Here is a 72089-nt window from a genome sequence, read left to right as displayed (position 1 = left end):
AGACTTAATCATTGGTGATCCATCTCAAGGGGTAAGAACTCGATCATCTCTTAGAAATTTAAATGATTATCTTGCTTTTGTTTCACAATTAGAACCTAAAACTTATGAAGAAGCTGAAAAAGATACTAATTGGATAAATGCCATGCAAGAAGAATTGAATCAATTTAAAAGAAGTAATGTATGGACATTAATTGAAAGACCAAAGCATAACTCAGTAATTGGAACAAAATGGATATTTAGAAATAAATTAGATGAAAATGGATTAGTCATAAGAAATAAGGCTAGACTTGTAGCTAAGGGATACAATCAAGAAGAAGGAATAGATTTTGATGAAACATTTGCTCCTGTAGCTAGATTAGAGGCTATTAGATTACTTCTAGCATTTGCATGTTTCATGGATTTTAAATTATATCAAATGGATGTGAAGAGTGCTTTCTTAAATGGTTTTATTGAGGAGGAAGTATATGTAGAACAACCTCCTGGTTTTGATAATCATGAATTGCCAAATCATGTGTTTAAACTACATAAGGCTTTTTATGGATTAAAGCAAGCACCTAGGGCTTGGTATGATCGATTGAGCAAATTTCTGCTTAATAATGACTTTAGTAGAGGAAATGTAGATAAAAACTCTATTTCTCAAAAGAAAGGACAAAAATCTATTAGTGGTACAAATATATGTAGATGACATAATCTTTGGTGCCACAAATGATACTCTTTGCAAAGAATTTGCTGATTTAATGCATGGAGAATTTGAAATGAGTTTGATGGGAGAACTAAGCTTCTTTCTAGGATTACAAATCAAACAAACTAAAGAAGGCATTTTCATTCATCAAACTAAGTATACAAAGGAAATACTAAAGAAGTTTGGGAATGAAAATCATAAAGGAGTAGGCACTCTAATGAATCATACTAGTAAGCTAGACAAAGATGAAAAAGGGAAGAGTATTGATATTAAGCCCTATAGAGGACTAATTGGATCCTTGCTCTACCTTACTGCTAGTAGACCCGACATCGTATTTAGTGTAGGAATATGTGCTAGATACCAATCGGATCCTAAGGAGTCACATTTAAGTGCTGTTAAAAGAATCCTTAGATATTTAAGAGGAACTACCAATATAGGATTATGGTACTCAAGAGACTCCTGTCTAAATTTGCTTGCATATTCAGATGCGGATTTTGCCGGATGCAAATTAGATAGGAAGAGCACAAGTGGCACATGTCAATTCTTAGGAAATAACTTAGTATCATGGTTTAGCAAAAAGCAGAATTCAGTGGCACTGTCCACAGCTGAAGCTGAATATATAGCTGCTGGTAGTTGTTGTGCTCAAGTATTATGGCTTAAGCAACAACTAGAGGACTATGGAGTTAAGCTAGATAATATTCCTATTAAATGTGATAATACTAGTGCCATCAATCTTACTAAAAATCCAGTTCAGCATTCTAAAGCCAAACACATAGAGATAAGGTATCATTTTATTAGGGATCATGTGCAAAATGGAAACATATGTATTGAGCATATATGCACTGAAAAATAATTAGCCGACATATTTACAAAACCATTGAGTGAAGATAGATTCTGCATGCTAAGGAGGGAATTAGGCATATGTGATCCTTTTTATTGAAGAAATATAAAAGGGAGCTAGTAGTCTCATGATACATTCTTCCAATTTCTAAAATCCCATGAAACATGAGTCAAAATTGTTATCTAGAGATTCCTTACTCATGAATCATTGTCTCAGAAAGAATTTATAAGGATTGGAAGCAAAGAAAAGTTTTAGAAGCAAAAAGGAAGAGAAAAGAAAAATTCTGCATTTGGGTCGACCCAACCCAGAATAGGGTCGACCCAACGTTGAGTCGACCCAAGAAAAATCTTGAGTCGACCCAACGTCGGGACCCCACTGTTAAAAGGGGACCCGAGAGCATTGTTAGGGCACTGTTTGCCCTTGTCCTCTTCTGAATACTCTAATTCCCACTCTCCAAACTCCTCCAAACAGTAGATTACCTTGAGATCTTAGAGAAATGGAACCCAAAAGAGCCGTAGCCAAGAGATCCGGAAGAGTCACACGGATCCAACGGGAGGAAAGGCAACCTACGGAGCCATCTACCGTGTCTCCACGACGTGAGGCACGTGCGGACGCCTCTCCTCCTCCTCCTTCCCCCTCAGTGATACTTGCAAGATTTGCGGGGAGACCGGTTACAACGGGGAGAAGGATCCATTCCGAGTTCTTTGATCAAGAAGGGTTTCGGTTGAGGGAATGGATCCAAAGGCAAGGTTGGGAGTATCTTTGCTCCCTAGACGTGATGATCTACCCCGGATTGGTTCAGGAGTTCTATGCCTTCCTCAAAACTGGTATGGGAGGGCTTGTTTCGGAAGTTCGAGGGGTTCGAGTTCGAGTTTCCGAGGAGAGCTTGGGTGAGCTACTTCATCTACCCTGCGTAGGAGCCACTCCGGAAAAGCCTGAAAACAAAATGAGAGCTCTACAGTTGATCATGGAAAATGAGAACTTCGACTTTTCCGCGAAGGTAATAGCTAGTTCTCTTACTGCTGAAATGAGATTACTGTTCAGTATAATAAATAGAATCTTATTTCCAAAGACCGGGAGATTCGATCTCATCACAGAGCGAGATCTAGCAGTGATGGAGTGTATGATTCAGGGGATTCTCCTAAATCTTCCGGCCATGATACTGAGACAGATGAGGAAGGTGATGTGCAACTCCAGGGTATCACTACCTTATGGTATGATACTCACCTTGATTTTTCGACAGCACGATTTAGCTCTCAAAGAGGAGGCATCCAAGAGTCTGCATCATACTGACACATACACTGCACGGACACTCATACGCATGGGATATGAGAAAGTGAACGGGCAGTGGATTCACACTGGAGCAGGCATTCAGGATGAGGCACCAGAGGGAGATGCACCAGAGGATGAGGATGAGGAGCATATGGATCATCCTACTGCACCTTCAGAGGTTGGACCATCATCATCCGTTCCTCCGAGAGATACGGATGAGTTCTGGAGCAGGATGACTGAGCTCATGTCAGCTCAGGCGAGGACTATCACTGACGGGCTGACGAGCCGATTGGACGTCCGATTGGACGTCATGTCTGCTGAGATCAGTGATCTGAGGCAACAGATAGGAGCACTCCGGAGAGAGAGAGAGACCCATGGACCATCTGTGCCCCAGGCTGCTGAGTCAGAGATTTCGGCACAGAGTCATCCAGCTCGTCGTGCTCCACGCCAGACACAGTCTCACCAGGCTCGGCCTCCCCTCGCCACGTACACTAGGAGGATGAGGACTAGATCCCAGCCGTTAGAGTCTCCCTAGGCTGATCTTAGTATCTATGTTTAGAGCCTAGGCTAGATATCTAGTTCTCATATGTATTTTGCTTTTATCATGTATCTTTAAACTTTGATTCAGGAACATTGTATCTGTTTTTGTTTTTGGCATGAATGTATGAAAATGTTCCCATTTTGATCAATGAAGTTTGAAGCTTGGTATTTATTGCATCTTTCCCATGTATCTTTTTGATGATAACAAAAAGGGGGAGAAGTAAAGAAAGAGTATTTATTTTAGGAGAAGTAAAGATCTTAGGGGAGAAGTAAAGATATTGTTTAGAGTAAATAAAGTAACAAAAAGGGGAGAACTAAAGATATCTTTAGAGTAAGTAAAGAAAGAATAATAAGAGCAAAAGTAAAGAAAGTTAAAGAAAGGAGAAGTAAAGAAAAAGAAATAAGAAGTTATGTAAAGAAAGAGAAATAAGAACTTATGCAAGAAAAGAGAAATAATTGGGCAAACAAATTGAAAATCATATAAGAAAGCTTATACATCTAAGGGGGAGCAATTTGTAGCAATGAAAATCATCAAATCAAAAATTTCTATCAAATTTTAGAATTTGGCACATATAATTTCAGAATTTGGCACGCACCTCTCGCACCCCGATACATAACCTGAAACTCATATTTTATCTCAAATTTTTGAAGTTTCATCGTTAATGAATTATAAATGAAAGGGGGAGCAATTCAAAAAGTCAAATTGGCAACATTTAAATGAAATAGGGGGAGATTTCACTCTTATATATGAAAAGCTGAAATTCAGCAAGTTAAGCCCTTTCAAAAACTGATCTTAAAGACAAGTATCAATAGGCTCATACTCTTTATTTTGTAATCATCAAAAAGGGGGAGATTGAGGATGATAGTGTTATTTTGATGATTAACAAGCAATTATCTAGAGTATGTTATAAGTTAAATTGATACTTCATTTATAAGACTATTACTCTCAGGATATTTGTATAAATTGATATAGATACATTTCATTGTTTATTTGAATGAATCTAACCTTGAGATGCAGCAAAGTGTGGATTGAGTCGACCCAAAGGATGATTGGGTCGATCCCGGCACATCAAGAAATCATTTGGCACACTTCTGCAAAAATGGCACAGATGAACAGTGAGTTGGGTTGACCCAAGGAAAGCATGAGTCGACCCAAACATCAAGATCCTCAAAACAAGACAGAACAATGGTTCTCTGGATTCACTGAGAGGGTCGACCCAAGCTTGAGTCGACCCAAACCCTGAGAGGGTCGACCCAAAGGCAAGATAGAAAAGAAGACAGAAAATGGTTCTCTGGAATTACTGAGAGGGTCGACCCAAGAAGAAGTTGAGTCGACCCAAGTGAACCTTGAATCGACCCAAAGAATGGTTGGGTCGACCCAAGGGAAGGAAGGCTGAATTTCAAGTTTCTGTATTTTCTAAGAGGGTCGACCCAAGGAATGTTTGAGTCGACCCAAGTGAAAGTTGGGTCGACCCAAGGACAGGTTGAGCCGACCCAAACACGGGCTGAAGCATAACGGCTAGTTCTGCAGATGTACTTTTTGTCCTTCCCAAAGTCAGTAACGGCTAGTTTTTGAATTCTAACCATTGGGGGCTTGTCCAATGGATGTAGGAGACTATTTAAAGTGGCACTATTCATCAGATAGAACAACTTTTGAAAGGGATATCAAAGAGTACACAAGAAAACAAAAGTGTCCTAATCTTCTTCATCCAAGTGCTTCATTCAAGAATCAAAAAAAGGGGTTGAGCAGATTCAAAGAGTCATCAAGAGCTCCATCCTCTCTTGTAGAGTGAAGCATCCTTGACAAAGAAGAGAGAAGCCACTTCAAAGCGATAAATATTTTCTATACTCTTCCTTGTAGTTTATATTGTTTCATTTGCTCATTTAGGAGTTTAAATCTTCTTTCTTTATTTGTTAAACAACTTGTAAAGGTTGGTTGGTGAGCCCGGAAAACCAACGGAGTAGGTTGATTGGTGAACCCGGAAAACCAATTGTAAAGGTTCGTTGGTGAGCCCGTAAAACCAACAAAGGTTTTTGGTAAACCCGGAAAACCAAAGTGTAAAGGTTCATTGGTGAGCCCGTAAAACCAACAAAGGTTTTTGGATTGTGAGCCCGGAAAACAATCCAACTGTAATCCGCGAGATTATAGTGAATTCCCAAGGGGTCGCTTGGGGAGTGGACGTAGGTGCTAAGGAGAGCACCGAACCACTATACTTTGTGTTGTTTGTGTTGTGATTTGCTTTAGCTTACTAACCATCCATTTGACTAGAGTAAGATAGTTTAAATTTAAAAGAAACCAATTCACCCCCCCCCCCTCTTGGCTTGTCACCTTGGGCAACAGTACCTATTCTTAATAGTCACTTTATTGATTTCTCGGTAATCAATACACAGTCTCATGCTACCATCTTTCTTCTTTACAAATAATACTGGAGCACCCCAAGGAGAGACACTAGGTCGAATGAAACCCAGATCCAATAGCTCTTGTAATTGGTCCTTCAGCTCCTTTAGTTCAGCAGGGGCCATTCTATAAGGAGCTTTAGACAAAGGTGCAGTACCAGAGATTATATCAACAGCAAACTTGACATCTCTATCAGGAGGTAAGCCAGGCAGATCATCAGGAAAGACATCAGGGTACTCACTGACTACTGGTATATCTTCAATTCTCTGTTCAGATTGTTCAGAATCTGCAATTGCGGCCATAAAGATGGGAAACTCCTTTCTAAGAGATCTTATGCCCTGCATAGCAGACACTACCTGAGAAGAGACACCCCAGTCATCACCCATAAAACTGAACTCATCAATATCCGGGATCCGGAAGGTCACCCTCTTCAGAAAACAGTCTATGGTAGCGTGGTATGTAGCCAACCAATCCATACCCAAGATTACATCAAAATCATGCAGATTCATAACAATCAAATTAGCTCTCAAATCTCTACCCTCAACTAGTACTGGGCAGGAAATGCAGATCTGACTAACTGTCATCGTACCCCCAGCTGGAGTACTAATGCATAGTTCCCTCTCTAAGGAAGAGTAGTGTAAATCGCACTTATGCACATATGAAGATGAGATAAAAGAATGCGTAGCACCAGAATCAAATAACACATAAGCATAAGTGGAAGATACCAACAATGTACCTGTCACTACAGTGTTGGATGCCTGAGCATCCTGCTGAGTCAGTGCATAAACTCGTCCCTGGGTACGAGATCCTCCTCCCCTTTGCTGCCTGGGGACAGCTGACTGGGTAGCCTGTACTGGAGTGAAGAAAGTCTGTCGTTGAGGAGCTACAGAACTCGGTGGCCTCTGCGCAGGTCTAGTACAAGGACAACTGGAAATTCTGTGACCCGGCTGACCACACCCGAAACAAACTCCAGAAACAGTCTGAGTCTGAGGGCACTCAGCTATCCGGTGGCCCTGCTGACCACACCTGAAACATGCTCCAATACCAGGCCATGTCTGACGACACTCAACAGCTCTATGTCCAGTCTGGCCACACCTGAAGCACACTCCTGATATCCTCCTGTGATCCGGTGCAGTCCTCCCATATGGAACTCGCTGCCCTGCTTCTGGACGGAACTGCATAGGTCGGCGCAGATGCCGCTCACCGTCAGAATCAAAGTCCCTGGTCCTCTTCGACTTCCCTTTCTGAGCATCTTGTGTCTCCTTCCAGATGATCTCCATATTTTTAGCTCTGTCAACTAGGTCATCATAATCAGTCGAGTGAACAGCAGCTAAACCCTGACGCAGGCAAGGCCTTAGTCCTTCCTCAAATCTACTCATCCTAGATTTAGGGTCTTGGACAAGAGATGGTGCAAAACGGGACAACCGATCAAACTCAGCCTCATAGTCCTCCACAGTCATACTCCCCTGAGAGAGGCTCAGAAACTCCCTCTCCAGCTCCCTGATACGACTGGAAGGGAAATACTTGGAGTAGAAGGCCATGCGGAATCCCAGCCAGGTCACAGATCCTGCATCCTGCATCATGGTCCTCTCTACAGACTCCCACCAATGATGAGCCCGGTCCTGAAGCATATAGGTGGCAAATCTGATCTTCTCCTCCTCAGTACAACCCATGGCCCTGAAGGCCTTCTCCATCTCATCTATCCACCATTCGGCCTCTTGGGGATCGGTAGTTCCCTTGAAGGCCGGAGGAGCTAACTTCCTGAACTCTGCTATACTCCTCCCCTGATCTGAAGAACTAGCAGAGGGAAATAGCTGCTGTGGTCCCCTCTGCTGTCGAACTAACCCAACCACCTCTCTAATCAGCTCCATCACCTGGGTCGATCCCCCCATCCTGCTCTCCTGGCCATGATCTGGTCCATCCAGTACTGTCTGATCAGTCTCGTCCCCCTGGACTCTCTCAGTCGGATGGGAAGTGGCTGGATCACTCCCGATAGTCTCGATCAGGCGGCGAGGTGCCACACGTGCACGGCGGGGCGGCATGCTGATACATACACAAATATCACAACATCAGGGTTAAATCCATCCACTGTAAAATCTTCTACCCCACTATCATTTCTTCACATGTGTCCCTATATTCCTAAGTTTTTTTTTTAATTATTATTATTTATTATTATATTTATTATGATTTTGTTTTAATGTCCCTAGTGATCTTTAACCTATGCTCTGATACCAATAAATCTGTCACGCCCCGAACCCGGGGCCCGGGGCGCGAGCAGACGCCGCGCACCTGCAAGGCGGACCCCGCAGGCACGCAAGGCAGATAAATCAGATTCAACATCAATAACTAAATAAAGATAAATTCCAGTTTTCATATCAAATGTCCACATATATACATAAGACAAAAGAAAATCCATATCTACTAGCTAACTACATCATGATCTCTCCATCCCGTAATCCCTACAATCATATGTCATCACCTGCAAAAATGTAAATAATAGGAGTGAGCTAACAGCTCAGTAGGCAACATCATGCAGTAAAGTCATCATATAACATGTCGTCATGCATATAAAAGCAACTAAACTCAGGAATCCAAAAATCCACACGATAATCCGTAAACCCGATCCAAGACTCAAAATAACTCAACCGCATGACTACGGCCACATCACCCAGTGGCATGGTTACACCGAAGTGCCAATACAACTCTCCGAAGAGCCGCTCCACTGAGCCAACGCACCACTGTGCCGCACCCCCTGGTGCCAAACTCACGCTCCACCGAGCCGCTCCGAAGAGCAAAACGCACCCCTGTGCCGCCACTATTCTATCACCGGTGGTCGCGGTGTCGGAACTAGTTCCCCAGTACAAGTCGACAGGGCCAACGTATCATCCCATTGGCGGGGCCTAGACTATAGTCACGCGGATTTTAAAAATCAACAAATCAATTTTCCAACTCAAGTCATGAACAAACTCCCAATAGTACAGTACATAACAGTTCATGAAATTAAATATTAATTTCTAATTCTAACACATAATGCTCATAATAATTTAATAGTTTATGAAATTAAATGCTTAATACTAATTCTAACATTAATGCCAATAATAAATCATAACATCAACATATGCAATGTACATGTTAAAATTCTACTTTAAAGCAATAGGTCACCTACCTGGGATCGCTTAAAAATCCCTGCCACAGATATCACGAACCCCTGGTTAAACATAAATATTAATTATTTAATTAACTAAGAAACATAATTTAAACAATTTTTCAAACCCTTAAACTCCTAAGTTTATGGATCCAAGAATGGGCCCCTAAGATCAATCATAGACCCTAAAATCAGAACTCTTTAAACCCAAGTTAATTGTGGCCCAAAACAGATTAGGCCCAATTGAACCAAACTAGATGACAGGTCCAGATCAAATTTCGGGCCCAACCCAAACCAGTTCTGATCAGACCAGATTAGACTCAAGTCAGACTAACCCAAATTTCTGACTCAGATCCAAACCATAACCCAAACCCATTCACTCAAATCCAAATCAAACCAAATACAAGGATTAGGTGGAACCGGTTCATAATCTAAACCGGTTCATGGTCTGATCCCCACTTGAGGCACGGATTTCAAAGCAAGGAAAAACACCCAGGCCGAATAAAGAAGAAGAAGAAGAAGAAGAAGAAGAGAAGAAGAAAGAAGGAAGAGAAGAAGAAGAAGAAGAAGAAGAAGAAGAAGGAGTGGGGGGGGTGGCTGGTGGTTTCGGTCGGCCTTCGGCGGCCGACCGTGGCCCTCGGCGGCGGCGCTCGGCCAGCCGTCGTCGGCCATCCCACCTTCACAGGCGGCGCCGGACGGGAAGAAGAAGAGAAGAAGGAGAAGAAGAAAGGGAGGAAAGAGAGGGAGGAAAGAGAGGGACCGGGGCTGGGAAGCCCGGCCCCCGTTCGCCCACCTCCGGCCGAACTCGTTTCGGCCGGATTGACCCCGGCCGGCCACCGTCGGCCGGCCGAATCCCACAATTTTTTCTCCAAAACAGGGGAAATGAAAACCGATTAACATGCCCACATTCCTTTCCCTTAAATCCATAAAAATAGAAATAAGGTTGTCTTTCTCACCTCCGGTCGTCGACGAGTGGCTTCCCGACGGCGGTGGCGGCTCCGGCGACGATGGTGGCTCCGGCAATCTTCTCAAAAAAAAGGAAAAAAAACGAAGAGGAGGGGATGGGTTCTCAGAGAAAAGAGAAAGGGAGAGAGAGAGAGAGAGAGAGAGAGAGAGAGAGAGAGAGAGGGAGAGAGGGAGAGGGAGAGAGGGGAAGAGGGAAGAGGGGGGTGGGGCGGAGATCCCGCTGGCCGTTCGGCCGGCGTGGTCATCGTGGTCACCCCCACGATGACTCAACTGAAGTCGGCACCCCTTGCCGACTTCAGTATGTTGGGCCCTAGGACGGGCCCAACTCAGGTCTTCACACAGGCTATATACTTTCTTAGTCTCGACTTCTTCTGTGATCTACTTAGGTGCATCTTGCTACGAAATGCACTGCCAAAGCAGTCTGCTTCAAACTAGATTAAATCCCCCGGATTCTTTTCTTTGTTATGCACCAAGAAGCAGAGATATCAATTTAATGGATGAAGAACTATATCTACTGTTTGATTTAAGACTGATAATATTTGTTAGCTCAAAGCATTCCTATAAAATGAGATTCATGTTCTTAATGATCCATGTATAGCACAGCTCACCAGAGCTTGTTTCAGTGTAAGAGAAATTGAAGCCGATTCCCTCTGGACTGACTGCCATGTTACGTTTAATCTGTGTCGGCTGGAAACATTACTGTTAAATCTTGTTTCTCATGGCCATTTTATACTTGGTCCTACTTGGTGGAAAATATACCTTAATATGTGTAAGAACAAGGACTCATCACTCGTAAAGCACTAAAAGTAAAATCCTAATTATATACATAAGTGCATACATACATACAAGCATTCAGTGTTGGTGGGATTGACTAAATCCAATAATTATAGAAATATGAAATATAGAAGTCACACAAATTAGAAAAATAAGGGAAGATCTTACATGGCTGGGAGGCCTTTGAATAAGAGAACATCGCGTGCCCAAGTTTGATAGGTTTCTAATAAAATTCTGTGCCCAAAGTTTGGTAAGCTTCCAGTACATGGTTGGAAGGTCAATGATGGAGATAAGATCTCATGCCCTAGTTTGGTAAGTTTCCAACACTCCTCCTCAAGTTGGTACATGAATAATTCATAAGGATCACTAAACTCAATGTAGACTATTTTAACCATTACAAATAGAGCTAGAGAGGATTTAGGAGCAAGATCTACTATATCAGAAAGCCGAGTTATGAAACAAATTTTCGGAGGCCATAATTTGATCATACAATAGAGATGATCTTTTCCTTGAAATCGTGTAATTTTATAAGATATACACCTTAGGGCCAACCCCTTAGCGGTTTAAATTGGGCTAAAATTCCATCATTTGGGTTATGAAATGAGCTAGTCAAACCTAAATTTTTTTTTTAGGAAAGATTTTGATCGAGCCTATCTTCCAATCCATGAAGAATCAAATGGAGGGATAGAAGGCAAAGTTGATGTAGAAGTCGAGATCTATCTCATGTAGGATTTAAATTATTTTTGTAATTATTTCTAGTAGTTATATGTATTTTTGAAAATCTAGTTATATTCGAACTAGCAGAGGAATCTGACCTGAATTATATAAGGAAGAACCTCACTACTATTATAAATAGAACTATGTACATTAGTTTGAGGGAATTCTTTTCTTTCCCCAGTTGGATCAGTCAAGGTCACAAATTCCAACTTTGCTTTCCAAAAAATGAAATAGATCCTTCCCTAAGGACTTCATATATAGAGCGATGAACTTCTTAGAGGTGGATACATAAAAATGTGTGAATAAGACCATTTTGAATTTCCTCACGAACAACATGGCAGTTTATTTTGATTTGCTTGGTACATTCATGGACAATAGGGTTGGTTACAATATGTAATGCTGCTTGATTGTCACAATAATGTGGTAGGCGTGGCTTACCTGCCAAGATCATGGAGCGGATAGTTAAGTCATGTGATCTCAGAAGTGGCAATATGAATGGCACCATATTCTGCTTCAACTGATAAGGGAGATGCAGTATTCTGCATCGTTGTTTTCCAATAGATGGGATTGAAGCCAAGAAATATGCAATAGCTATTGGTAGAGCGGCAAGTCATAAGACAATAGCCTAGTTAGAATCATAATAAGCTACGAGATTTAAGTCTCAAGTGGCTAAGAGAAGGATACCTTGAATAGGAGTGACATTTAAATAATGAAGTAGTTGAATGGCAGTATTCATATGAGCGAGGCTTCCATGGTTGATACATAAATTGTCTCAAAATATGAACTGTATGAACAATATCTGATCTGAATGGTTAGATATATAAGTCTTCCAATCAGGCACCTATAGGTAGAGGGATCAGAAGGGAAATTACCATCTTGATTCATGAGTTTTAGATTTTGTTCCATGGGAAATGAGGCAAGATGAGCTGCGATATAACACGTCTTCAAGAATGTCCAAAACATATTTCCTTCGTCTTAAATGCCTTATGCAGAGCGTGAGATGCCCCAGATTTTTTAGATGGAACTACTGACTAAATGAGGATTTTAAACAAAGATGGCAGTCTCATCGTTTCCTGTAATCACTGCCATCAACATGCACTAAAACAAATAATGAGTGGGCATTTGATGAAATAAAACAGGGGTGAACAGCCTTAGATTGTAAAAAAGGCTTCAGAAAATCTGACAAACCAGTTCCTTGGAGCGTGTTTTAGGCCATAAGTAGATTTGTTAAGATGACACACTTGATTCTCCCCCCATCTTTGATAACCAGATGATAGTTTCGTGTATACCTCCTCTGATGAATCACAATAGAGAAAAGCATTATTGGCATCAAATTGATGAAGATACCAATTTTTAATAGTGGCAACAACTAATAAGACCTGAATGGTAATAAGTTCTACAATGGGGCAAAGGTTTTATGGTAATCAATTTCCTCCATTTGAGTGTAAATTTTGACAGCAAGACATGCCTTGTACCTTTTATTAGAACCATCATACCATTTGATTTTATAGGCCCATTTGCAACCAATGGGTTGCTTCCCAGGTGGGAGAGAAACAAGCGTCCGTGTGCTATTGTCCTCAAGGGCCTTAAGCTCGGTCTGCGTAGCCTTATTCCATTCTGGTATTTTCGTTACTTCGGTAAAAAATATAGGTTCCTCAGTAAAAGATAAAGAAGTGAGAAAAGACTCATAAGAGGAATTAAACTTATCATAGGACAAATAGTTTTGTAGAAGATAAGAGATACCTGGGGACCTTATCAAGGAAGGAGGATTGGATTGGGCATGAGAATATATAATAGTAGTCTCAAAAGTCATCGCGCAATCGATGAGGACATGAAAAATGTTGTGAAGATTATGGGATGGGAAGAAGGGAGATTGCTAGGAAAGATTGCATCGCAGTATGTGAAGGAACATTGTCTTGTATTGGTGGGGAAGGTGCCGAAGAAGAAGAATTTGAGTCTAAAGAGGAGGGAGTGAAAGGTTGTGGAGGAGGAGATGGTGGATACAAAATATTGAGATCAGATATTGGAAATGAGATGGTAGTATGATTAGGAAGATGGAGTAAGTCCTGATTATGAAACGGAAAATATTATTCAAAAAATGTGACTTCATGGCTTGCATAGATTTTCTTTGTAAGCAAGATCAAAAATTTTGTAAGTCTTTTGTGCATGAGGGGATCCAAGAAAAATTCTAGGTTTGGCACGATAGACAAATTTATGTTGTAGCAAAGACAACCAAACACATGTAAATGTTTATATGTTGAGTTTTTGTGAAAAAGGAGCTCATATGGTGTAATTAAAGAAGTTCGGTGGAGGCTCATAGGGAGGTCAAGAAGTTCGGCCAACGGTTCGTGCCCAGGGGTGGTGACATTGGTGGCCAGAAAAAGAGAGAGAAGTTCGGCCAAAAACAGAGGAAGCAGAACAGGGTCCTCTCTTGGTCGATTTCCGGCTGCCGACAGTGGTTTAAGGCTATGGAAAGAAGAGAAAATATAGGGAAGGATGACCGAGGCCTTCACTAGGCTCCAAAAAGCTCTTAATCCTCGATTTTCGGCAGGCACAATGCTAGGGAACATCGAGCTTGAACGGAAAAAGAGGAAGAAAGGAGAAGAAAGAGAGGCAGTGCTCGTGGTAGCACTACAACAAAAACGAGTTTTTCCGACGCTTTGTAAAGCCTATACCGATGCTTATAAGCATCGGAAATTTTTCTGCCGATGCTTTAAAGCATCACAAAAGCGTCGGCCATGTGAGGGTGGAACAAAAAATTTGCCGATGCTTTTAAAAACCATGGCTAAAGAATCGATTGCTAGCAACGCTTAAAAGCGTCGCTAAAATCCAAGCTCAACTTTTTATAACAATGCTTTAAAGCATCGTTATAATTATTATTTAAAAATATATGTTATTTTTTTTGAAATATATACCATTTTTTGCTGGATAGTTCTACAAAGAAATTATCTACTTTGTACATCTCATCAACGATGATGCAATATACGTACTTGCTAATAATAATAAGAAAATCTGAAGAATTGAACACATAAATCATAGAATACAACAAGAAGAAGGCAAAGCAGGGAGTGAAGCATGTCAAAAAAAAATACAATAGCACTGCCAAATTACAATAGCAGTTAGAAAAAGGAGAAAAAATTTATAACTATTTTTTGCATGAATTATCTAAGAGAGTCTCACCCACCAGGAGTAGCACGATGGGTGTTATCTTCTATTTAATTGAGGTACATAAAATAAAAACATTGTGATGTTTAACACTGGGACATGTAGCTTCTAAGCACTCCATAAAAAGGGAGGGATTGTTTAACAAAATAGAGAGAGAGACGGGGGAGGATTAACGAAGTGCTCAGACAGCTTCCTTCTTTGTATCATAACCGACGGTGACCGGATGCAGGAAGGAAGGCAGCGGGCTCTGAAGCGGCAGCTACAGTATGGGCACCTCTGACAGCTTTCTCCCATTGGCATCGTAGTAAATAATGCTGAAAAAATCTAGTGGCTATAGGTCCTATACATCAATTTCCTATGGCTTCCTGCCAACACGATCAAGAGAAGCACAACCAAGAAAGAAAGAAAGGAGAAAAAACCCTTGGAGTCGATGACGGAGCAGGAGTGCTAGATGATGGAGCGGCTGATGGAGTTGATCCACTCCTCCTCCTTCTCAAAGTCAGCGATGAAGTTGAAACCCTTGGCAGGAATGCTGGATGATGGAACGGCTGATGGAGTTGAAACCCTCGGCACCCTTTACGGTGAGGCAGGAAGCCACAGAGATCACCCCCCATGGGACTGACACCCGGGTCACCACCAGTTCCTTGAACCAGAACAGCTCTCTGACGATGGAGACGATGGCGTTAGGGCCCAACTGCTGGAGGAGAGACTTCATGCACCGCCGTGGAGGGGGGGGGAGAGAGGGGTTAGGGATTTATTTGGGCGGTGGGGGCAGAGGGGTTTAGGATTTATTTGGGGCATGAGGAAGGCTCTGGAAGGGGGGAGGAGAGACTCCGACGACGCTTTCTAAAGTGTCATTGCACTTGACGCTATTTTATTTATTCCGAAAAGTTCCGGAGCAGAAGGCCTCCAACGACGCTTTTAGAAAGCATCATGTCATTTCACCAGGCTTCCGATGATGCTTTTAGAAAGCGTTGTCAGTTTTAGCCTCTAACGACGCTTATAAGTATTGTCGGAGACCAAAATTTTTTCACGACACTAATAAGCATCGTCTAATCCAAATTTCTTCCGACGCTACTAAGAAGCGTCGGCAAATTTTGGCACAGTGACCAACTTACTGATGTTTCTTTCTTGCATCGGCAGATAAGGGTTGGTGAAACCCTTTTTTGTTGTAGTGTAGAGTGACTTGGTGGGAGAGGAAAGTTGTTTGATAGAGGAGCCCTAGAGTAACGGTGGCCCGAGGATCTAGCTTCTTCTTAAAGTCATGGGAGAGGAAAAAGATTCTGCAGGAGTCTTCCGCTGCCCTTTTATGTGCAACCCTTGTGGTCTGTTGAATTGGGCCATGGGTGTGTCTCGCCAGTCAAGTGGACCAGGCCAAATCAGGCCATCACAATCCATAACTTCCTAAAGCATGGAGCTTGAGTACGATGAATAACAATGCAGTGGAGGATAAAAAACCATGCAAGGAAATCATCATACAAAACAATTCCCCATTGGAAAATTTTCAGGGAAACAAAAAGAAATGTGTTGATGTGAAGAGTAGTACCATTCCACAGGACATAGACCTTCTAGACATAGACCTGCTACAAGAAGTTGCTAAGAGATCCGTAATACCTGCCTTGATAGATGGAAGAACTGGTGGTTGGACATGGACTGTCGCTATCTCGTGGAAACATGCCAATCTTGAAGCCAGACCAATAACGGAACCAAAATTTCTATGGAAAAATTGACAAAAGACATAGAGCTATGTCTTTTATTACATACGTATGCCACGTCAAGGTGTTCCAGAGATAAATGTCATGGCAAGCCCGAGTGTTGTTTCCATGGCTTCCACTGCATTACTCCTCATTTACAATGAGAGTTATCAGCATAGAATGATTTATTACATACTAACTGTATAGATTGATTAAAATTCCTATAAATATTGCAAGAATAGAAAAATAATTAAGAAAGGATTTGCAAGAAAAAATTTAAAAGAATTATAAAGACGACTTATTATTTTGCCACGAGGTCAACCACTGGAGGCAGTTGAATTAGGTTTTACTTTAAATTTTGGCATTGGTTAACGTGGGAAGAGGAGTTCAATTTGTCAAATGCATTTATAACCATCTCATTGTGTCACGAATGGGGAGAAAAGATGATGAGCTAGAGATGAAAAGATCATTCAAGTTAGTCAACATAAGAAAAGTAGGGATGGACAATTTCCTCTTTACTACAATGTGCCATGACAAAAATTATGCAATATGAATAACAATTAATACAGTAGGGAATAGAAAACCATTCATGGAAGTCATCATACAAAACAATTTCCTATTGGAAAATTTTCGAGCAAACAGGAAAAATGTGTAGATGCCAAAAAAAGTAGTGACATAGAGCTGCCCATTGGGGGAACCCAAATTTCTACGGAAAAATTGACAGAAGGCATGGAGCTGTCTCCGAAGCCTCTATGTAAAGAGGAGTGATTGTGAGGACCCGTGCGGGCGTGTGTTTAGTCCTATATCGGTTATTCGCTGGGTAGATCTTGGGTACTTATGCAGAATCAAGGAACCCAAACAATACCTTCCGACTAGCCATTTTGGGTGAGGTCTTGAGTTGTTACAAATGGTATCAGAGCGGACCCGGCCCATAACTTATGTGGACTAGGGGACACTGCAGCACGGATCCATTGGGGTTGACCACGGACCGATCGTGGTGTTTGTGATTAGATTTGAATGGATTTAAATCCTTAGCCTGACGAGGACGTTAGAGCTTGAACGGGAGGAGTATGTGAGGACCCGTGCGGGCGTGTGTTTAGTCCCACATTGGTTATTCGCTGGGTAGATCTTGAGTACTTATACAGAATCAAGGAATCCAAACAATACCTTCCGGCTAGCCATTTTGGGTGAGATCCTGAGTTGTTACAGTGATCATGTATGCCACGTCCAACGTTTTCCAGACATGAATCTCATGATAAGCCCAAGCGTTGTTTCGATGGCTTCCATTGTATTACTCCTCGGAGTCCTCCTGGCATTCCCTACAACTACACACTCTCCCTCTCTCTCTCTCTCTGCCTCTCCCCCCCTTCTCTCTCTCTGTCTCTGTGTGTGTGTCTTGAGACAAATTTTTCAGATTTATGACCAATCAGTTTTGACAAAACAAAGCTTATGATTCCAATAAAACAAATATTCTTTTTGAAACACATCCATGTTAGTCTTTTAGATTTTGTATACATCCTTTGAAACAAAATTTGTCCACAAAATGGCCTAATGTATTTAAAACCCATATTTTATCTGTTTACTGTTTGTTCATGACGATTTTAAGTTGAATGTTTATAAATCTGACACAGGAAGTATTTCTGCAATTAATACTTATGTTTTATATATGTCGTTCTCTTTGTTTGCAGCATAATTGATCGAACCTAAGCCTATATCTCAGGAACTGATCTTTTTATTATAGTAAACTCACTTTTTTTTTGAGTGGCACAATTAATTAGAAGGGGAAACGATGAATGACCCAAATACAAGCGCATCAGGTTCTAGTTTATTTTCTTATGGCCAGATCAAGCTAACTTGAAGCAGCCTAAGCCACCTCAATCCCTGTGTTAGATTGTCAAGAAAGCATAACTATCATAGGCTTGTTTGAAATGCATACATATATACATTGTTTGAATATTATTTAAACATCTTGGACTTAGAGAACTAACTTGCTTTCATTCAGGTGTCCAACCCATTGGTGTTTGCTATGGAACACTTGGAAACAACCTACCCCCATCTAGTGAGGTAGTGGAGCTCTACAAATCCAACAACATTGAGCTGATGAGGCTCTACTATCCAATCCCAGATGCTCTCCAGGCCCTAAGAGGATCCAACATCAAACTCTTACTAGATGTCCCTAATGAAGATCTTCAGTTATTAGCCTCTGATCCATCAGCAGCAAGCTACTGGGTCCAAACAAATGTGAGCGCCTACTGGCCCGATGTTTCGTTTCGATACATCGCAGTCGGCAATGAGGTCATGCGAGGAGATAAAGCCCAGTATGTGCTCCCTGCCATGCAAAATATACACTCTGCTCCACCTCAGCAGGACTGCAAGATCAAATCAAAGTCTCAACATCAGTTTCACAAGAGGTCCTTGGGTTAACATTTCCTCCCTCAAATGGTTCCTTCTCTCCCGTTGCAAAACAGAACCTGGGGCCAGTGGTGCAGTTCTTGCTGAAGAATGGAGCCCCACTCCTTGTGAATGTGTATCCCTATTTCGTTTACATTTACAACAAACAGGACATTACAAACATTTCTTATGCCTTGTTCACTTCCTCATGGACGGTGGTAAAGGATGGGCAGTATAGCTACCAGAACCTCTTCGATGCGTACATGGATGCACTGTACTCGGCCTTGGAGCAGATAGGAGGTTCTACCGTGGAGATTGTAGTGTCAGAGAGTGGTTGGCCGTCGGCCGGCGGTGACTCGGCAACGATCGGTAATGCGCAGACATACAATCAGAATTTGATAGATCATGTGAGCAAGGGGACGCCAAAAAGGCCTGGAAAAGCTATAGAGACTTACATATTTGCCATGTTCAATGAGAACCAAAAGCCAGCAGGGACAGAGCAAAACTGGGGGCTATTCTATCCAAACAAGCAGCCTGTCTACCCAATCAAGTTTAGTTAAAAGATTAAAGAGGATTACGACAAAAGTTAATCGTAAATAAAAAAGAATATCATCTAGAGTAACTATCACAAGGAATGGACAAATTCCCGTCTACTTGGATAATGGTTTTATAATAAAATTTTCTCATGTAACTTGATGGTCGAATTGACACTGCCAAAGATATTCTTCTACTCTTTAATTGGTTTCTTTAGTTTCTTGGCATTTTTCTTGTTATTTCTTTTTATGGTTATTGACTCTAGAGGGTTGATGGCTCCCTGTCTCTCTTCTCTCTCTCTCTCTCTCTCTCTCTCTCTCTCTCTCTCTCTCTCTCTCTCTCTCTCTCTCTCTCTCTCTGTGTGTGTGTGTGTGTGTGTGTGTGTGTGTTTGTGTGTGTGTAACACAGAGCCACTTCCTAGAAATTCATTTAAAAATAAAAAGATAGAGAAAAAAAGACATATAAGGACAAGCTAATGTATATGATAGCTTAGACAAAGATTGCTATCATGTTGCATGAATCACATCTAGCAAAGTTGAATAAAGGCTCGGAGCAAGATTGGCTACTAGTATATGTCCAGCAAGAATATAGCATGTCATTTACAAATTTTTTAACTTACTATGATCCAATTGGAGAAAAAAAAAGATTTCTCTCAACACGCTCAATTATAATCTCTCTCTCTCAAAAAAAAAAGAAGAAAATGGAAGAATTGCAAAAATAGAGCTTAAGTCATATTTTTCACCATTAATGATAAAAAATTTAAGATATACAGCTTCTAATTATAATTATGAGATCCGCTCTTTTACAATTTGGATCAGATTCTTCTTTCTAATTTTAATAGAATTCTCTTTCTAAAATAGATATCACTAGTAGAAATAAACTAAAAAAGCAAAAATTCTTTAGATGGTAGATCTCGATTTCTATATCAACAGTACCTTTTGTCAGTCCGCCTAATTTGTTTTACATGGAGAGATATGCGAGATTAAATTTGTCTTAAAAAAAACTTTCGGTTTAACCGCCCCATTTTAAACCCTAAAAGATGGAATTTAGGCTCGATCGTAGATCTCGAAAAACTACTTAATTTTTTAAAAAATCATCTCAATCAGACATCATATGACTAAGTTATAGCTTTTGAAAAATTGGCCTACAATTCAGCTTTCTGTTATGGTGGATCTCACTTCTAAACCTTGTTCAATACTATTCGTAGTGGTCAAAATAATGCACATCGAGTCTAGATTCAAATATTTATCTCGAAACTTAATTAATTTATTAATTAGTTCATTAACTAGATCAAACATTGATAGACCCGCTACATATTTCAAAGGGTGCACTATTGTAGGTTGGCCAGGTCCAGGAGTACCTAAAAGAGAACAGAAGAAAACAGGAAGACAGGATGAAGGGAAGCCCCGGGAAGATAGGTCTAGGTCTCTCATCCATCTGAATCAGCAACCATGTTTGTTTTCGTTTCCTAGGAGCCCCCACCCTTTTGCTTTCTTATGGTGAATTTTGATGGCAATGCTACTGAGCGAGGTGAGAGAGGGGGTGTGGGCTTTATCATCAGAGATCACCACTCCAGGTTTGCGGCGGCTGGCGGTCGACAGATCTACGACACTTCTATCAATGGAGCGGAGCTGCAGGCGGCGTGGAAAGGTATCTCCCCTATGAGGCGTGCTCTGGGCATCCACCTAGAAGGCGACTCGGCCTCATGATCGAGGGGATCCGCGAGCAACACTCTAAGTCGGATGGACAGTCCTTACTCCTTGACATACGGCGGATGGCAGGAAACTGTGGCTCCTTCAGGGCCACTCATATTTATCGAGAGGCTAGCAGAGCTATTGATTGGGTGGCCTCCTACGCAGCGCATCACTCAGGGAGTTTTCTTTGGGTGAACCAGACAAATGTTCCCTACTTGCTTAGCTAGCTTTTTTTTTTATGATTTTAGTGGCTGTACTCATATATGTTTGGTGTGAGGAGCTGGTGTACCCAAAAAAAAAGAGAAGAAAGAAGACAACAAACAAAATAGAAACACCAACTAATACAAGGAGTTCTAGGCCCAGCACCACTATAGCCATTCACAGTTCACCCATATACAAACTAACATCCAGGCCCCTACCCCTACCGAGATATCTTTGAACAGCTAGGGGTTTCATCCAACCCAACTCCTGCCAAATAACAAAAATCGACTATAAATAAGGAGGTAAGAATGCCCATTCAACAAAAGATCATTCATCTTAGTCACAAGCAAAAAAAGGAGGGGAATGTCCCAAGCCCGTCTTAGCGCTAGGCTCTATCGCGCCCGTATAAGGCGGGGGCATTTAATGGTGGCAATCAAGTCACGTAGGATCAAATACGAGCCAGGTAGATTGTAGGTTGTCAAAATTTCGTCAACCCAAATCCATCTAATTTGTTAAATAGATCAAAAGTTAAGTCTAAACTCAATTTATTTATTAAATAGGTAATCTGATCTAACCCACATATCCTATTTATTAAATAGATCAAGTTAAGTTAAAATGGGTTAAGTGGATTTTTAACATATTAAATGGATGTAGATTGGTTAAACATGTTAAGTAGGTCAGATTAAGCAGGACAAAAATAGATTAAGTGGGTTCTAAATAAGTTAAACAAGTCTTAAATAGGTTAAATAGGTTGGATTATAATCCAATCTAATTATTAAATGTGTCGAAATAGGTTAAACTAGTCAAAGGTCTAAACTTGAACCCAACCCATTTAGCAAGCAAATCCTGACGGGTTAACCCATTTATGCTCCAAATCCATTAATGTCAAACCTGAACCTTCTTAAAGTAGATCGTTCGTGTGTTAGGTTGATTGGCCGGGTCGTCAGTTACCACCCCTATGAGCACTCCTACATGCATGACATGTCCATGATTTTAGTATATCTGTTAAGAGCTAGCAAACCCGAGCATGCTTTCCTTGCCCGCTACTAAATTACTCCTTTGACTCCTTATAGCGATCCTAACAGGCTCCTAGGACCTCATCCAAAAAGACTGAAGGGTTCTCACATGCTTCCTCTATTTAAACCAGACATCCTCGTCAAGCTAAGAGTCCAAATCCATTTAAATTCAATCATAAGTACTATAAGTCCTTTTAGTAAATCAAGAAAAGTTAAAAAGCATATGGCAGAATTTTTCTACCCAAAATCTGTCCAAATTCATTGGAACACAAAACATTAGGGAAAATCAAGAAAAAGCAGAGGCACGTGACAAAATTTGTCTATACCAAATATTTATCCAGTTTCATTAGCACGCAAAGCACACGAAAAAATTAAGGACAGTCAAAGACATATGGCAAAATTCATCTATACCAAAGACCTTTCTAAATTCATCCTCTACATATTGTAAGATTTCTTTTTTGTATTTTTAACCATTTTTGACTCTTAGATTCTACATGAATCATAAAATATGCCTTGTAGAACTATTGTATATATATATATATATATTCATCTTTGTGTCATAATAAATTGTTAAAATCACCATTTGTCCTAAAAGCTTAAGCTGATAGGATGAGATAGATTTATTTATATATTTTATATTTTCTTACATAAATGATGTGCCATTTTTGAGAGCAACAATTTTTCTTCCACCTATGGCTTCTGATAGCAACAATTTTTCTTCCACCACCACTCATGAATATTCCTTTATTGACACTTATTTCAGTCCCTACTACTTTCACCCATCTGATAGCCCTAGCAACGTCCTGGTTTCGAAACCATTGAATGGTGACAATTGTCCAACCTGGCGTAGGGCGATGTTAATGGCTCTCACCATGAAGAACAAATGCGGTTTCATCGATGGCTCGATTCCACAACTAAAGAGCCTCCTCCTCTTTATGACCCATAGACATGGTACAATACCATGGTGTTCTTTTTTTTCTTTTTTGGCTTTCAACTTCATTACCCATGATATTGGTGATAGCATCATCTATTCTGACACGGATCTAGCACTACAAAAGAAAGGATATATCCCGACACTTTTTTTAGTCTTTACCGATACTTTTAAGCGTTGGTAAATTACCCGCTAACGCCCCCCCAAAGCGTGGGTAAGATGTCGGGCAGGTGGCGGTGGGCATAGTTTACACCGACGCTTCCATAAAGCGTCGGCCAAAACAGATGTATGCCAACTCTTTTAAGCATCGTTCTTATAGAAGTTAACCGACGCTTAAAAGCGTCGGCCAATATAGACCGACGCCTAAAACCATGGGTTTGTGTCGGACTAGGCTGACGCTTAAACGCGTCGGCTCATCTTCCTTCTTGCCCGACGCTATAAAGCGTCGGTAAAGGCGTGCCAGGTTCCGTGCTAGTTGCTATTGTCAACGCTTAAAAGCATGGGCAATAGGGATTTTTTTAAAAAATTTTTTTGTAAAAGCAACTTTTAATATTGTATACATTAGATTCCAATAAAACAAATACACTAAATCACATAGATAACAAAATGCACGCCACAAACAAGACCTTTTCATTCAAAATATTTATATTATCATATTTGATTACATTGTACTTCAAAAACACACTAAAACCATACATCTCAAATTCCTAAATAAACAATCTACGATGTATCAAAGATCGACGGCATCATCATCTCTACGAGTAGATGAAGTATCAGCAACCTACAAGAAAAAAAAAATACTTTAGAAACTAAGAATACGAAAGTCATCACGCTCATACAAGAATACATTATAATTACATAAAATATTCATATAGATTTAGTTATTTACCGGAGGAGCAAATCTCTGCAAAAAAGATGAAATATGGTTAAGCTAATCCTGCAAAGATTGTATCTTTCACTCTTGGCTCTGCTTCAACTCCTCTATATTGGTCCTATGACTCTGCCTCATCTCCTCTATTCTTGTCTCATATGACTGCTTTATCTATGCCATCTCTGCTTTCAGACTACAAAACTCTGCAGTGCTACTACCTTGTTTGACATCTTGGGTATATCGGCTCACTGCAGACAACTGAATGGGGGTAACTCCAACACCATAACTTCTCACTCGACCATAACGTTCTAGGCCCATCAATTCGGCATAGACCTGAGCCTCGACGCAACTAGCCATGTTGGATGATGATGACTCCCCGCAGCATTCTGAAATAAGAGTTGTAACTCTTTTCTATATCTCTCTAAAAAAAAATAGTCGCATTAATATTTTAAAAGAAGAAAATTAATTAAAATAATTTTGAACAAATAAAAAATGAATACATACAACTATATCTCTCGTCTCGTTCCGGACAAAACTGCCATCTCGGTAGGTGTGAGTCATCTTATGAAACTCTACCTCGCCTAGCTCTTCCATGCTCTTCTATTTACACATACGGAAAGTATACTGACAAACTATATATCATAATATGTGCTATATGTTAGTAGAGTTCCAAATAGTTTCAAAAGAACTTACGAATTCATTTCTACGTCTCGCATAACCATTGAATCGAAAAAATTGATATGTAAAAATTTATCATTTCTATCTATATTTCTCAATAAAAATAATAATTATAATATATATTTATGAAAGCAAAGCGTTCAAATTTTTTTGGTGTGTGTGCACGTCAAGGATGTTCCACATTGTGCTTCCGTTCTTGGTAGGGGCACTAATCTAGTTTTTGTCCTATTTTTTTAATTAATATTTAAGAGGAGATAGCCTTTAGGTTTGTGGCAAAGTAAGATGAGTTTTCACTTAAAGCTGACCTACATGATAGATTTTAAGATCACACTATGCTGAATAATACTTTTCAACATATCAAACTTTCAACCTTATTTTAGTTGCACTCCAACCATCCCGAATTTAAAAATTTTTAATCAATTTTTTTAAATTAGCAAATCAACTGAATCTGACCATGTTATCCCTTTCCCTTAATTGAATTTCAATAAAGATCGTCTTATAATCTATTAGATTCTCTAATATTATCCTTCTATATATATCTTATTAAAGATCGACGAAAAAATCTCTCGACCCTCTTTGAGCCTTTAACTCTATTCGCTGCCTTACTGTCATCTTCTCTTTCACCATCAATATCCCCCATGGCTATTTCATCAGAACACAAGTTAGGAAGATGACTATAAAGTGGAACCGAGCAGGAAAGATCAAAAAATAGCAGAAACTAGTACAAATACACAGAGATCGTGCTGGTGGGGCGAGAGAGACAAAGAGAGAGGGGGCATACCTTGAATCAGCGCTTCCAAAGGACAAGGAATCCAGGAACTCAAGCAGCCTGAGATCATGAGAGAGGCGGTAGGGACTAGGATCACCTCGATCGATCGAGGCTTGGGGCCGGTCGGTCGACGCCGGAGAGGAGGGAGAAGGAGAAGATCCTCGAGCAGAGGCGAAGCTCGATCAACGCTTGAGGGCCAATTGATCGGAGCCGGAAAAGAGGGACGAGGAGAAGATCCTCGGGAACATCCACGGGCGAAAGCTCGCTCGAGGCTTGAGGGCCGATTGGTCGACGCCGGAGAGGAGGGAGGAGGCAAAGCTCATACTGAAGAGGAGGGATAGGGCTCGAGCGGGTGGGTATTCGGGGAGGCAGAGAGACGGAAAAGGAGGCCAGGCTAGGGCTCGATCTCGGGTGGTTCGTATTTGGGGAGGAGGCCACCGACGTTTCTTTGAAGCTTGACAAAGTATGGCGCCTCGGCCGTTTTTTTCCCGACGCGCGTCGGCAAAAAAGGGTCGGCTTTTCCCAATTTTACTATAGTGTGGCAGTTTGGAGTGATCTTAGTGACAGATTTTCTCAGCGTAATGCTGTTAATATTTATCAATTTTGCCAGTTAATTATCAATATTAAACAAGACCAGCAATCTGTGGCAGCCTATTGCAATCACTAAAGACATTTTGGGATGAATTATCTACTTATACTGTCCCTCCAACATGTCCATTTTGGGTATGATATACATATAGCAAGAGGAACAATTGAATGAGTCTTATGCCCCCATTTACAGCCAAGTTCTCCTTACGGACACTTTGCCTTTAGCTACTAAAACATACTCTTTAGTCTTGCAAGAAGAGCATCAAAGAAGTATACAGATCTCTTCTACCCTTGATGCCTCTGCTGTGGCTGCTACAGAGCAAACCACTCCTGCTAATATTTCTAGTCCTATAGCTGCCACAGTACAATGCCCTTCCTCCATAGGCTCTGATGCTCATTCCAAGCCATGTCGTCAACAACCTCGCTGTGACTATTGCAACAAAATATGACAGACTCATGCTCAGTGTTATGCTGCAAATGGCTACCCAAACAAAGCCGCTAGTATGACTCAACCACATCCTCTCGGAAGTCCACCGGTACCAACTTCTGCGGCACCAGCTCTCACTTATGATCAATGCCAGCAAGTGTTTGTTCTACTCTCCAATGGCAAAGTCTCTTCTTTCGCCAATTTATCCAATAGTAAAACCTCAGTTTCTACCAATTTAGCCAATGGTAAAACATCCCCATATGCCAACTTGGCAAGTAAGTCTTCTTCTATCTCTCATTTGGATCCTTGTGTCATAGACTTGATCGGCAGTAACTATCATATGAACTCATCTAAAGTCCCTCCAAATTCAGTTAGATTACCAAATGGTGACCTTTTACCCATTACTCACATTGGTCAGATATCATTGTCAATGTTGCTGCCGAGTCTAGACTAAGACGGGGGTGCAGCCTGGACAACCCTGAGATCGGCTAAAGGTGAGTTGAGCAAGCTAGTTGAAGCATTGGGCACTGATCTCCTCCGCTGGCTGGCCTGCAAGAAGTCCACTTGTCAGAGAGTTTTCAACAGGAGACCCTCTGATGCCTAGGTCATAATAACGAGCCAATAGTATGGAAGGGAGAAATCTCAGCAGAGGGTGATCTCTAAGTAATAGTGAGTTTTTATTATGCATGAACCTTAAGTCCCCCAAGTTGCCTCCTTTATATAGAGCAGCCAGTCTTGTCATACCTAGGCCAACGTGATGTGCAATGATTCTAGACAATGGCTGGTGGTATGCATGGGTGCGGGGGTTAGTCCTCATGGGCAGAGTGCGGCGTAGGTCTGATGCAGGACGTAGGGTAGCCACGGCAGTAGACGACTAAGGCTGTCGGTTGTTAGGGCTGTTGTCCCTAGTCGATACATGCTTATGGTTCTCATCGGCTGTCGACTCCTTGGTTGGAGCTAAAATCATTCACCTCGATTCATATCCAAGGTCGGAGGGTAGGTCTGGCCTGAGGTCGATGTGTCCCATATTTGCTCCATCACTTGCCCCCAACTTTCGAAGTCGAACTGCATTCCAGTTTGGTTGATGGAAGTCGAGCGATCACCTTAATTCCCAAATCGTCGTCAGATCTAGAATATCCCGAGACATCATCATTGCGGGGTGACTCTAAGATACTTTTAATGGAGCGATCCGTTTGGATTACCCATGCCGTATCCAGGGATGACACATGGCTCGATCTGCTCGGATAGCCATACCAATGCTCCAATCGGGGCCATTCATGCCCCTATATATGGGCATCCCTAACCCTCAGACTCGGCTCGGCTCTGGAGACTCTTGAGGTGGCGAGAGAGCTGGTCCGAGCCATGCAGCTCCAAGCTGATAGGAAGCTTGTATTCTCCCTTGATGCCACTGATTTCCCAAAGCTTGCATTGGGATAAGTTTCATAAATCTTTCCCAAGTCACTTCCCTTGGCAAATGACTTTCTTTTTCTTCAGCATGCCCTCGAGGTTGGTTGCGTGCACGAGAGGATCAAGACACTCTTGTGGCGTGTCTTGGAGCACAAGGCGAGGGCAGAGATCACCGAGGAGCGCACCCATCTGGCCAAGACAAAGATGGAAGCTGCCAAGGCCCAGGCTTGGTAGGCTGAGCTGAGGGCAAAGATAGTCAAAAGACAAAGTCGGATCAGCAGAAGCATATGCCTCAGCCGCGTGGACCTAGCCAATGATCATTAAGGGGCAATTGTCCTTAGCCAGGGAGGCCTACTGCCCTTTTCGAGCAAAAGGTCGTGAAGCTTGCCAAGAAGATAGTTCAGTTCGAACGAGAGGCCGCCAAAGCCAGGGAGGAAGCCGTTCGCACTAAGACGAAGGTCACAAAGGCAGTCAAAGAATATCACACCTTTGGGGAGTTCAAAGAGCAAGCCCTGGAGACCGTAGTCGACGCCTTCAAGAAGGGCTTCACAGAATGCCGAGCTCGGGCACAGGAGCTCTTCCTTAGGATGGACTACTCCAGTCTTGATGACGATGATGATAGCGGCGAGGGCAACGAAAGTAGCAATGAAGGTGATGACCCCGGAGTTCATGTAGATGTTGCGATCGACGGCAACAATGGTGAAGGCACCAAGGGGGAGAGACAAAGGAGCTGATCCGAGGGGGATGCCCTCCTTGTCTTGGATCGTGGCCTTGAAGCTGCGGATCACTTTCGAGGACTAGATTCCCTAGGTGACAACCTTGCAAGCAAGGATCTTCTCGAAGATCTGCATCTTTTCAACTGAAGAAAATTGGAAACTTCGGCATTGGTGGGGGTGGCGAAGGTGAGGAATGAAGCCCTTTACCTCATTATTTTTGCTTTTCCTTTTTGCTCGGGTCAACCGAGTTTAATGTACTCTTCTTTTTATTTGGCTTCTTCTAAAGTCAGTGTATATATTCACAATTTTATTGAAAACAAAGTGTTTCTCAAGTACCTGACTCCGATCTTGGTTTGCCTCGTGTTGTTGTTTGCTCTTTGTTTGAGTTTGCAATAGGCCTCGGCCTTTCACCATAGATCTTTTCGCTCAGTTTCGTTCACCTACCAAAAGATAATGTAAATAAAGGACTTTTTAAAGTACATGTTTTCAGTTTTTATTTGTTGTTGTTTATTTCTTTATTCGAGTTTAGGTCGTCGCATCAAAACCTCTTGGTCGTGGAGCTTTAGCTTGTCTTGGGCTAGTCGGCTGATTTTTTCGAAGTCCAACTCTTGAGAAATTCTAAGAGGGCTCGGTCTTTTCCTTGGGCTATTTTCGATCCGAAGAGGTCAATTGGCACACCAAGCCTTCGACGTAATGGCTGATTCTTCTACTGAGCCTTCAGCACGACGGCCAGTTCTCCTTCTCGGGCCATTATCAATCTAAAAAGGTCGGTTGGCATCCCAATTTTTCAGCGCAGTGGTCGATTCTCCTACTCGAGCCATTCTTGACCTGAAGAGGTTGGTTGGCACGTTGAGCCTTTGGCATGGCAGACGACTCTCCTACTTAGGCATTATTGACTTAAGGAGGTCGGTTGGCACCCCAAGACTTTGGCGTGATAGCCGGTTCTCATGCTCGAGCCATTATCAATATGAAGAGGTCGGTTGATTCACTGAGCCTTTGGTATGGTGGTTGATTTTCTCATCTCAGGAGTATGCCCCCTCAAACTTTCCTGAGGTTGGCTTCTAGGAGAAATCCAAGTGGGCTCGACCTTCTCATATCCTGAGTATGCTCCTAGAGGCATCTCTGGGTTGGCTACCTAGAAAAAAAATTGAGTGGGCTCGATCTTCTTATTTCTAGAGTATGCTCCCAATGACATCTCTGAGGTTGGCTACTTAAAGAAAATTTGAGTGGGCTCAGTCTTCTCATCTCTAGAATATGCTCCATAAGGCATCTTTGGGGTTGGCTACCTAGAAAAAATTTGAGTGGGCTCAGTCGGCTCAGTCTTCTCATCTCCAAAGTATACTTTCGGAGGCATCTCTAGGGTTGGCTATCTAGAAAAAATCCAAGTGAGCTCTATCTTCTTAACTCCGGAGTATGCTTCCGAAGGCATCTCTAGGGTTGTCTACCTAGAGAAAATCCGAGTGGGTTCGATCTTCTTATCTCCAAATTGGGGTCTTTAAGGAATCTCGAGCAAGCTCGATTTAGGGAGGCTCCAGGCATCCCCAAGATGCGCAAGCATCCCCAAGATGCGCAAGCATCCCCAAGGTGTCCCAAGTAGAATAAGCTTGTCATGATTGTCCTGTATTAGAGATAGAACATAACAAGAGGATCTTTTATTAGAGATGAACTTGGACTACAATGGACCTTACTAATAATAGACGCGCAGGTTGTCGGAGTTCTATGTCCATAGAATCGGAGTATCATCGAGCTACTATAGTCAATATGCTCCCAGTCGCACAACTTCGATAACTCGGTATGGGCCTTCCCCATTTAGGCTCTGCTTATCGAGTGCTCCTAGTTGGGACACTTCAACCTTTCTCAGGATGAGATCTTTAGGTTGGAAGAGCCTGCTTTTGACCCTTAAGTTGTAGTACCTAGCTACTTTCTACTGGTATGCTGCCATGCGGATCTAAGCTCACTCCCTAGTTTATTCCAGCAAGTTGAGGTTGGCTCGGAGCTGATTTGAATTCGTCCAGTCATCAAAGTTCTCCACTTGAAGTGATGGGAGTCCGATCTCCAATGGGATCACCGCCTCTATTCTAAAGGCAAGGTTGAAGGGTGTCTCTCCGGTAGGAGCTCAAGATGTGGTTCGGTATGCCCACAAGACATTGTAGAGCTCTTCAAGCCACAACCCTTTCGCCCGATCCGGTCTTACTTTTATCCCTTGCAAGATCATCCGGTTGGTCACTTCGGCCTTCCTGTTGGATTGGGGTTGGGCTATCGAAGTGAACTGGTGATCGATCCTAAGTTTGGTGCAAAACTCTTCAAATTGGACATTTTCGAACTAACACCCATTGGTGGAGATGATTACTCGAGAAAGTCCAGACCTACATATTATGTTTCACTAGACGAATTCTTGAGCTTTCGCCTCGATAATCCGAGTCATTGGCTCGGCTTCCACCCATTTGGTAAAGTAATCCACCGCTACAAAAAAAAAACTTGCGCTACCCAGTTGTCGCTGAGAATTGTCTGAGGATGTCAATCCCCCACTGCACGAATGGGCAAGAGGCACTGAATGACATCAACGGTGCCACTAGTAGCCATTGGACATTTGCGTGGTGTTGGCATTGCTCGCACCTCTTGATGAAGTTGGAAGCATCCTTGTGCAAGGTCGGCTAGTAGTAATCTTGTCGTAGGATATTGTAGTCTAGAGACCTACCCCCCAGATGATTTCCACAGATTCTCTAATGCACCTCCCAGAGTGCATTGTTTCCCATTCTGGTTGGGGGCACTCTGCCGAGTGCGTTGATTCTAATGTGAATCAGGATCCTAGTCTTGAGAGCAGTGACTGACCAAGCGTATGCGGTGAGCCGACGATTGAGCGTGGGGGCTGGGTTGATTGAATTTCAGTCGGGTCGGCTCTGACGCACAATTGCCTATTGTAGGCCCTGGACCGTCGCGGTCAACATTTGCACCTATTGAGTGAGCAGGTCAAACTGATCCTTGTATACAGGTGTAGTGGGCCAATCCGGTGGAGCGAGTTTGGGGATTTACAACGACCCTAGGTAGTCAAAGCACAACGTTGCGAACCACGCAATGTGTCGTGGGTTCCTCATGACCTCATGCTGGGTGTCTCTTCCTCCAGTTGAAGTTGTTATAGCTAGGAGATATACCTTCCTCTAGCTCCAATCTGGTGTCGTCAAATCTAGACTAAGGTGGGAGTGTAGCTCCGATGACAACAGTTGATGAATCGGGTACTAGTCTCCTCTGCTGGCTAGCCTAGAAGAAGTCCACTTGCCGGCCAATTTCCACTGAGGGACCCTCCATTGCCAAAGTCAGAATTACGAGGCAACAATATAGGAAGGAGAGATCTCAGCAAAAGGTGATTTTTGTGAGCGATAGTAAGTGCTTATTATGCATGTACCTTAAGTCTTCCAAATTGCCCCTTTTTATATAGGAGAGCCAGTCTTGTCGTTACCTGGGTCGACATATCGATGTGCAATGAAGCTAGGCAACAACAGTTGGTACGGTCGCGGTGCGAAGGTTAGTCTGTGTGGGTAGAGTGCAGTACAGGTGTGACTCTGGATATGGGCTGCCATGACTGCGGACGGCTTGGGCTGTCAGTTGTTAGGGCTGCCAACCCTGGTCGGGGGCGTTGATTGGAGCTAAAGTCATTCACCTCTGTTCATGTTCGAGATCGGGGGATCGGTCTAGCCTGAAGTCGGGGTATCCCATATTTTCCCCATCAATCATCATCCTTACCCCTTCAAAATATAGTGTGTGTGCCTTCTTTCAAATAGAATTTACTTTCTATTAGCTCCCTTATTGCCGCTTTAAACTATTGTATTACCTTTGTATTATCCAAGACCTTTGCTTGAGGAAGATGATTGGAGTGGGTAAGCAACAAGGAGGACTCTATCTTTTGCAACAATCTACTGCTTTTGCAGTTACTGTGAAATCTACTCTAGAATTTAATGTTTAGCATTGACACCCGTGACACTTGATTTCTTTTCCTTGCTAGGTCAAATAATAATATTTTTGTTTACAACAAATATATCATTGCAGTATGTGCCTTTTGGCAAAAGAAACTAGGGTATCTTTTTTTGTTAGCTTATTTTCTACTTCTATCTCATTTGAATCGATTTACTGTAAAATTTGGGGTAGATACAAAGTACCATCCTTATCTGGTGCATATTATTTTTTAATAATTGTTGATGATTATGCTCATTGCACTTTGGTGTATTTGATGAATCACAAATCAGAAGCACCTCATTTTTTGAAATCTTTCATAGCCATGGTGAAAACTCAATTTAATAATTTTGTTACAAATATTTGAAGTGAATGTATCAAAAAAAAAAAAAAATTAAAATGATAATGGTCTTGAATTCTTTTCGCAAGATAAAATTCATTTTTCAAGAATATGGGATCCTTTAATACCATAGTTGGGTTGGAACTTCTCAACAAAATGGAATTACTGAAAAAAAAACATCGATTTTTATTTGATGTTGCTAGAGAATTAAGATTTCAAGCACGTTTGCCTTTGACCTTTAGGGTGATTGTGTTCTTATAGCTTCCTACTTGATTAATCTAATACCTTCTCTTATTTTCAATTACAAGAACCCAAATAAATTGTTGCTTAACTCTAAACCCACTTATAAGCATCTTTATATTTTTTTCTTATTTAGTTTATGTCCATAATATCCACCACAAGTATCAATTTATTGCTCGTGCTTGATGGTGCGTGTTCATTAGTTACCCATGTAGTCAAAGGGGGTATAAGCTTTAAAACCTTGATAACCACACCACTTTTACCAGCCGAGACGTCAAGTTTCATGAATATATGTTTCCTTTTCATGAATTACTTGTTAGTCCTCCAACCCATTCTGGTATTCCATTATCAATTCATGAGCTGACACATAAGATATCACCCCCATATTTATTTGATACTTCTCTAGAATCTATACCAACTCCTAGTACTAATGAGGATCCCAATGAACACAATCATGATCCCATGATTCCTTACAGGAAATTCTTATGCTCCCATTGTCCCTCATTGCTCCTCTGGACAACATTCGACCCTATGTTGGCTAAAAGATTAGGAGGGCTCCATTAATTATTGCTCACTGCCACTCTCTATCGGCTTCTTCGAGTGTGATCTCAAAAAGTACTATATATCCTATATCTCAGTACCTTAAATCTCAGAATTTTTTTAAGCCTCTCATTGCTTTTGTTACAGGTTTATCTTCTAATTCTGAACCTAGAACTTTCGTTTTCATCCAGGCAATGAAGCATTCACATTAGAGAGATGCCATGGCAATAAAAATTCATGCCTTAGAAGAGAACAACACTTCGACTGTCACTTCTCTTCCACCAAAAAAGAAATCCATAGGCTACAAATGGGTTTACAAAATCAAATACCATGCCGATGGTTCCATTAAGATGTACAAGGCATGATACACTCAGCAAGAGGGGTTGGACTACCATGAATTTTTTGCACTAGTTACCAAGGTTAATCGCAGTGAGGTGCCTTTTAGCGGTACCTACTAACAATGGATGGCCGTTACATCAACGATATGTGAATAATTCTTTCTTACATGGCAACCTACATGAGAAAGTTCTTTATAGTTTTTCAATAAGGGGTAGAATCATGTTTTGTAAGCTCTATAAAGCTCTTTATAGTTTAAAGCAAGCACCACGGAATTGGTTTGTGAAGTTTCAACCACTCTCTTTGAAGCTGGCATTACACGATGTCACGCCCCGAACCCATCACCCGGGTCCGGTACGTGACCGGCCGCATGAGCCCTAGAGCATTGCCCTAAAGATCATGCAAGGCCTAAGATAAACAACAATTCAATAAATCCACAACTAATTAATTAATTCAAATTGACAAATCTGAAATGTCCAAATAAACAATCGGTTCAATTACAAGATCTTCAAATGTTCATAAATAAAAGATAAGCTGCTTCCAACTATCTAGCAGTCTGACTCCATATCGATCTCACTTTTTGTCCCACCCGACATATCCTACAAATCCAGTGCCTCTGAAAAAAATGTAAGTATAGTATGAGCTTTTCCAGCCCAGTAAGAATCCCAACAGCCACACACAATAATAATAATAAAATAATCAAAACATCAAATAAATGTCATTTCATCTTTTCAAAAGCTCAACAAATAACAAGTGTATAAAATCAGTACATATACACAAATCCTTTTTCACATTATGTGATCCATTCCCGTATTACTCTGATCTCAAGTTTTCAGACTTTTCACTTCTGGCTTTGGACTAACCAAGTTCATGACCCAGTCCAAGACTGCACAAATCCCACACATAAGCTCGTGGCAGCTATCCCATGCGTAAGCCCGTGGAGGCTATCCTACGCATAAGCTCGTAGAGGCTATCCCACGCGTAAACCCATGGAGGCTATCCTACGCATAAGCTCGTAGAGGCTATCCCACGACAAGGTTAGTCCAACCCATTTTACATGTCTAGTTTTACATGTTTAATCACATTTCAATCATGTCACATATTTTCATAATTTCTCAAAAATATGTTATTCATTCCCAATTTAATTATTCCAATACTTTCATAATAAACAAAATGCACACCTCATAGTGTCATACAAGCTCAAAAACAAATAGCAACATGCTGATAAAATATATCCAACGATAAATCCAATATATGCATAAATAAAGTGCTCAGATGTAGGGATTCTTACAGAAATTTGTGGACTGACTCAAATACGGATCCGGATCACAACCTACGAGCTGGGGTGCTGAGTCCCCTGATCAAAACCTCCTGACTCTGCTGACTCCTCTCCTACAACATCAGTTACCAATCACAAACTAAATTTTTTAATATTTAAATATTCTAAACCATAATTCACATCTATTATGGGGTCCATCACCAGGTCCCCAAACATCTCAATCCTTCCAGATCTAGGACAGTCAGGGTGGTCTGACTCCCACCCTTGTACCACCGGCCTATGTCGTCGCCAGCTGTGGCCGCTACCACACCGGCGATGATGGCCGATCCCGATGAAGAGGCCAAAAGAAAGGGATGATCCCTCTCTCTTCATGGTTGGAAATACATCTCCCTCCCTCAAATCCTTTTTTTTTTGATCCAAGGGCAACAACTATGGTGGCTGTGCCCTCTCCTTCCCCAACCCAACAACACCACTGGCCGAGCCATCGCCATATCATCGCCGGCCAAGAGAAGGAGGGAAGAAGAGATATCTTCTTCTTCTTCTTCTTCTTCTTCTTCTTCTTCTTCCCCCAAGAGCCGGTATGCTTTCCTCCCTTCCCCCCTCCTCCATCATCAACGGATGGCCATCATCACGGTGGTTCTGCTTCCCCCACCCGACGGCAGCCACAGTGGTCCCGATCTCCCCGCCGTCGCCGGCCGGCGGCCCACCGACGTGAGAGAAAGCGGAGAGGGAGATGAAGCCATGAGGAGAAGCCCTCGGTCCAACAACCCCCATCCACAACAAAGCCCTAAAAATCTCTCACAAACCAACACAGTCCCGTCCAACCCCCCCATATGCCATGGATCCCGGCCAACCGGCGGCCGGCGGCGGCGAAATCCGAAAGAAAGGGGCCGAAACAGGGGTATCCTGTTTCGGATCCCTCTCCGACGGCTTCACTGGCCAAAACTCCACCAACACCACCCAAAAACCAATCAATGAAGCACAAGGGATTACCTCGGTCCGGCGGGATGCTCCGGCGGCCCTTCCGGCGAGAAATCGGTGGAAAAATCCGTGAGTAAACCCACGGATCCGAGGCCTCTTCGTGCGTTTGGTGGGTATCCTCCTCCTTGACCAACCGGCTTGCGAAATCCGCTGCCTTCCCCACGATCGCCCTCTTCTCCGGCGGTCAAGCTCCCCCGACGACCGGCCTCCTCTCATGCTGCCGCCCCCGCTATGTTCCTCCTCTTCCATGATTGTGCCTAGGGCACAATCGTAAAAAGGGAATGGGCTCGGTCTTTTCGGGCCAGCCCATCATTTTTTTTTTCTGGGTATTACATACTCTCCCCCTTAAAAAAATTTCATCCTTGCAATTAACTTACTTGAAGCCTCAAACTTTAAAAAATATACATCCATCATATCATCCCTGAGATCTCAAATAGTCTCCCTCTTGGAGTACCTACTCACAAGATTTTGACATACAAAAATCATAGCATCTCAAAACTTGATCCTTTCTATTTACCACACGTAGTAAGTTCTTTTGATCTCCTTCAAAAGAATTTCAAACTTCCAACCTTGGATTAAAATGCCATAACTATATCCCAAAGAGATTAATTTCTCTTGATTCTACACAGAGATCATAATTGGCTTGACAGAAATAGGAGAAATCTTTAGTATCAAATGCTCTTAATATTCTATAATCATTTTTCTTTTCTTAACTTTGCCTGTGATTAAATGATCAATCTTTATCCTAGGAAAACCGCAAACCTGTTCAAATAGGTATATTAACAATGTTAGAGCTAGAAGTTGAAGAACTATGTTAAATCATTCCAGGCCCAAGCTTAATCACAGAGCTATCAATCCGTTAACGCTAAATTTGAGATGCCCCAAAATTCTTCTTAGAATTATCAAAAATAGGAGAGCTCATAACTACTTCCAGTAGGCAAAAAAATCAACGATATTCCCCTCTACAAGAAAACTGAGCTAATAACTACTTCCAGTAGGCAAAAAAATCAACGATATTCCCCTCTACAAGAAAACTAACTCAAGTCTTCTATAATAATACCTTTCAGATCAAGGTATTATTATTATTATTTATTTTATTTTTTTTTAAATCGGTTTCAAAATAACTCAAACCACTACACTTCCGCTGCGCACTCTGATCTAACTCATCAAATTCTTTAAAGTCACAAAATAATTTCTGACCAAAGCATCACTTTGCACCGAGACTAAGAAAATCCAAATTTTAAATTTTCAAGTAGAACTATAGCAAAATCTCTAGATCTTTTTGTCCTCGATTTATATAGAGTATACTTACCATAACTAACCCCCAATCCTTTAGTCAAGTTTAAGGTCACTACGTGATCTCCACAACCTTCTTAGAATCCAAAATATCTAAGTTTAATTTAAAAGGGATAATTCTTGTATTTCCTTAGCAATTTAATTAGAAAATCTACATTGATTTTCCTTCCAACAGAATTTACTTCAAACTCAATGGGTTAGAACTATTGAGCCAATATCACTATGAGTAGGAATTAACTCTATCCACCTCCAAATCCTTCTTCACCAAAATCCTTGATGTCTATGATCAATGCTACACATAATAACTCACATAAGCATCTCAAAATTGAAATCTCTACTCAATATTGTATTTTACAATGACAAAAATTTCTGGTTAGATCAGAAACCTAGACTTGAGTTCAAGTTAACACATCCAATAATCTCCAACAATTATAAGAAAAATTCAGGAGCCCAATCCAAATATACAAATTCAAATAATTAGAATACTCCACCAACTTGCATACTATATGGCCTTAAGAATTTAATCCACTAATAGAAATACGTAAATTTACAATATTCAAACATGTCAATTCCAAATATAATCCACATACAGATTTAACCTCGAAAAATATTCTTTTCAATATTATGAAATCTTCTTAGCTCACTCCAATACTAAATCAACGTACAAATCCCACTCTAATAATTAGTAGCAAAATCAAAAGTACAATCACATCAAAACCCATTTCAAGTTTGAATATTCAAGTTATTTAAATAATATCTGAACATGGTACGATCGATATGCCATTGCTGACCTTCCTACACTTATCTTAGGTCAAACCTCTCTTATCATGATCAAAGACAATTTATACTTTTCTTCCACACTCATCGAAAACCAAATCCGATGCATACATTTTATCACAATGCCCAGTGATCTTACACCTTAAGCACGAAATTTAATTGTCATATCCCAAGTGATCATAACCTTAAGCTATGATATATTTCTGCAACAGTCCCTAGTGATTTTAAACATATGCTCAGATTCCAATATCATTCCTGTTACAATCTCAGGTAATTATAAACCAAGGTTCTGATAGTTTTTCTATCATAATTCCCCACTCACACTCATCTGAACCTAAACCCTAGGATACCTTAACCTGAAGCTCTAATACCACTCTGTCACGCCCCGAACCAATCACCCGGGTCCGGTACGTGACCGGCCGCATGAGCTCTAGAGCAGTGCCCTAAAGATCATGCAAGGCCTAAGATAAACAACAATTCAATAAATCCACAACTAATTAATTAATTCAAATTGACAAATCCGAAATGTCCAAATAAACAATCGGTTCAATTACAAGATCTTCAAATATTCATAAATAAAAGATAAGCTGCTTCTAACTATCTAGCAGTCTGACTCCAGATCGATCTCACTTCTTGTCCCACCCGACATATCCTACAAATCCAGTGCCTCTGAAAAAAATGTAAGTGTAGTATGAGCTTTTCCAGCCCAGTAAGAATCCCAACAGCCACACACAATAATAATAATAAAATAATTAAAACATCAAATAAATGTCATTTCATCTTTTGAAAAGCTCAACAAACAACAAGTGTATAAAATCAGTACATATAAACAAATCCTTTTTCACATTATGTGATTCATTCCCGTATTACTATGATTCTCAAGTTTTCAGACTTTTCACTTCTGGCTTTGGACTAACCAAGTTCATGACCCAATCCAAGATTGCACAAATCCCACGCATAAGCTCGTGGTAGCTATCCCACGCGTAACCCCGTGTAGGCTATCCTACGCATAAGCTCGTAGAGGCTATTCCACGCGTAAGCCCGTGGAGGCTATCCTACGCATAAGCTCGTAGAGGCTATCCCACGACAAGGTTAGTCCAACCCATTTTACATGTCTAGTTTTACATGTTTAATCACATTTCAATCAGGTCACATATTTTCATAATTTCTCAAAAATATGTTATTCCTTCCCAATTTAATTATTCCAATACTTCCATAATAAACAAAATGCACACCTCATAGTGTCATACAAGCTCAAAAATAAATAGCAACATACTGATAAAATATATCCAACGATAAATCCAATATATGCATAAATAAAGTGCTCAGATGTAGGAATTCTTACAGAAATTTGTGGACTGACTCAAATACGGATCCGGATCACAACCTACGAGCTGGGGTGCTGAGTCCCCTGATCAAAACCTCCTGGCTCTGTTGACTCCTCCCCTACAACATCAGTTACCAATCACAAACTAAATTATTTAATATTTAAATATTCTAAACCATAATTCACATCTATTATGGGGTCCATCACCAGGTCCCCAAACATCTCAATCCTTCCAGATCTAGGGCAGTCGGGGTGGCCTGACTCTCACCCTTGTACCACCGGCCTATGTCGTCGCCAGCCGTGGCTGCTGCCACGCCGGCGATGATGGCCGGTACCGGTGAAGAGACCAAAAGAAAGGGATGATCCCTCTCTCTTCATGGTTGGAAATACATCTCCCTCCCTCAAATCTTTTTTTTTTTTGATCCAAGGGCAACAACCATGGTGGCTGTGCCCTCTCCTTCCCCAACTCGACAAAACCACTGGCCGAGCCATCGCCATATCATCGCCGGCCAAGAGAAGGAGGGAAGAAGAGATATCTTCTTCTTCTTCTTCTTCTTCTTCTTCTTCCCCCAAGAGCCGGTATGCTTTCCTCCCTTCCCCCCTCCTCCATCATCAATGGATGGCCATCATCACGGTGGTTCTGCTTCCCCCACCCGACGGCAGCCACAGTGGTCCCGATCTCACCGCCGTTGCCGGCCGGCGGCCCACCGACGCGAGAGGAAGCGGAGAGGGAGATGAAGCCACGAGGAGAAGCCCTCGGTCCAGCAACCCCCATCCACAACAAAGCCCTAAAAATCTCTCACAAACCAACACAGTCCCGTCCAACCCCCCCAGATGCCATGGATCCCGGCCAACCGGCGGCCGCCGACGGCGAAATCCGAAAGAAAGGGGCCGAAATAGGGGTACCCTGTTTTGGATCCCTCTTCAATGGCTTCACCGGCCAAAACTCCACCAACACCACCCAAAAACCAATCAATGAAGCACAAGGGCTTACCTCGATCCGGCGGGATGCTCCGGCGGCCCTTCCGGCGAGAGATCGGTGGAGAAATCCGTGAGTAAACCCACGGATCCGAGGCCTCTTCGTGCATTTGGTGGGGATCCTCCTCCTTGACCCGCCGGCTTGCGAAATCCGCCGCCTTCCCCCACGATTGCCCTCTTCTCCAGCGGTCAAGCTCCCCCGACGACCGGCCTCCTCTCATGCCGCCGCCCCCGCTATGTTCCTCCTCTTCCACGATCGTGCCTAGGGCACGATCGTAAAAAGGGAATGGGCCCGGTCTTTTCGGGCCAGCCCATCAATTTTTTTTTTTTTCTGGGTATTACACACGATCTAGAGTTGATTTCTCATTGTTTATGAAGCATCATAGAGTTAGCCATATTTTTATCTTGATTTACCTAGTGAAGCAACCCAAGAGAGGAGTGAATTAGATTTCTCAAAAAAATTTCTAAGTATGTGTAGTGTAAAACTAACTTCTGAAAGTGTACATGAGAGGCTTAAGACAAGAGTGCACAGTAAATATACAAAAAAATAAAATCAATAAAGAAAACAATCAGAACATCACAAACATAAAGAAAAAGAATTTATAGTAGTTCAATGTCAAACCCAGCACTTACATCCACTCCCCCAGGCTCCCTCCTTAGAAATTTTTAATCCACTAATCATTCTCAAATGATTACAACTGTCGTATATTACTGACTAGGAATCCTAGCTTAACCCATGTACTCACTCATTTTTCGGGCATGAGCAAATCCTCTATACTCCATTCCAAGGTACTAATCAACCTATCCTAAGTTTCAATACGCTTGAAACTTGTTACCCATAAATACAAAGAGAGATAATGAAAGAACAATGAATACAATAAATACTCCTTAATGAGCTGAAATAAAACCAATATAGCACTTTTTAATTTGCTTGAGGGAAGCTCTTTTTGTATTGCACTTCAAGTGAAAATCTTCGCTTAATGCTCTTGAAGTGGTGGTTGTGCTTGCATTGAATGCTCTTCAATATATGTGGCTTTTTTTCTCTTTCAATATGCTTAATCTCTTCAATCTCCTTTCCATGTGCTTTTATTATCTTGATTATGGGTTCAGAAACCACACGTTTCTCTGGATCATCATAGCGTACTTCCACATATCCACTCAGAGGAAAGTCTTTTCGTAATGGATGACCCTCGAAACCATAATCTGTTGATATACGGCGTAAATCTGTGAAGCCTTTGATATCAACTAGAGGTGTTGGAGAATGGTTTTTGACCATTGAAGGCCATTGGAGAGTGGTTGGAAAGCATTTAATATAGTTTGTTCGTATTGAAAAACTAGCCATTATAGAGTTGTCATAACTAAGGTGTCAACCTTAGGGGCTCGTTTGGTTCGCGGGAAAAGAAGGGGGGAAAGTGTGGTCAACGGGAAAGTAATGAGATGCCTCTTTTTTGGTTGGAGTTTTTAAAGGAAAGACATGAGAAAGTTGTATTCCCATGGGAATATGATTCCCACATTTCATGGAAAAGTCTTTCCCATGAAAAACATGAAAAATTTACTTTTCCATGAGGTGAGAATCACTTTATTTTTATTTTTTCCCAAAAGGGCCCTTCGGCATTAAAGAGGCATTAAAGACTTAATTTTTATTAAGGGCATAATAAGAATTATACATAACTTTTCCAGGAAAGTGGATGGCCAACCAAACATAAGCACTTTGGAAATTTGTCACTTTCCCATGATCAACCAAACATGCCAAAAATACTTTCCTGGGCATCCTCTTCCTAGAAATTTGTTTCCCAGGAATCATATTCCTAGGAGGGAAAATGCTTCCCGCGAACCAAACGAGCCCTAGGTCTTTAGGGGTTGATTCCTGGTCCTTATAGTCGACTCCTAGTCCTCAAAGGTCAACTCTTAAAAGGCTAGAAAAACTCTATTTTCTGCCTTTGGCTTTCCAGAGGTCGACTTCTGAATTTCAAGGGTCGACTCTTGCATCTTGGGGTTAACTCATGAAAGGCCAAAAAATGAGGCTCTTTTGTTTTTGACCTGTGGCTCTTTAGGAGTTGACTCCTACAATCTAGGGTAGACTCCTAGCCTGTGCCAATCAGCTCCGAAGTGCTAGATTCGATTTTTAAGGTTCAGTGGTTAACTCCTATGCACTTGGGGTCAACTCCTGATGCTCAAAAAAATTTAAGTGCTCTATGTTGACTTGTGGGAATCCAAGGATCATCTCTTTTCATGCTTGAGTTAGCTCCTATGGTGTAGAAGCCTCCAAATAGCTTCAAACTCCTCTCCAACTTCAAAGTTTTGATCTTTTGAGCTTCTCCATGCTCCTCTAACTATTCAAACTTCTAAAGCTTCCTCGAACAAAAAATTAAACTACTCCAAAAGAAATAAGCATTAGTAACATACTCAATTATTTTATATCATCAAAATCATTCTTTTGGGTCAACATCTTGTATACATTAATATCATCATCACCGACAATGACTCTATTATGATTGATCATGTCAAGTCTTTCTTAAGCTTCAAATTCCATGTCAAATATCATGGACATCTTAAGTTTTTCCTTCGCATTGAGGTGGCTCGATCATGCAAAGGTATTTTCTTGAGTCAATGGAAACATACTCTAGATATACTTGATGATGCTGGTTATTTAGGTGCAAAAATTTCTGATTGTCCAATGGAACAACATTTGAAGTTCAACAACTGGAATGCACCTTTACTTTCTGACCCTTCATCCTATCATAGGCTTGTCGAATGACTCATTTATCTACTGTCACATGTCCCAATATCATCTATTTAGTCAATATCCTCAGCCAATTCATGAGCCAGCTAAGAAAACCTCATATGAATGCTGCTTGGCATATCTTGTGCTATTTAAAAGGCACTCCTAGTCAAGGCATTCTACTTTCTTCTCAAATTCCTCTCCATCGTTCAGCTTATTGTGACTTTGATGGGAAAGCTTCCCTACAACTTGATGCTCAACATCAAACTATCGTATTTTTTTGGATGACAGTCCAGTCTCATGGAAAACAAAGAAGTAACATGTAGTTTCATAATCCTCTACTAAGGCTGAATACTATTCCATGGAGGCTACTACATGTGTGCTAACTTGGTTATGCTACTTGTTGAATGATTTGAAAGTTGATCGTCGTCCACCATCCACTTTATATTGTGATAATCAAGTGGCTTTAGACATTGCTACAATCCTGCTTTTCATGAAAGAACCAAATACATTGAAATAGAATGACACTTGGTCCATGAAAAAATTTCGTAAGGGGTTCTTCAAACAAAGTATATACCATCTGCAAGTCAACTAGAAAGCTTTGGTTGCGATCAATTTAGTCACCTTGTTAGCAAGTTGGGCATCATCCCTGCACCAACTTGAGGGGAAGTGTTAAAGAAAATCAAGGAAGTTTAAGGCACATAGTAGAATTCCTCTGTACTGAAGATCTTTCCAGATTCATTGGAACACAAAGCACATGAAAAAATCAAGGACAGTCAAAGGCACATGGCAAAAACTTTTTGTACCAAAGATCTGTCCAATTCATTGGCATGCCAAGCACATGGGAAAATCAAAGATAGTTAAAAATACATGGCAAAATTCATCTGCATGAAAGACCTATCCAAATTCATCCTATACATATCACAATATTTCTTTTTTTTGTATTTTTTACCATTTTTAACCTTTATATTCTGCATGAATGATAGGATCTCCTCTGTTCAATTGTTGTATATATATATTCCACTTCATAAGGTAATAGACAACAAACCATTTTTAAATCTCCATATTATTTTATAAATCCAATAACAAATACCATGATCAACCGATGGCCAACCAACATTAAAACTTTTGTCATGTGTAGGATTTTTTTGAAGTATCTTTCTAATCAAAATTTTGCAACCCGGTCTTGACAGAGTGGTACCTTTACCACTTTTGCGAAACTCAAGTCATTATTCCATTTTTGAAATCTTAGACTGGGCATTGCAAAGAGTAACGACAAGGGGCTAGGCATAGGTTGAGAATATTTAAAACTTTAAATTGTTCCAAGAAGAAGACCTAAAACCAAGAAAATAAAGGATTGGCCTCATCGAAGTCTTAGACTAACCAAAAATCCGAATCCCTCAAACTTAGCTAGACAAAGTTTACAATGACCAAGGTGGTCCTCTTCGACCAAAGCCTACCATATTGAGTGTTTTATCTTCAATAAAAAGTATTGAAGGTCAGAAGCTTATATTCCCCATTGCTAGTGTACCACCTGATTAGCTAGGTAATCCTCCCTTGTTGCTACTGTTAAAGGAGTCATGCATTAAACCAAAGCCATTCACCTTTTGCTTCATAATGCTACCTTCCTACTAGAGGATTTCTGTTTCAAAGATAATAGATACATGATAGCAAGCAAGTTTACGCAGGGAATATATAAGGTAAAACATCTAACAACCAATTGGTGACTTTGGCCAATGATGAAAAAATTTCTTTTTCACAAAAGGGTAAAGGAATAGGTATCCAGTAACATAGTTAAACAATTCAAATTTAAGACATTTTTATTCTAGGATACATTGTCAACATTATCCACTGCTATGAGCATCACTGCAAACCTTGGTCGCAGTCTATATAGATGCAATCTCAAACCACACCCATGCAAAACTATAAAGAAACTTTCAAGAGAGAATTCTGATCCACTCCTCTAATATAAAATCCCAAACTGCATTACGAGAAGAAAAACTGAAAGCTTCTTATATGCTGCACTCTCACAAGAAGTTCACCTAAAGGCATCACCTCGATCCCAATCCAGCAAGGAGCATTCAGAGTCAAAGCCAAGGTAGTTAGAGGACCTGTGAACTTTATTGGGACTTGTCTGACCTTTCAAGTTTGGTGATCTCTGATTAAATACTGAAGGTTTGCTGGTCTTGCTGGGGCTTGCATCACCGATGATGGAAGGGAATGGTGAGAGGAATCTATTCGTATAGGGGGAATACTGATCAGAACAAATGTCAGTTCCCACCCGCTGTTTTGGTGTGCTCAATGATCTAAACCTTGCCTTAGTTGATGCTGTTGATGCCATGTAGTTTGGAAATGAAGGGGATGGCCAGAAGGAATCGTCATCCCTTGTGGAAGTTCGTCTTGACCGGTTAAATGATCTCCTGCCAAAATATCTGAGTTGAGTTTCTTCTGCCTCATCTTTGTTGTCAGAATCCAAACAGATTTGTGAATTTGAAACATGAATGTCCTGATGGAGTTTTTCCTCTGGACTTGGACTCGGATGAACCACAGGAATGTCCTTATCCAATGGCTGTGAGCCAACCCATTGCTCTAGCCAGCTCCATCTATGGTTCAGATCATCAAAGTCTAGTTCTTTAGATGATGGAGTTGTTGCCCTTCTTGCGTTTCTCTTCTCCTGATGAAAGAAAAAGATCAGAAGCATGGTGGCAAGTAAGACATGGATGCTTACTAATCAAAATGAGAACTATACTCGTTGAAACACCCCTCTTAGGGCGAGCGGTAAAGAAGAGAGTAATGTGATCACCAGAAGCCCTACCTGATGGACTGATGCATATTCCATTGCTCTCTCCCGCTTTAGTGCGGCCTCTCGCCTGGTTTTCAGTATGGCATCAATCTCGTCCTTCGATAATATGCTTCCATCCCACCTTCTCTCATTGCTTTCTTGAAGCTGCCCAAGCAATAACACAAATAAATGTGTAAATTTTATAATAGTAACTTATACTGGTCCGGGTAAAGTTTACAATAGGAGATAAATTTATGGCAAATCATGCAATGTTGTAGCCTTCTAATTTTTCAGACGATCACAAGCCACTCGCACTCTTGGAAAGATAAGATAAACTGGTCATATAACACTGGGTGAAACAGGAAAATTAAATGGTTTAACAACATATACTGCTTGTTATTGGATGTAAAAGAAGATGCTGAAAAATTTCTATAATGAAGAAAATTAACCAAAGTACCAGAGGTTGGTACATCATGCACCTGGGCCACAGCAATATTGTGTGGACCTCCTGAGTATTTTTTTCTGTATTTCAAGAATAGAGATAAATTGCAGATGTAGTAGTCCACTATTTTGGGCTAATGGGCTGGCCTGAAGAGGCCAAGCCCATTAGCAATCAATCATGGTCGATCACAATCGATCAGGGGAGGTAGAGAAGGAAAGGACTCTAAATAGGATGAGATTCCAGCTTTATCCGGCCAGTGGTTGGATCTCCTTGGACTCTCAGAGTCTAGCATGATCAAAGGTTGGGAGTTTCTGTCACGCCCTAAACCCATTACCCGGGTCAACCACGTGACAGGGCCACATAATCCCTAAAGCAAAGCCATAGAGATCATGTAAAGCCTAAGACAAGCAATATCCACATATAACCAATAATAATCAAATTAATTCAATAAACCACTAACATTAAATAATCAACTAGTTCAATTACAAAGTTTTAAATGTCCATCGGTATCAACAAAATAAAAGAGATAACTAGCAAGCCCATAAACTCTATCCCACGCGTAAGCCCGTGGAGGCTATCCCATAACAAGGTTAGTCTGAACTATATCTTAATCGCCTGATTTACATATTACTCTTGTCAAATCAATTTTTACTTACAGAGTGTATTTCTCTCAAGTTCCAGGTATTATTGTTCATATAACCATGCTTTCAATAACTCATACATATAATATCCATATGAGTATATTCGTACTAGAAATTATATAAATCATACCATTATATGCCAAACCAAATTTATCGATGGAAAACTTCCGATGCAAATCCAGAAGTACAAATCAATAACATGTATATATATTTATAATTGTAACCAAGTACAGAGATTCTTACCTTTACCAAAGACTAACTAAATACAATAATCACGACCCACTTCACGATCTACGAGCTAGGGTGTAAAGTACACCGATTAAAATCTTTTCGCGTAGAAGACTTTCCCCTTATAGAATCAAACTCGAATATCAGAAGAAAAACATGCATGGACTAGTAACCTAGACTGCCTACCAACGTCCACCAGGGGTCCATCACTAGATCCCCCGAGTCCCTTCATCACTTACTTAGCTCAACTAAAAAGAAACAAAAAAAACTATGAGAGAGAAAAACTAGAGAGAAATAGAGAGAGGAAAGAGAAATGGGAGAAGGAAGAGAAGAGAGAGAAAAAGAGAGAAACCTCTCTCTCTCTTCTCTCTATATGAACGGGGAAGTTCATCTTCCCCTTCCCATCCCCCATCCCCCTGCAGGTCGAAGGGGTGGCAGCCATAGTGGCCCAGGCCGCCCACCCCCACCAATTGATGGCGGCGCAACCTAGGCATTGTCAACAATGACGGCCAGCTGACATAAGGAAGAAGAGAAGAGGAAGAAGATCAATCCACACAGATCTCGGCCAAGATCACTATCGATCACCTAGGCCAATAGCTGCACAATCTCAGGGGTCCCAACCAAGTTCAAGCCCGGCCTAATCCAACCATGTTATGTCCTAAATTTAGGGCATAATATTTTAGGTATCAAAGCCTAGGTTTGATCATAGGTAGAAAATTAAGCTTAGGTTTATGATTTGTAGGGGCATAGAACGAGTATAGAAGAGTTTGGTTTAAATCACAGTTGCACAGCAGATGTTTGGTGGATAATTAGATGAAGACTAAGTACCTTCATTTGTTTGAGAGTGAAGTTAGGGTAAGTTTCGAGGATGAAACTCTTTTTACAGAGGTAGAATGTAATGGCCTGGTCAGGGCCCGATCTGCTTGACCACCCCTACCAAGCTTTGGCTTGACCCAGCCAAAGCTAAGTGTGCCTCGCACGTGATGGGCGGAGACTTCCATCGGGAGTCTTTCTTTCTTCCTTCTCCCCTAACAACTCTGACTCGAAGTTGGAGACCTAGGGCCGCCGAAGCCTTAGAATTCCTCTATAAAAACACCTCCCCACCCCTTTGTAACCTCCATTACAAGCATCATGCCTCCTCTCTTCTTTCTCCTTGTTTTGTCGGGTTCCTTCCATTGTGAACACTGGAAATCTAGGCTAGGGAACATTATCGGAGCTAAGGTAAACACCATCCTTCCTTTCCTTTGTTTTCTTTTCTTCCCACGGCCTTAAACCACCATCATCGTCCAAGAAATCGGTTGAAAATCGACCAACAAATTCTCTTGTTAATTGCCCCCATTTTACCTTTTTCTTCATTTTTCAAGCCACCGATGCTACTGCCTCTTGATGCCAGACCCCTGGTCGAGTCCTCCAACCTCCCTACAACCTTTCCGGTGGAGCTATGACTGTTGGTGATTGGCCAACAACCAAAAAATGGAGAAACCCCCTATCCTCTATTTTTTCAACCCCTTTTTCCATGATTTCTCGTCGGTCCACCACCGCCATTGGTTATCCACCGGCCGCCGGCTATGCCCCCTAGCACAATTCCCAACGATCACAACCTCCTTTTCTTCTAGGATAGATAAAAACTCTCCCTTTCTTGTTTCTCTCTTTTCTTCCTTTTTCTCTCTCTAAGTAGACCTATGGACCCCAATGATGGATCCGGTCTTTCTTTCCTATGGATCCAAGTTGACCCCCATAAAGAGGCCCTGAACTACTATGGCTTCATGATTTATTGATCGAATTGCTTAGACCTAACCCATCTAGAGCAGTCAATTGTTGTACTGGCCAACTGTTCCCTTTTCATGTTATTTTAATACTATTAAAATCATCAAATAGGAATTAATTTTATTTTTAATATTTTAAATAGGTTTAGTAGATTCATCTAGCAAACTTTGAAGGTTTAAAGTAGAAAAGTAAGTAAACCTTACACTCCTTATAAATTTTCAAACTATAATATTTTTCATGCATTTGATTTGCTATTTATAATACCATATTTTTTTTAAAATGAAGGATCAGTATATGTGATATAGAAATCATACTTTATTATGAAAAGTAGTTCCATAAATATTTTTAATAAAAATGACATATTTATGAAGCGCAAATCTATCATGTCATTTAGTGTGTTTTCATCTACTTTGTGCTAAGAAAAATATTAAATATTTTAAAGGCTCTCAGATAGCTATGTATAAGCCCCTAGAATTGGGGAAGACGAAGCTAGCATCCATACAAAACACGACCCTGTCAACAGATTTAAAGTTGGCATACGAAGCATGATACATTATCAATTACGAAACATGCCCCAATCTCGAGTACAAGTGACCCTAGTACGAATATATGTGAGCAATGCTTTAAATTATGATATAGCTAAATGGCAAAAAAAATGAATTAAGTATTTATTTGCAATATAAATTTAGAACAATATTTATGAAATATGGATGATCTGTTCATGCATAATTTGCTTTATGAGTAGCTTTATCACATTGTACCATGAAATGCTTTATTTTTGTAATATCTGTTATTTTTTTAAATAATGCATGCATTATCATAGAAAAACTTATGATTGATCCCATCAAGTAGTGTAAGTCTTACTTACTGAGCTAGGTAGCTCACATCTCTTTATTTTGTTTTTCTTTTTCTAAATGAATAGGATCACTAGGAACGAAGGATGGTCAAGACTTGAAGTTCACGCTAGCAAGCTCGGCAATTTTGTAGCAGAATTTTAATTCTTTAATTGACTATGAGTTTGTAGTTTGTGACTTTCTAAATTATAATTTAAATTATATGTTGAATAGAATATTAAACAAAATATTTTGAATCAATTACTTGATAGCGTTGAACATGAAGTAATAGGGGATGAGGTAACAAAATCAGTAAGCAGTGAGATTTAGGAACCTACCATTGTCTTTATATCCTCCTTTTCCTTTGATTTCCTATGGATAAGGTCTCTGCCATCACGATTCGGATTATCCTCGACAATTCTCATTCTGCTAGCACGGGCCAGTGATTGAATCTTCATAAGAGACTGCAAACCTTTGAGAGCAATGGCTGTCTGACGCCTCACTGATTGACCACGAACAAGAGCTTGAAGCCTAACCAGGCCCTTCAGTGCTCGCAAAGCTCTCCTTGCCTACAAGGAATTTGTACCCAAACCAAACACAAATGTAATGCCTGTCATACTAATAAACTCTTGAAAATTCAGTAAATAACGAAGGCTTTCTCTAAAGGGTGTGCTGAATTAAGTTTTCCATCCTCATCCAAGATGCCTACGCAGGAAAAAGCATAATTTGAGAAAAGTTGGTATATCATGTGGACACATAAAAGTTCTGCATGAAAAACCTACGATTTAAGTATGTATGGATAAGTGTAATAAACTTCAGGGAAGATAGGGAGAAAAGTAAATCTTTCTAGAGTGCTTCACAGTACTAGTGTATACTGTCACATACCGGATAATATCATATCAGTACCAAACTGAGACTCGCTATGCAAGATGTACTAAATCTCGGTGCACAAACCGACCTCCGTACTGGGCAAAACAATACTGTACCAGCATGGTACCAATATCGGATCCAGCACCAAAAAGGCAAACTTTATTCAGAACTTTTAATTAGAACATGGGCTTCGAACTAGGCTGAGATACAATTATGGATCAGTATCAATCACTCTCCTAGTTGATACCATCTGAAACAAAACTGAAATTGTCTGCTATTTTGACCAGTATAACTCTGTCATATAGTTGGAATCTTTGCAGCAAGATGTCAAGACAATTAAGATGCTTATAATCTGAAAGAATATTTTTGCTTCAGCCAAGCAAAAGTTTAAGTAAAAGCTATTAGGAAGACCTCAGCCAATAACGCTATGATGTGAATGATATCAACTTGACCAACAATAAAATCATATTTGTCACTCTTTTATTTATCATTTGAACTAGAAAGGAGCCTACATGTAAGCTTTATTTTTATTTCTGTCACTTGAAAAGAAAGAACTTTGATGTGCATTGCAATAAGAAGGTAAATAATTTTAAAAAAAGAAAATTGTGATAAGACAACATTGCTTTAAGAACTCTAGAATCTAAATCATGGTAAAATTAACATACTCAAAGTCAAGTTTAGCTGTGACAAAAAATCGTATATGGGTCAATTTGTTAATAGAATCTTGGTTTTGTAGTTAAAGTTGGAATATTCTTTTTAGTATTATATTATTTCACATACAAGAAGAATTGCTTCTTGGAACTTGCATAATTTATTGGTTCACGCGAGAGCATTATTGCTGTCCAACACTGACTGACCTCCTTATACCATTACATCACATTAAAGCATCTCTTGGAAAAAATGTTCAACAGTCTGGGTACAGTTCTGAAAATGTTAACATGGAGATAATAAATATAAAATATTCTACAGAATAGCTAAAACATGGCCAAATTTTAACACAATATAAATGCAATACTAAGTATAGGCTGCTTTTGTTGCGGAATAAGGAATGAGAGTAGCTATATAGCCCTCTGTCTCATTATTCCTCCATAGAGGTGCTCATCCTTTGTTCACAGGAAAAAATTGTTTGGTTGCAACCTGGGTAATAATGGCAGGAATAGAGATGAAAAAAGTAATAGAAAAGGTAAAAGTTGGGATCAAAAGTGAAAAAGTGGGAAAGCGAAGCCAGTACAATATTAAGGTGACTGAATGTAGCATGATAAACCAATACCCACAAGTTATTTAGGTTTATTCCACAAGTCAAATGCAGCCGAAAGAGCCCAAGAGATTCTTGAAAGGCAAATGGTACAACTGATAAGGTGGCATAATGGTCGAGGGAAATAATAGCTCATGAAAGAATTGATTTAGTAAAGAACAACTTGGTTGATCCCAAGGTAAAATTGCATCACGGGATAAGAGAACATGGGAAACTTTAAAACTGTATGAAAGAGAGTAAAGAAATCCCTGTCATATTATACCCTGGTGCTGCAAACTTACATTTAACAAACCAAATGATCTGAATGTTCTACTAAGATTTCAAGCTATAGGCTTGCATGGGACATTCAAGTCCATGAAAACCATAGCGGAACTGGCAAGCTTATGGAATTTTTCATTGTATGTATGTGTTGGCATGCACTGAGCATATTGCACCATAGGTGAGATCATTGTGATAGAGGAAAATGGCAATCTATAGAATATCTGGTATCTCATGAACAGTAACAAAGTTTGCTTAACAAATAAACAGTAACACAGGGCTTACAAGATAGCCACGGAAGGCGGTCTGAATTCTGATTGCTGCAATATCTCTGCTCCTATGATAAGATGATGGAGTTCCTGTGAGGCGGACAACCGCAGCAGCTGCCTGAGCAGCAGCAACAGCAGCCTCGGCAGCTGCTGCAGTTGCAATGGCAACAGCCACTGCATGCTTGCTCTGCTCTTCTTCTACTTCTCTGAGTGATGGTTCCTTCTGTGGTGATGGAGCCGGAAGGGCAGGTGAGCATTTGGATTTTAGCCTTCCAAAAAGCCATCTTCTCCTCCTCTCACTCTGAAACAGAGGCAAACATGACACCCAATCTAAAGTGTTGTAAAGCCACAAAATGATGGGTAAACTCTTACATTTTCCGGTATTGATCTGGCCTCAGAGCTAAAGAACCTCTTCACGCGTTCAAACCAACTCTTCCTTTTTTCCATTGCATAATCATGGCAAGGTACTGAGAAATTTCAAACATGAATGCCACCTTATTTGCATTACAAGTAACTTATTAGATCCTAGTATCCTACCATAAAACAAAGAAAAATAGTAATAACATCAAAAAATATATGAAAAAGTTCAATAATAAAGTAAGAGAAGAAAAAAGAAAGATATATCATAATTCATAACATTATCGTGCATAATTAATTAGAACTTCATGCCATACCCAGCGAGGAAAAGAAAAAACCGCATAGACTCTGTGATTGCCATCTGTTCAGGAGTGAAGGACATGATATGGAAGGCTATAACAAAATTGAAGTTTTGATTTTGGGGAGATATACGTAAAGTTTACAGATTACGAAGGATATAACACGCATTGATATATTGAATGCAGCATTATGAGAGCTTTTGCCGAGAAAGAGGTCTCAGACAAGCAGAGTCTGGCTTTATCCACAGATTAAATGCCTTTCTTCAGAAACTGCGATGAGATATTTACAGTCATATCTCTTGTTCACTATCCAAAGGTGATTCAGTAGACAATATCCAACAAAAATCATGGACACACACAACTAATTGGAGGAAATCCATTATGTTTGTTTGCCATCAAACCCAAAGAAGAGAAGTTTAGACACATTGTGGTTGTTACTATCAACCAAAACTCAAAAAATCTTCGAACATCTCCTTGCAGAAACATGAACAGTAGAAACATAAACTGTTTGCAAACAATCATACCCTAATAAAGACATGTAGTCAAACTTACATCAAATGCAAATAGTAATGAAATCTAAGCAACGCCAAAATATTTAACTCCCCACACAAAACCAAACCGAAAAGAGAGAAATAAAATATAGGGAAAAGGAAACAGCGATAATAATTATGTTTATAAAAGTCATTTCAATTTCTTTCTGGATTAGCCAACTAAAAGACTAACACCATAACATGCATCATGCCAACTGGATGAGGATCATAATATTTCCTGCAGCCACCTACAACACATCGACAGTGCAATACCAACTAAAAATCGCCTCGAGTTGGAAATCATGGCTACAGAGCTATAGCGCATTCCTTTTTCCCTTCCCATGGACAGTTGTAACAGAGTTCAGAACTGACCAAGAATAGCTAATACAAGGTGATGCCGGTTTACCTATCATCAAATCTAAAGGCATAGGTGCCTGAATGGCTTAAAACCCAATAAATCTCCTCGACAGATCTCTTAGAACAGAATAACTATAGAATATAGCGTAATTCAAATATCTGTATGCGATTTGCACCGAACCTAGAAGAAGATACTGTGCATTTATATCTAATAAACAAAGGATTAGTGTATGTATACCTTTTCACAATGAGACAGCACTGGTTTAAGGCCCGTAACTTCTCAAGGGACATATATGTAGGATATCTTCACATAGTCCTCAGAGAACCTGATCTAAGAGCAGCCAAGAGTGCCATTTGAGAGCCCCAACTCCAGAACTTGATCATTGAAGGGAGAAAAGTTATTCACTGGTCTCCCCTTACTTTTCTTTTGTCTTTATGTTAATTTTTTTTCCCCTTGCTTTTCTTCTGGTTGCTCCACTTCAGCAGGTGGAGAGGGTGGGGGAAGGACTGCCTGGAAAAGGCTAGACTGCCTGTTTTGAGACGCATGTTTTGGCCACGCCGCTACTATTCAAATGCCAGTTAGCAGACTCAACTTTTCATCCTCGAAAGCAAACCAAGCTGCTTTCACAAAACAGCTGTCCAGAGAGCCCACGCAGGGGAGGACAAAGGTCCACTGGGAAAATTACCCATACACCCTTGTTCGTATTGGGTGATACTAATTGTGGGTTTCGAAAGGAGGTGCACGTGTCTTGTTTTGTGAAAAGGATCTCTCTCCTCTTTGAGTGTCATGAATTTTTTTTTTTTTTTTCTAAAACAGATATTTCATACAATACGAGTACGAATACATCCAATAGAGTCGGAAAATAAAAGGTCCCAAAGTGCTCCGAGCATCTCTCTCTCCCCATACTATAGGGTACCTCCTGAGTGGCTCGCAACATATGCCGCCACCCAGTCGGCCGCTCCGTTAGCCTCACGATATACATGCATGGCTCGGAATATGACACACTCCCTCGCCATCTCAAAAATGTCGCAAAGTAAAGGGTGAAGCCCCCCATAGCTGCTCGAGTCCTTTCGGACCCAGCTGATCACAGTAGTCAAATCTCCCTCCAAAAAGACTGACCTCGCCTGAAGCACTAGCCGTGCGTAACACATACCCATCCAAGCCGCCCGCAGCTCTGCCCCAGGGACCGAGGTGTCAAAAATCTGACAGCCCCCTGCTGCCACCACGCTAGAGCTCGACTCCCTGATGACGAATCCAGCCCCTCCTCTCCTACCTCCATCCAAAATTGAGCCATCAAAATTGACCTTGAGAAAACTCGGAGGTGGTGGCTCACAGGTGAAGAATACCCTATGTGGAGCAGCCGAAGCAGTATGGGGGCCCCAGATGTCCCGAGCTGTCAAAGGTCTATGGGCTAGGTCTACATGTATGATCTTTGCTGCCTGAGCTCGAACCCGCTCCATCACGAACCGCGATGATGGCCTGCCCTTGCCAAAAATCCGAGCGTTCTTGGCCAGCCATACCTGGTAAACTGTACAGGACGCTCGAATAGCCAAGCTGCGCATCTGAGGGATACCAGCCCATCGCCGAACCACCTCCAAAAAGCAATCCCTCCGGCTCCAAGCATCCTCCGGAATCCCAGTCAGACTTCAAGCACTCCGCGCCCAGTCGCACTGGAAGAGCACATGATCCACTGACTCGTCCATCCCACAATCCAGGCATAGGGGGGAAAGACTCACTCCTCGTCTACTCAACACTGAGCACGTCGGCAGACGCTCCCAGGCCACCTTCCAGAGAAAAAGAGCGACCCTCTGATGTAGCCCAAATCTCCACACCCAGCTACAGTCCAAGCCCGATGCTGACATCCGCTGAATAGCTCGGGACACATCACCGACCCCGACACTCGCTCTGCAAGTAGTGCTCCACATCCTGACATCTGGGCCTACAGATCCCGGAATGAGGAGCGCCCGAATCCGCTCTACCAAATGCTCTCCAAACGATTGGCCTAGTCTGTCACCATCCCACTCCGTCGTCCCCGGCCTAAGAAGGTCAGAAACCCGAAGCCCCTCTGCCCCCTCACCACTAAACATCGTCGGCCATAATCTCTATGGGAGTGCATCCACCCACGGATCCTCTATCACATCAATGCTTCATCCGTCGCCGATCAACCATCTAGAATGCGCCAAGGCCATCGGCAAGTACCTCACGATCTCTCGCCACAAAAAGGAAACCCTCTGGCTGCCGACCGCCTGCACAGTAACTCCGCTTCGACCATATCTAGCTGTCATGATTAGGCTCCAAAATCCATGTGGCTCCAGAACAACCTGCACTGCCCACTGTGCTAGAAGAGCCTCGCGCTGCGCCAGGAGTGACTACACCACAAACCACCCTCACGCAGAGGCAAGCATACTCTCTTCCAGGCCACCAGATGTACTCCATGACCCCCCCACGAGAGCCCCATAGGAAACCCCTCATGAGCTTCTCAATCTCCTCTAAGATCCTCTTCGGCATGACTGTATGTGTCATCAGATAAATGGGCATAGAACATAGAACTGACCTGATCAGCGTCGATCTGCCCATCATAGAGAGTGATGATGCTCTCCAACCCTCTAGCCTGCTCCGCACCCTCTCCAACAAGGTAGAGCACTCCACCACCTGCAGTCTCCTTCCTGTAAGGAGGATCCCTAGTAAACCAGGGTCCCCAGAATCGCCCATACCTCCCATCGGACTGAAGTGTATGGCTGCTTTTTGGAGTTGACTATTTGCCCAGACATCTCATAATACTTTGTCAAAACTCTCTGAAGGGCTCTCGCATCAGTCTCTCTCGCCCTGGCGACCAAGAGACAGTTTGCAAAAAGTAAGTGAGAAATGGGGCGGGCACCTAGGGCTGGACTATAGGCTACCAACTCCCGGTTACCACAAGCAACATGCAAGGCACATGACAGTACATCAGAGCAAATGATAAATAGATACGGGGAAAAAGAACATCCCTGACGAAGACCCATAGTGGCTCAAAAGAATGGCGATGGCGTGCCATTGATCAAAATGGAAAAGCTAGGCCTGTGCACACATCCCAATATCCAGTCAATCCAAATCTAGTGGAACCCGAAGCTCTCTAACGCTCGCCGAAGAAAATCCCACCGTATCCGGTCATAGGCGTGCTCCATGTCCAATTTCACTGCCATCAAGCATCGCCTTCTCGAGGCGCGCAGTAGATCCCCCATCATCTCCTGAGCTAGCAAAATGTTATCAGAGATACTCCTCCTCCCTACAAAAGCTCATTGCTCCTGGCTAATAATCCTCGGCAATATATCTTTTATCCTCCCCACCATGATCTTCGCGACCACCTTGTACATAGTAGTGCATAAGCTAATGGGTCTATAGTGACTCGGTTCCGAAGCATCCATTCAGTATCAATGTTATAAAAGTGGCCTTCCAATCATCTACCATCACCGTCCGACCAAAGCAAAACTGTACTGCCTCCACCACTCCCCTCCGAATAATGCACCAATACCTCCAAAAGAAGAAGGGTGGAGATTCATTCGGTCCTGGGGCCTTATCCTCGGCAAGACTCCATACCGGCTCCTGCTCCTCCATCTCTGACACTGGCCGAATCAAAGCTGCATTTTCTATCTCCTCAATTCTGACCGGCGGCCTGGAGAGCTAACCTATAACATGTGCTCCACCATCCTCCGTCCACCTAGATTTGAAGAACTCCAATAACACCCGTCTCACTGCAGCGTTCTCCTCCACCCGTGGACCTGCCCCAACCCTCAAAGAGCGAGTCATGTTCTTCTGCCTCCCAATGACTGTCGATCGGTGGAAGAAGCTGGTATTCTGATCACCATCCTTAACCCACTGAACTCTGAACTTCTGTCTCCAAAAAATCTCCTGGTAGCGGAGCAATGAATGATGGATAGCTAGTGATTGCCGTAAATCCACCATATCTGCCTCCATAAGCTCCTCTCCCCAATCCTCCCGCCCTTGAAAATCCACTATTAGAGTCTCCACCTCCTCTAGTCTCCGGAATTGAGTGTCATGGATTCATTTTGAATTATTTGCAGAATTGAGGAGCTTGTTTGTCTTTTGAGGCTGCCAATCAGGTTTAGTTGGTAGAATTACCATGGATTGGTCTACTCCTGATGCATTTTGATGGGCTTTTACGTATAGCTTATGATCTCAATGAATTTTGATTGGTGTTATTGAGATTCATTGTCAAGTCTTAATCTTATTACAAATTTTGTTATTTGGTCATTAGGTCTAATTACTTTAGGATTTGGGTCAAGTTATATTGAGCCTTAGGCTGCATATATTTGAGTTTATTTTTTAATTAAAGTGGGATATTTGTATTTTTATCTTTCAAGAGGAGGTATTATTTTTTTTATTATCTTGCATTAGGAGAGAGATTGTGATTACCTAGTGTACAACAAAGCTTTTGATGCATAGTTAATTCTGAAGCTATGCCAAAATCCGAGCTGTTAGAAGACTTTATGCATGAGAATTTGATTTCATGTATAGAAGCCAACTGGAAGCTGCTCAAGTGGAAGTATGTGAATATAACCAAAGTTTTACTGTTAATTTTATAGGTGTGTAAGAAATGGCTGGTACTTGGTACTTTAGTAAGCAGTGATTGTAACTCGCAACTTAATATTTGTTGGTGTAGCTCGCAATTCTCTACAAATATTTTTTTTTTGTGTTTGGTGTTTATTTTGGATCTTGGGCCAACACGCGGATATACTTCATCTACTCCAGATAGCGTTCCGCTCTGCAAGTCCTACCTATTTGTGAGAAAGACAACGAGCTTTGGTATGTGATGTAGGAAGGTTCTTTCTTACATTAGTGAGAAAATTTAGTTCCAAAGAATTCAATTTATCCAAGCTAAAACTAGATTGAATCAGACAATCCATGTAACCTTGAGGATTAATTTGCCATGCAAAATACGATTTTGCCAAGTTGATCCGACAGAAATTAGGAAGACTAATCACTCTAGCTCAACAATAGAGAAGATCAAAAAAAAAAAAAACATCCCAAGGGCATTTAGGGTGGAAAGGTGACCAAACCCAAGATGAAAACTAGTAGGCCCATGACCCTAATAAGATAAAACATAAGCTAAATTAAACCAAACGATCACATCTAAAATTATATAAGAGCAGATTTTTCATCCTCCGCCCCTGATCAAATCAGAACAGATCCGAGTCAAGCATGATGGAGCCCAACTCGGCTTGTACGTAGTCCCACTGTCAAAATATGTGATGGATCCACATGCATTTGTACCCAAAGTGAGGCGCACACCCCCATATTAAGTGGGGAAGGGTGCGGTCGACACGAAATCCGAGTTATTTTTACCCTCAGAAGTAGCATCAGAGGGGGGGGGGGGGGACATTTGCAGACAGGGACATGTGCTTCCGAGGAGGGTGTCCGAGAACCAGTGTGAAAGAGGAGTCAACTTCGTAGAAAACTACAAGAATGAGTTTTGGGAAGTGGAGAGATGCCCTTACCTGTGTAACTCGGTGGGGCCTCTCACAACTGTCTCCCTGGTGTTTACAGCCATGACTCTGCATTGGACTCACCTTATTCCCATAATCCCATATCTCCAATTCACATTCCCCTTATAATTCACTGCACCACTTGTCAATATCTATTCCACAATAGAAGAAGATCAGAGACTGCCCCATCAGCTATTTTCACCTTGGGAAACATAATAGAGCATGCTTAATTTTTTGGGCCCAATCACATGGACCTCATGTGAGAATTCAGAAGCTTTTCAACAAGAAGCAAATATAAGAATGATGATATATATTGGTAATGTAAAATATGTATATGTGACACATAAGAGATTAATGAAATTCTGCTATACAATCAATCTGCATTATTTTCTCTCTCTTGCTTAACAGCTGCAGGTGCTTTCTGAGCTCAAAATGACTTCGCTGTGCTCGGACCCATCCTCCATCCTTATCCAAGACCTCAGTGTAAATGGCTGTTCAGTCATCTGGATAATTCTTGCTCCCCGGGGCCAGTCTCCATAACCACCATATCCGGTATGGCGAGCAAAGCACAGCCAAAGATTCTTATAGGGGCAGCACCAATCTAACCCATGGTTGTGGCCAACAAAGACTGCCTGCAGAGAACACAAACAAGGATAACAAAAGGGAAAAGTCACTTTTCCATGGATCTATCCAAAGCACATGGATGTCCTGTTGTCACCAAGGACTACCATCTATAATGCACAAATAATAGTTATATCACCCAATCATTAAGATCCATGTGATAGATTGTGCAAGCTCTTTAGAATACAGAGCAAAGTAGAAAGTTGTTGACCGCACTACCACAAAATTAATCATCCCGAACTTTGACCATCAATCTTATACAGGCAACAGATTGATGAGGTCAGATATGTTATATCTATGTCCACTAAAAGAACTAGTTAGCTACATGTTGGATCTACTAGATGTTGATTTGGTACACAATGAAAAGTTGGAATCAGTCAACAACCTTTTTAATATCAAGCAAAAAGGAACTAATAAAGGGATTTAATTACATGTAGATTAATTTATTTCTCCTTTGTGTTTGCCTCGTAAAGGAATTGATGAATGTTATGTGCAGCAGGGAAAAGTAAAAATCCTTGGGACGCGTTTAATTTGCGGGAGAAGGATGAAAAGTACAGTCCATGAAAAAATGACAGTGTCTTATATTTGGATGGAGGCTTCTAATGAAAGAGAGGGGAAAGTAGCCTTGTCTCATGGGAATAAGTTTCCCACCTGCCATGGGAAATAGAAACCTCTGTAGGATATGGGAAACCCACTTTTCCATGGGCTAGGAATCAAAGAAAAATCCTTTTCTTTTCAGAAATGCCCTTAATCCTAGTGTCTTATGTCGTTTTTTTTTTCTGCATATAGTCAATTTTTTAAAGGCATAAAAGGCATTTTATATAGCTTTTTCAGCAAAATAGATGGTCAGCAAAATATAAATCACTCCAGAAAGTGGGCTTCCACTTTCTCCAGGTCAACCAAACATGCCAAAACAACTTCCCCATATAGCTAGACATCAGCTTCCCAGAAAACACATTTCAGTAAGGTAAAATTCTTCCCGCGAACCAAACAAGTCCTTGGTGTCTATCGCCAAAGCAACGTAACAGTGTTCATCATCTTATCCAAGATTTTGAAGAATTAATTAGTGCCTCATAGTTAGTTGTGCATTCAATAAAAGAGAGCTGATACATCTTGGAAAAAGAGATGGAGACAGATTAACATGTCACTTTCAATTATGCTCATTATAGGACTTCCAGAGTTAAATCCACAGGTGGGTGCACATGGGATGGATTCCAGAGTGGCCAAACAAATTGCCCAGGATTCTGTCAGAACGTAAGGACCAAAACCTGACCCGTGATCATATGGACCAGGTACGTAGAGCCACCAACTCAGTTTTCCATCAAGTTCAGTTGGTTTTGTCCATGCTTGATTTGTTTTCATGAACTAATTTCAACCTGTCAAATAGGTTTGTAACAGAGCACAGAACCTAATGGTTCTATATCTATCTAGATCATGCCTTATTGTTCTTGTTGCAACTAAAAAAGCTGCCAGGCTGATAGTGGCCGTGTGCTTTCCTACTAGAAAGGCAGTTCACCAAAGGATTGTAACTTTAAGGAAGTCAAAATCAACTATTAGTCAAGTCTAATAATTCTGGCTGCATTATACTTGATGCCAGTGTGGGTTTTCAAGAATTCTAGTCCTTCATGGTAAATCTTGTTTGCATCATGAAGTATTTGTGGCTCTCTAGAACTTGGCAATATAAATGACAATGTTTAGACAAAAGACAACCATATTCATGGGGCATGACAATGAGCTTACATGTTCAAAACTAATGTACTATAATCTACAATCTGTGTCCTGAAATGCATAAAAAGATTGCATCCTGCTAAAGATGTTTGTATCGATATGTATATAATTCTATAGTACTTTCTTATGCACTCCCAAGATCTGAAGAGTGATCATACACCAATAGTTGCTTTACACAAGCTATACTAGAGAACCGACAACAAGAAACAAAAAAGAGATATATGATCATAATAAATATATGGAAGGGGTATATAAGAAATGGAATATGCTCAAATCCGACAATTGACAAATACAATGAGAGGCCACGACCACTGGAAACATCAACACATAGGGTTGGAACTAAGCCCCAGCCAGGCTGGCCCGGCCCAAGCGGCCCACCTTTGGTTCAGGTCGGGCTTGGGCCATTTAAACGGGGCCTAATTAATCTTCAAGCCAAGTTCATGTACTTGTCCAAAACTTAACCCACCAGGTGCAGTCCATACTTCTCTCTCTCTTCCTGCTCCCACCCTGTTCCTTCACCTTCCCTTCTCTCTTCTCCCTCATCTCTCTCATCTTCTTTTCCCCATCCCACCCATCTTGAGCTCTCTCCTTGCGTCATCTCCATTTTATACATTGTTGTATATGTATTTTCTCAACAAAAAATAAACATTGTTGTACACTTATCGTATGCAAATATTGTATGCGAAAGCCTCAGCAGTTCTAGACATGATTGCATGGTTCCAGCGCACCCAGCTCCTCGAGTTTTAAGGGCAATAAGCAGTTTGCAGTGACAAGGGGAAATGAGTAAAATTAGTAGATCCACATGTCAGAAAGAGCATACACACTACTCTAGATTTTTTTTTTTTTCCATTTTACATTTGGTTGCATTAGGTCCAGAAATCTAAATTGTGACAAGAATATAGCCACATATCTACTTCAGCATAACAAAATTAAGAATAAAATTTTCTTGTCATTTCCTTAATAGAGAAGAAAAGCACAAATGTTCTCAAAGACAGTTGAAGAAAGTTGATTCCATGAACTCATATAGAAGTTGGCACATCGATCATAAAATACGCATCAACTTTTCAAAGAGAGCACTATGCTGGTTCCATTTGAATTTTAAGGCATTTTCTATTCCACTGATGGGAGAGGTTGCATGACATTTGCAAGTGGTACAAAACTGCAAACCCTGCTCCCCCTCTTTCAAGCAGATGCACACACGCTCGCACATGCACACACGCTCGCACACGCACACACACAAACATAAATGGCCCACTTTTTATATAGGACCTTCGGAAATAATTGAAGTATATGAAATACAAGGATAGTATCTCAAGGATGCTCCAGTAAGGCTCTTTAGAAGAACAAAAGGAAAGCATACAAAAGGAACAAAAAAAAAATCAAGAATTTTCTTTAGATTTGTTGAATTGTGAGAAAACAAATATAGTCGTTAAGAAAGCTATTAAGATATGGATAAGTTACCCTGATCCAGTTGCCATGCCTCTTAACATTTTACCCCAAGATCACTACTTCTTAAGAAACACACACAAAAAAGAAAAAGGAAAAAAAACTATCGTGGAGATCTATAAAAAAGCTAGTTTACAGCACAGACATGTATCTTTCATGAAATATGCAATTGTATGTAAACTAAAGAAAAGTTGCATCAGTTACAAACTTTTCCTTACCTTAACAGAAGGCCTATCTACAAGAATGTCCATTATCCCCCATTCATCTTCTTGGGAAGCCACTCTTTCTTTGTTGATAGAACCAACACATGGTTTGCGTAATCCAAAAGTACGCATAGGAGCTATTTTCTTGTATGCTCTACTTGGTATATGCCAAAAGATAATCTCATGGATCCTGTAGAACCAAAGAAATTCCATACTTGAAATTGTGTTATGTCGAATGGAAATAAAATTACAATACAAGGAATTACAATATTTGTAGGTTTTCAACCTTGCGTCAGGGTTAATTGCCTGTGATTGCTTCTGGAACCATTTAGCCTGAGCACTAGATATGACTTCTGGATAGGAACCACCACCAGAATCAAGGAAATACAGGAATACAGCTGGTGAATCTGGGTTTTTGGATGAAGATATTTGCAATACATAGTTGGAAACACTGGGCCAAAGTTCCCTAGGACCGTTCATTGAATAAGATAGAACATTGCTGTTAATTTCCTCCTCCATCAATTCCACACGTGTTGTCCCTCTAAAAGTACATTCTTCTCCTGCCATGGATATTATTATATATCCCTAATATGCTGAATGAAATAGACATGTTTCACTGACTTATATACTTTACATTATCAAAACCACTTGAGAAAGAACATATATGCACAAGAAGATCTAAGGTAATAAATTATTCAGATAATATTGAAACAGATTATAAATTAGGTAAGTTAGCAACCAGCATAAATGTTAAAGAATAATTCAAAATGTACATCATTTACTAATTTGCACGCATATATAAGAGGAAAATACAAGATTAGCTATGAAGAAAACACCAATAAATTGTTCCAGAACTTTTCCGGAGAAATATTTTATAATACCATAGATACTTTAGGAAAAAGGTTTGATGACAGTTTCCCAAAAAAAAATTACTTAATCTGACAATGGAAGTTAAGAAACAGCAGATCAAGATTTGTAGTTATCAACTTATCATAAAGAAAGACACTTGCAGCTAGAGCTGTTTATGAAAGTATTCTTTAGACAGGGACAACAGCAGATCAAGATTTGTAGTTATCAACTTATCATAAAGAAAGACACTTGCAGTGTATCAACAAACATCTATCAATAGCTTCACACCTTCATCTAAATTTTTCCCAACGTTAATATTCCTCCAGATTGTTTTTTGATTCAGTCGACTAGAAAATAAAAAATTAACAACATAAAGCTGCAATTAGCCTGGACATATTACAGCACACTTTTTAAAAGAAAGTACACATAAATTTAGTTTTACTATTTCTTTCCTTTTTTACCTGAAATTGAGATGTTTTCGTGAGGACATTGCACTTGTGGAATTCCAGTGGCAGAAAACCATTCAGATGGCCACTCAAATTGTGCGTCATCATGGTTTCCAAATACTGTAGCCCAAGGAATTCCTCTGCTTCTCGTAGGAGAAATAGCCCGGCCCCAGTATAAGCTTGCATTTGGAATTGGAAGATTGTTTGCAGTAATAACGTCACCAAGATAGATCACGAAATCTGCAATAATATTTTTTCGACTAACAGTAAAAGTCATCAACCAAAATATCTTTCAGTTAGACAAAAATATTAATGAAGTTGGCCTACTTTCTCACATATAAACTTAAAGATCATGGACATGAGGATATTTTTATTAGCGCATTAGATAATAAAACTTCCATATCTTAAAGTACAACTTTGTGGTCATTAATACAAATGTGACTCGCCAACAAAACCAAAAAACAACATTATATGAACCATAAATGAATAAAAATTCACCATACTTTTGACTACAAAATGCAGTACCGATCATTCAATTTGCAAAACAGTAACTATGTGAGGTCTTCTTGCTCATGCAAGGTCAAAAGACTCCTCTGCACAGAGAATTCCCACATATTCATTGTGCTACCAAATTCCTTAGAAAAGCACAAGGAAAAACTTTCAAAAAGCAAGTTCAGAAACATATTAATAAGTATTTGTATAAAAGGATCAAAATGAAATAATTTTTTTAAAAGGATCTTGTAAAGAATTTTGTACAGATCAACAGCTCCATTTTGTCCTTATTATAGAAGACCATACCCCATCATTCAATTCTGCACCACAATGGTCTGATCTTTGCAATACAAGTCAGATGCTTCTGAAGCATCTTTATCTCCTGACATTCATAGGACAACACAGACTTACTAACCATAATTACATTCCTTATCCATGGGAATTGTCCATGTACTGACTTATTCAAATACTTCTGGCTCCCCTGATGATCTGGCACATATTCTTTGTTGATTAAAAAAGGGTGAATGAATACAAGTCATATACAACTGGTCTTGTACTTCTGTATCAAATTTTCAGCAAATCTTGGAGATGAGGCATGCTTTTACTTGGTTGGTTTTGAGGTAATTATGTCTAAGAAATGGTATTGTGCTTCCATCATCTAAATAACCTTGAATAGCATGCAACAATCACAAAATACTCCAAAATATATCCTTCATTGCATCCACAAGGCATAATGTCACTAAATATCTTCATTTTGCTGAAAATTATATTCCTCCAAAATATTCATATAATATCTGAATTTTTTTTTCCCATAGTTTCAGCAAAAGCTTCATTGTCATTCATTCTAATTTTACAGCCATTATCATGGGATGCCATTTGCTTGGTTTCCATCCAATTGATTCTAAACCCTTATTGTCAAAAGTTTTTCTTCAGACTTAAATAGCAGTTTTTTCTTGTAATCCAATCAAATAACAATTTCATCATCCACAAGTATATAGAAAGTCCGATAATGCATTCTTTGAAGATCTTAAGGCTAATCTTTAAAGCTAACACAAAAGAAAACACATTAATCTCATCAGAGTTAAAATTTATTTTGCTCTATCAAAATAACCATTTGCAACATTAATTTTTCTTATGCCCACCAGTTTGCATCTCAAATTGTAAGATCTCACTATCCAAGTTGATTAGGATTGCAAATACCTCATGTATAAAGACAGCGTAGTGTTTAAAACTTCCTCATAATCATAACAATAAAAACTGAAGCTAACCCCACTATTTGGGATCAGCTTCGTTGATACTTGTTCACCAAGCGTTTCTATTTGGGACCACCACTAATGTTATTTCGAGCTTTTTAATACCTTTTTTCACAAACACCATCCATGTCACTTAGGTCTTCTCCTCCTTTTCCTGCATCCTTCAACATGAAGTAACCCTCCTTATTGGAGCCCACTAATATCTCCATTGTACATTCTCTTACAATCTTAATCAATTCTCCGTTGCTTTGTTCTTTACATGTGAAACTCCAACAATTCCTCTTGTATTCTCATTCTTATAAATCTACAAAAAGTTTTCTAACAAAATAGCAAGAAGTAAACTAGCTATACTTCTTAAAATTATATTGATTGAGAGCATGATTCAAAGTTTCCCCTACAACTTAGAAACTAAAAAATATTTCAGGCCTGTTTGGTATTTTGTTGTTTTTGTGTTTTTGTTTCCCTACAAGTGAAATGCCATATGAAAATTAATGCTGGAGAAAGCATTTGCATGGAGCTTCCGCCAGTTTCCATACTTTCTTAAAATAACAAGTCTTTCTTCCAAAAAGCTCTAGAGGTTGTACAAACAATGTTAATAAAAACAAAGGGTTTCTTCTTACATGCTTGTTCAGTCTAGTTCAATTTTCTTTTTGGATTTTCAAAACAAAGGCAGAAAACAAAAGCAATACCAAATGAGCAGTTTCACCTGAACTAGTCCATAGTGGAGTGAATTTCAGATTTTTCACCAAAGCTAATTTACAGGAACAAACTAATTGTATGTATGAGCTATTGATGGCAATTTCTCGTTGCCCCTTTTTCTCTTTCAATTTCACAAATATTCTAAATTGAGCTTAGATTTTGCATGTTTTAAGATGATCAAGAAGCATGATGAGATAATATTCAAGAAATTTTTAAAAATAAAGTTTTAGGCATAGGTTTACAATGGTGACATATTAGGATCTTGAGAGCCTCAGTTACACCACTGATATAACTATATCTGGATAAGTCAACCTATACCCTAAATATCATTCTAACATATAAAGAGTAGTCTCAAGGACTCAAATTGGACACAAGTGATGTTTAATTATAAGTATCCATCAAGGGTAAACTTCGAAAACAAGCATATTACTATATAATTAATTTCAATTTTTCCATTATCCTTTATGGTAATCAAAGAGCCCCTCCAATCTTATCATCGAGGCCCCACAGAGACATCAATCCATCTCTAGCTAGTCCCAAGCTGAAATGAGCATTCCACTGCCTTACATCTTTCATCAACCTCGCCCCTACAACCCCCTGCACTAGCATGAGTTTCTATTGCAGCCTTAATTGGGTTCACAGTCATTGTAAATTTAGAGTTATACGTTGCTTTGTTACAAATGTCTCCTTCCCCTATATAGTGGACATGATATCCTTACGATAACAGTCTTTTCATATTCTTGTAGCCTTGACAGTGATTGATGAGTGTGGATTTTCTGCTTCTTTTGTGTACTTCACAACTTTTATTACATCATTCGAGTTGTACATGCTTGATCACCTCCTAAACCTAGTACTACATTCTCACATGGTAATCACTACATCGTCAATTTCCTAAACTCGCCTCCTTATCATTAGATTCTTACTATGTCATCTCATCAGTATTTAAATTTAGGGACTACTTTCCTTTAGAATTCTGATAAAACTGCATTCTGTATATCATTATTTTTTGCTTCAACTCAGTTAATTCTAGATCCTTACTCTTCAAACCATTCTATCTAATTCTAAATCACCTTAACTCTATATCTTCTACAGATAACACAGATCAAATATCCCTCCAAATTCAAGCATGAAAAGGGTATAAACAAAATTATTATAATGCTCCTTACCAACAGAACGGCTTGCTGGAACCCTCAAATGATGCTATACCATTAAAAGCAAACCACCTACACCAAAGATTTAATGCATTTCCAATAAAAATAGACTAAATTGTAACATCATCAGCTAAGAGTGGCAAGTGACCTGTTAGCAAAATGCAAATGTCAGCGATCCAATACGGGTCTATTTGGATGATTGAGCCGAAAACCCTATAGGATTCATGGATTGGGCCAGTACAAAAGGTTAGACTAGGCCTATATCCATAAATACCTAGGAATAGCTTTGAAGTGGACCAATCCAAATCTCATACAGAGAAAAAAAGAATCTCAGCAAGTCCCTTTTTCTCCCTACGGGATTCGGGCTTGCCCACTCCAAAATTATTTCTGCGTATTTATAAATATAGGCTTAGCCTAGCCTGTAATCATGTGATCTTGCTGCTGGATATACTGGCCTAATCCATCAATCCTATAGGATTTCCAGCCGAATCATCCAAACAGGCCCTAAGACTTCCGAGAGTAGGCAATTAATTAAAAACAAATACACGTGTTATCACTATACCACTAGAGCTAAACCAAGAAAACCTTTACCAATCCAATCTTTAATTAAGAAAACAATTGCAAGTGCCTACCATTGCCATCCCCTTATATCAAATGCCATTAAATCAATTTGTATGAATGAATTCATTTCCATTTTATAATTGCCACTGACGTTCCAATATTCATTTACAATTCCCCAACTATTACTCATGATCATTATCTTCTTCTTCTTCAATATATATATATATATATATATATATATCTTTGCCTGCAAGATTGATTGATGCAATGAAGCAATACCTGGCGTCTCTTGATCGAGCACGGTCGCCATGACCCGGTCGGAATTGACGTCCTGTGCGGGACCCCAGTCGGTCCAGGCGTTCTCCCCGTAGTGGAGGTCTGCGAACAGCGCGATCTTGAATGCCGACTCATTGGAGAAGAGGAGGGTTTTTTCACGGGGAAGCGAGGGGTCGTAAGGTCGGCAATTCGAAGTAAATGTTAGAGTGATGAGGAGGAGGAAGAGGAGGAGGCGAGTAATGGGGGAAATTAGTCTTGGACGGAAGGAGACGGAGGTGGGAGAAAGAGGAGGCCTTGCCATTAGAGATGAGTACTAGAGAGGTGAGTTGAGGATTAGTTGTTGGACTTCGAGCGTGTGGATGTTTCTAATTGACGATCTCTCTCCCTCTCTTTAAAAAAATAAAATAAGGGTGGAGGTGTAACCAATGCAGAGTTTTTCTAGTAAAATACTTTTTGCCGGATACTGTTTTAGTATAAATTATGGGATATTCTCTTTTTCCTCTTTTGGTAAAGAATATGGGATATTCTTTCAACACGTGATTGAGTAGAAGATTCAATTTTCGGAAATTCTTCCATGGCTGTCGATAAGAATATTCCATGGAATAGGAATCTAGGAAGAGCTTGGCTTCCTATGTTAACAATCTACTGCCTTTTCTTTGCCTAATCTTTTCGGTCTTTTTTATATTCTTATCTATTATCCATGCATCTCTAGTTTCTTATGTATGACATGGAGGAAAGAGATCTTATAATTCAAAGGGGAGATTTTTAATTTAAAATTTCACCCTTTCTATTTTTTCAAGTAGGTATTTTGTAACAACCGAGAATCTCATCTAAAAATAATAATAAGAAGGTATTATTTAATTTTTTAAGCTCTGTATAAATACCTAATTATACTTAGTGCTTAGCTTGTATGGAACTAAACACACACCCACATGGATCATCGCATGATCTTTCCTTTTAAGCCCTAACTTTCTTGGCCGGCCAAGAATATAAATCTTTTCAAATCCAATCACAAGTATCACTAATCCAATTATAAACATTACAATCAGCTCATGGTCAACCTAACTAGGCCTATATTACAGTGTTCTGAAATCAACTTGAGCTGTGGGTTGGGTCCACTCTAATATCATTTGTAATAACCTAGGATCTCTTAAAAAGGCTAAGTAGAAGGTATCATTTAGGTTCTTTAGCCTCTACAAGGATCCAAATTTGCCAATAATATAGTATATATGGGACTGAATACACATCCACACGAATTTTCAAATTGGAGTGTGAAACTCGATCTCGACTCAATCAGGTCGGTTGAGTCAACCTAACAAACTCACCAAGCTAGAGCTTAGATGCCCAACTGAGCTAGATTAGTGCTCGGCCAGACTAGAGAGTCTGAAGCCTCGCCTGAATGACGTGGCTATATACGCAAACTGCGAGAGGATCTTGGGTAAGCTGCCATGCATGACAGTTGACGAGGGCATGTAAAAATTTCCAAAACACTTGTCTCTAATTTTGTTTTATTTTCCACTCCTTCCCTCCCCCGATCGTCCTCCATCACCACGACCATCCTCTCATCCACCATCCCCTTTGCTCCTCCTAAGCTTTCAAGCGTGCACCGAAGCTTTCTTGTTGCCAATATCATAGGGCAAGCAACAATCAAGATGACCCTACCTCGACGTCGTTTAAAAAGGCTAGGTAATCTCATTGAATTCCTCACTTCTCTTATCCATTTAGCCTCTTTCTTCTCCTTAAGGTTGCCTGAGGTGTCAGCATGCGCTCACTAGGTCCTGTTGCTTAGCTAGTAGTTAGTCCCAAGCCAAGCTCAATAACCCTATTTCAAGGTAGAGCATCCCCTAACTCAGAGGTTCGAGCCTGATCGAATCTCCTTCTTCGATCTTTCTTTTTCCTCCCTACTGCCACTCGAATTGTTGACACCACATCATCCTCGCCTCCCTATTGGACAACCGTTCAAGCCCTGTCTATGGGTGTTGACTTCATTGTCTTTAGGACCAGGTGCCCATTTCAACAATCGGTTTCTCACTAGATTCTCATTAGTGTTTCTCGTCTCGCTAGAGTGGTTGCCAAACCCCACTGCTTTGTTGACGATTGACCGAACGTCAGAGGTGCTGAACCTTTCTCTACCATTCCCCTATTTCCCCTTCACCATTCACCTACCTGTACCCCGTCTCTTCAGCTACATCAGTCATCACCAACAACCCATATAATTCATGATGAAATCTATCATGCCACCAAACATTACAGCAATATCATTTAAAAATAGAAATTAATTATTTATAAATATCATCGGTGACATTAAGATTGCATCACCAATGGTTTCAAATTTGCTAATAAAATTAAGGTTTATCATCAAATCATCATGATTAATTTTGTAACAAAAAAGAGGTTTTCACCACCAAAATAAATGGTTATTTAGTGACGAAAACCTATATTAGCTCGTCAAGATCAACACGACCTTATGCTCACATCTATGGCTGCTAATGCATCCATTCCACATGCCCCTCCCAGTTCATGTAAGATATAAGCAACATACTACTTTTAAACTATTTTTTAATAATAAATTCAGCATTATCCCTTTGGTAAGAAAAACTAATGTATCTTTATCTAACTCTTATACTATAATTCTCTAACTACTCTTATATTCTGTATGTAGGTTGACGATAATAGTTTTGGCTCATTATAGTTGTGGCAGTTTTAGAGATTCTTCAAATTACAACTTGAACTCTATTTTATCTTTTGTTTATGAGTTATTAGAACTTTTTGAAAGGAACATAATCTCCTTCTTTATTTATGATAAGTTTA

General features: G+C 40.6%; 2 protein-coding genes and 1 pseudogene across 5 annotated transcripts; 1 reads left to right on the top strand and 2 right to left on the bottom strand.

Annotated features, from left to right (window-relative positions):
* Positions 1-17446: 17446 nt before the first annotated feature.
* Positions 17447-19145, top strand: LOC103722840 (annotated as a pseudogene).
* Positions 19146-44921: 25776 nt separating this feature from the next.
* Positions 44922-54615, bottom strand: LOC103722841 (protein IQ-DOMAIN 14-like). Of its 3 annotated transcripts, none has more exons than XM_039116961.1 (6): positions 54308-54615; positions 52899-53059; positions 52543-52827; positions 50213-50443; positions 45997-46128; positions 44922-45855 (listed from the first exon to the last, which is right to left on the bottom strand). In XM_039116961.1, exons 2-6 carry the CDS (start codon positions 52971-52973, stop codon positions 45220-45222), a joined length of 1359 nt encoding a protein of 452 aa, XP_038972889.1. In that variant the 5' UTR covers positions 52974-53059; positions 54308-54615; the 3' UTR covers positions 44922-45219. The 3 variants fall into 3 exon arrangements, with proteins under 3 accessions (XP_038972889.1, XP_008811759.2, XP_008811760.2); XM_008813537.4 differs by having other exon boundaries at positions 52899-53020; XM_008813538.4 differs by having other exon boundaries at positions 52899-52993.
* A 5231-nt stretch (positions 54616-59846) lies between these two features.
* On the bottom strand, positions 59847-69662 carry LOC120104952 (probable inactive purple acid phosphatase 16). Of its 2 annotated transcripts, none has more exons than XM_039116959.1 (5): positions 69282-69662; positions 64862-65086; positions 63838-64111; positions 63567-63741; positions 59847-60185 (listed from the first exon to the last, which is right to left on the bottom strand). In XM_039116959.1, exons 1-5 carry the CDS (start codon positions 69577-69579, stop codon positions 59955-59957), a joined length of 1203 nt encoding a protein of 400 aa, XP_038972887.1. In that variant the 5' UTR covers positions 69580-69662; the 3' UTR covers positions 59847-59954. The 2 variants fall into 2 exon arrangements, with proteins under 2 accessions (XP_038972887.1, XP_038972888.1); XM_039116960.1 differs by lacking the exon at positions 59847-60185 and adding an exon at positions 62110-62637 and having other exon boundaries at positions 69282-69661.
* Positions 69663-72089: the final 2427 nt, after the last annotated feature.

The sequence above is a fragment of the Phoenix dactylifera genome, unplaced genomic scaffold (assembly GCF_009389715.1).
Source record: "Phoenix dactylifera cultivar Barhee BC4 unplaced genomic scaffold, palm_55x_up_171113_PBpolish2nd_filt_p 000146F, whole genome shotgun sequence".
Lineage (NCBI taxonomy): Eukaryota > Viridiplantae > Streptophyta > Magnoliopsida > Arecales > Arecaceae > Phoenix > Phoenix dactylifera.
This window is presented reverse-complemented; position numbering and strand designations above follow the sequence as displayed.

Bases quoted from the DNA above. Each gene is read 5' to 3' on its own strand.
- LOC120104952 (XM_039116959.1), bottom strand. From the start codon at position 69,579: ATGGCAAGGCCTCCTCTTTCTCCCACCTCCGTCTCCTTCCGTCCAAGA. The intron at 63,742-63,837 runs GTTGAAAACCTA...TTGGTTCTACAG, and splicing joins GCAATTAACCCTGACGCAAG to GATCCATGAGATTATCTTTT. The intron at 60,186-63,566 runs GTAAGGAAAAGT...TGTTCTCTGCAG, and splicing joins TAGATAGGCCTTCTGTTAAG to GCAGTCTTTGTTGGCCACAA.
- LOC103722841 (XM_039116961.1), bottom strand. From the start codon at position 52,973: ATGGAAAAAAGGAAGAGTTGGTTTGAACGCGTGAAGAGGTTCTTTAGC. The intron at 52,828-52,898 runs GTAAGAGTTTAC...CCTCTGTTTCAG, and splicing joins CCAGATCAATACCGGAAAAT to AGTGAGAGGAGGAGAAGATG. The intron at 46,129-50,212 runs GTAGGTTCCTAA...TTGCTTGGGCAG, and splicing joins AGGAGGATATAAAGACAATG to CTTCAAGAAAGCAATGAGAG.